We start from the raw sequence: 71,403 nt of genomic DNA, 5'->3' as shown, positions 1-71,403 counted from the left end.
AAATTCTACAAACACAATTGTGCATGAAAGAAGGCAGTATTTATCAGGTGATACACCTTTGAAAGAGATTGTTGATGTCCCTAAATCTTGATTTTCCAAATGTTCACCTACCTAAAGAGGATATTTGGCATTGAAACCCTGAACCAAACATATGATACAAGCAACAAAAATTTGGTTTATGAAATAAAACCTCTCAAATCCTGATGCATCAAGATCCATCAATGCAGTCTACAGAACCTGTAGAGAGTTTAGACCACTTCAAAATAAAATTCCTTCGACCAGCTGCCTTGGGAGCGGGAAGAGTAACATTTTAGACAAATGCCTCGTGGATCTGGCAATATCCTTTGGCAAACCACAGCCTTTTATGATAAAAAGATGCAGACAGTTTTTGTTGTTACTGTTGGGAAAAACAGTTTTCCTGGCTATCAGTTGTTGTGCTCACTTAAGGTTGTACATAATGCACAAGGCTCCCATTTACAAAAGAAAAAACCACTTCTTGTGCTCGCTGAATGGCAATTATACCAAAAAAATGGCAGTTGTATAAGTATAACTTTCATATGGTATATTCCCAGAAACAGCCAACAAACTAAAACAAACGTTTCACACTATTGCTCAAGTGTGGATACATTTGCATTGCTCCTTTGGCTATTTGTTCATCTGAGGATAAGTAGCGCAGCATATCTAGACTCCAAGAAAAGTTGGAAAGCATGAGAAAGTAGAATTTTCCCATAAACAATAGCCAAAAACCTTTTTGCATGGAGTTACAACTACCAACCTGACATATACTCCTACTAGACAGTTCCACATGGAATGAAATCAGAAACAGTGAAGTAACACCAGGATTTAGAGATCTAAAAGATCCACCATATGAGGAATCATTTCTCTCAGCTTGATTTCATTGGTGGAAATCTTTGTTATGGTTTGAGAAAATTTAGATCTCACAAGCTCTGAATCCGCATACACACGCTTCAAGACTACATACAATGCAAGAACAAACGTCATTTATAACAGCACAATGTAGCAAGGTCACCCAATCAATAATACAAAAAAAGTAGTTAACAAAACTGAAACATCCATATGGTAGTGTTTGGCTTTGGGTATCAAAGTTCCATATACATAGCACGTGCTGATTATTCATGAGTTTCAATATGGAAGTGAGTATAATCAAACCCAAAATGGTCTATTCCACACTGAACAATACCAAAGTAAACAGAAATGCAATAGATCCCGAGATTACTGAAGCTGACAAAGCATCAAGATACTTTACACCATTTCCCTCCTCGTTGAACTTACAAGAAAAAAACCCCAATTGCCAGTTTTCTGTTGGGAAAGTGAATGATTGGCTGCATTCACTCAGGTGTACATTGACATAGATATCCCGATTTCTAGAGCCATTTTCACTATTAAGCTCTTACAAAATCGGCCTCTTTTAGCCTTAATATCAAGGTCGTAGTGCATTGCCAGTCTTATTATAGATGTAAAATATTAGAAAACAAATATAGAGGCAGAAAAGTGTCCAGAATATTGTGCTAGCACCACTGCAACCATTCTAGATGGATTCAGTCTCTAACAAGATGAATGCAAGTACATTCTAGACACTTTTCTGTAGCTGTAACACATTTGAATGTGTTTCGCTGGCTACTTACCGATTGTATATTTGACTTCTCACCTCAAAGCGATGAGAATTGGTAAAGGGACTGAGCTTCATATTCACAATGGTAAAATTGAGTCCTGGCTTCTGCTGTACTTCCTCGGTAAAGAGAACTTTCCACCGGAAGAAAAGGACCTCTTCATGGAAACAGGGCCATTGTGCAAAGAGAACCGCATTGAAGAACCATTCATCAGTCTCGATATGCTTAAATTTCTTCTAACCCTCTTGCCAACCTTCTCTGAATTGAGTTTCTTGAATTCTACTAATTGAGTACTCGAACTCCCTTCGAGTTCCAGTTGAGGAATATTAGCCACATCAAGATAAATCATCGAAGCAAGAGAGGCATCCATCGAAATAGATCTCCTCACTGATTCCAATTCTACTTCTTCCACTCTTACCCGACGATCAGCCAAATCACTTTGAACCCGAATCCTACCATTCTTTGCATCAGAAATTCGCGGATTTTTCCTCAAAATCTCAGGAAACCTTCCTTGTTCACTAGGCAATCGAAATATATTTGCACTTGGCAAATCTCCCATCGCTTGATCACTTCCCAACTCACCACCAGTCTCCGAATTCTCCACCAGGGTCTCTTCCCCCGGGCCCAACTGACCCAAACTCAGCTCCGGTGCACTCACACATACTATCGGCGCGCGACACAAGGGACAATTCTTGTGTGACGCTAACCAAGTATCAATACACTGAATATGAAAGGCATGGCTGCACTTGGGCAAAAGCCTAAGAGTCTCATCTTCTTCAAACTCACTCAAACAAACAGAACAACCCGTTCCATCAGTCAACCCTTCATCCTTTTTGTAGTTAAACACCGTTATCGAATCGATAACCGACTGCGGCAGGCCCACAGTCCTGATATACCATATGGGGTGGTCCAACACTGGACCGTGATTTTGGTCGACAAAATCCTCTTGATCATCAAGAACTGGTGATGGGTTTCTGTTCCTCCTCCTAGGATCGTTAGGGACTGTATAGTATTTCTTGATGTATGAGAGATAACTAACAACAAAGAAAGCAGTACCCAGTGCACAGAACAAGAGGATTGCAATAAGTGGGATATGGGATTTGGTATCCGCCGGAGGCGGCGGCGGAGGTGGAGGTGGAGGTGCATAAATACAATGATCATCTCCAATTTCACAAGCTCTGAGATAAACTCCCATTTTCTCTGTTTTCACGAAACAGGGGGAGAAAAACAGAGGATCACGAAACAGGGGATAGGGTTTGATACCTTTTTGGAGATTGAAGGAATCAGAACCCAGATGGATTAGGGTTGTTCAGATCAGATCGTGATATGGGTTTTCCACCGCTTGCTATATCCATTGACCCGACTGGAAAAAGGGAGAATTGTTTATGGTTTTGATGAGGTTTTTGTGGTTTGGGTTAGATTTCGTTTTCAGTGAAGACTCGGGGAAAGTTCATTCAGTTGTTTTTTTCCATTTTGTTGGGTTTTGGAAAAGTCAAAGGTGCCTTGGAGTCGTTGCCGCGTTAACGTAGTAATCGACTAATCGTGGGGTGTGGAGGTAGAATGAATGGTGTGGAGGTAGAATGAATGATCGCCTAATCGTGGAGTGTAGGAGTATTACTCTAAAATTAGGCGAAATCCTATGTGTACCGACCAAAATGTAGGGAAACCGTACCGACCGCCGTGCGCGGCCGTCTCCGGCCACCAGACGGCCGATCCGAGCCGTCCAAAAATTTAAAAAAAAAAAACCGAGGGGCCGATTGCGAGAATCAAAGGCATCCGAGGTGTGTAAGGTGCTTGATCCGAGCACCTTTTTTTCGTGTATATATGTATATTTCCGCAAATATGCATATATACACGAAAAAATGGTGCTCGGATCAAGTACCTTACACACCTCGGATGGCGTTGATTTTCGCGCCAGGCCCCTCGGTTTTTTTTAAAAAAAATTTTGGACGGCTTGGATCGGCTGTCCGGTGGCCGGAGACGGCCGTCTGGTGGCCGTCGGTACGGTTTCCCTACGGAAACCGTCGGTGCAGCTAGCACTACTAAAATTAGGAGATGGCTTCTCAACAGTTAGAGGAGGGAATGCACACTGTGCAGTTTGCCCTTTTTTCGGGCCAATGATAGGTCTAGTTTGATGATCGGACTCGTTCACTTTGTAGAGATTGTTTAGAACAGTAGTAACGTTAAAAATCATATTGGTCGGAGCTCAATCATTACCTCTTTTGAAGACATTTATTTAGGAAAAAGTGAACTCACCAGATGAAACCTACTACTTTTTAAAGACAATATGAAGATAAATTTATACCGATTGGATACTGATCAGGCTCTGATCAATATGATTTTGAACACAATTGATATTCTTGACCATGTCTACAAAGTAAACGATTCAGATCATTGCATTGGCTCAAGATATAGTGAATCGTTTATTGTGTGCAGTTCCCCAGTTAAGAAAGCTATCTCCAAATCCAAATAAAATAAGAGGATAATGAGCTGCAAACCATAACTCTTAAGGAGGATTCTTTCTTTTTTTAATGGATACGTACGATTGGGTACCATGTGATTGTAGACTAGACGACGGTAACGATTCACACCAGCTGACCAGTTAATTTTTAACTTAATTACGTAATTCAAAAGATTAACATAAGATTATACAGTAGGTGCTCGCGTTTTGAGACTTTGGGACTTTTGGGGTCTCAATGACAGCCGAATCAATATCCCCTTGTACGACGATTGCCAAATACAAGATCCTATTATGCGCCGATTCAGGATCCAGCGAAGATTGCCGAATGCAACGCTTATATTTATGTCAAGTATTTTTTAACTGACATAAAACAGGAACATGATGTAACATGCTGCATTTCTTGATTGAAAGTTTTCATTTTATAAGGGGAAAAGATTTTCATACTCTTTTTTTTTATTATGACATTTTATTTTTTCTCTTTTAGAAAAGTTTTTGTGTGCATTTTTTTTCGCTAAAAGACAAGAATAGGAGTGTCATAATCAAAAAAGGGAGTATGAAAATTATTTTCCTTTTATAGATCACGACAAGTACTTTATTCATATAGAAATTCTGTTGATCAAAACTGAAACAATATTTAGTAAACACACTGTCCTAAGAACCTAATTTATCCTTAATTTACGATAGTCGGTCAACTTAATTTTTCACACAAATGAAGATATCAAAGTTTACAAAATGTTAATAAGACTGGTTTTATCTTGCATCACATGAGAGATCATATGCAGGATCGTCACTTAATAAGCATTACGCACAGCGAGTAGTTAAGTAGTCATTCACATTTAACATAATAGATTATATCAACGTGATAAGACAAAGTGAGGTCTCAATATTAAATTTTATGCCATAAGAGATCGTCACTTGATATATATATATATATATATATATATATATATATATATATATATATATATATATATATATATATATATATATATATATATATATAGGACTCTTTTTCTATGATACAAGCATAGAAAATTCTATTATGCATCAAGATTCAAATGTCAGGAACCTCACGAATCATGGCTTGTAGGGATAATGCTTTCGAGAATACCCTCACCCAGGCCTCCGAGCTGAATTCCACCACAATTGAGAGTCGAGGATGGAGAACCTAAAATCTAAGCTGGTCCTTAGGGACAATGATTCTAAGGATGGAGGTCATCATGTGGCCTTAACAAAGCCAATGTTGAGGCATACTAGGTCTATGCGAATTCGGGCTTTTCGGGAGAGCATTGCTAAGAAAGGAGGGCGCCACATGACTAGTCCAAGCAAACGCCGGGCTCATAGGCCAAAATCAAGGCTCATGGATCTTGATGAGGCCCATTGTGTTCAGCCCTTCCAAAAATGTGCACAGCATAAGCACAAATGAGAGCATACAATGGAGGATAGTTGCAGCAATCCTCATGTGTACCACGCACCACAACGTTGGATGCTTCACTAGAATCCTTTTTCGGCTCATGCTTCTCTAATTGTTTTTTTGCAGGTGTTTGAGGAACTGATCTCTAACGCTTGAGGAACTGATCTCTAACGATCCTCATGTTTAGTTACTTTTGCATTCCATTTGGGAAGGTTCGATGTTTCTCTCTTTGTAGTTTGTTTTGGTCTCTGCTCTGACCGTCCCCCTATTTGGCCTGTTTCTTGTACTTTTTCTAATTATTAATGAATTTCTTGCTCTTTCAAAATATATATGCACGATGAGGGGTTAAGTAGTCATTTAAACTTAATATATTATATTAACTTGAAAAAACAAAGTGAGGTCTCAATATCAAATTTCATGCCGTAAAAGAGAATATACTAATACTCTCAACCTATTAAAAGTGTTTCTAGATGAGATCAAATCACAAGTACTAAAATGACTATGTCCTCTGTTTTTGTATAATTTCAAACACACTATTACACAAAAGACTCGGACTGATAAGAGCCGAGCTATCAAATTGCACAAAATCACAAGTACAAAAGTAAATAGGTACATGTCAACTGGTACTTTTTGATATAAGTTCTCTGTAAGTTTTAAAGTTTAAATTTTGAAAATTTGATTGGAAATTTGGTGCTTTTTTGTTATAAGTTCTCCGTAAGTTTTAAGGTTTAAATTTTGAATTTTTGATTTTTTGAAAATTTGATTGGGAATTTGGGAACTTGTGGAATTTATATGACAAAAAAAAAAAAAATTTACTGCAGGATTCAGTACTCAAATTCGCCTTTTTTTTAATTTTTTTATTTCTAGTAATTCACGCTCCAAAGTCCAAACAAATTGCACATGAAACCATATATATCCAGTCAACCTTTCAAGCTCTACTAGAAGTCCTGTAGTTTGCAATCATACCCAAAGTACCCTTCTAGTCTGGTGCTCTCTCCTTGCAAATGGATATCTTCGAAGTTCGAACTGATTCCTAAAATCTCAGCCAGGTACTTCCTTTTCCATTTAAATTCTACGGCTGGTCCAAATCGCAGTCGGGGCAACAAACCGAAAAAAACCGCTCGTCAATTACCTGTATATTGTGGGTTCCATCAAAATTTTCAAAACCGTTCGTCAATTACCTATATATTGTGAGTTCCATCGTTGAGAATTCCTCTAAATAAAAGCTAAGATCTCACACTTACTACAACAGAAAAACACTCGTAATTTCTCTACCTACATTATGTCGTAGAGAAAATTGTGAATTTCTAATTTTTCTGAATAAATGAGCACCATTCATCGTTTCTGAGAATGTAAAAATTGAAATCCTGACACTGTTCAACACAAAAGTATTGAGAACTTCTCTAAACATACTTTGGAGTAATTGTGTAATGTGTGTGGCATTAAATAGAACATGTACTTGGTCTTTTACGCGAAAGCATGGGGTACCCCGAACTTAGCGAAAAATTTAATTCGGTTATCTTTCCTTTTACCTATTCTTTTAGGACTATTTCTTCATAAACCCAAGAAAAAGATCCTGACCTAACATAAAGTCAAAGAACAAATTCTTAGCACCTAGTCCCTGGACCCGTGTAGTGACCCTGAATTCTTAGCATCATTTGGTGTACATCAAATGTACACTAAATTGTATGGGACCACCTCGAGATCCCACACAGATTATCGGAACTGTTCAATTTGTTTAAAGCATATTTTTAAGAATCTTTTTAAAAAATTAACTCATTCGAATATCGGTAAGAACTTGCTCGATTTTGATCCCTAAATTTGAAAGAGACAAAAATTGAATACATTGGTCAAGCTCTTACTAACATTCGAATAAACTTAGTTTTTGCAGTGACCATAAAAATAAAAAATTAAAAAAATTAGATTGGTTTGACAATTAGTATGAGACCTCAAAATAAATCTCACCTAATTTGATGATATCACTTTGGTCCTCATAGTTTCAATTACATTAGTTTGGATCTTGCACTATGCACTTTCATTTCCCTTTTACTTTAGTATGGACTTTGGATCTTGCACTAATGACTTCCGTAATGTGCAAAAGACAGAGACATTAAGACTCTATTTGGCTCGTGTTTTAAGGAAGGTTTTTGGGATAAGGAATGAAGAGATACATAGAGAAATAAGAGCATCTCCAACAGCTCTAAACTTGAGAGAAAAGTTTTTAGAGACCGTGCAGAGAGAGGAGTTATTTTAGATGCTCAAACCGAACACAGTTTTCATCCAAGTCGTGAGAATGAACGTAATCTTGCTAAAACTGCAGGAACAGATGTTGTAATTCAACCATGATGGAAGGATAATGCTTTCGACACACAAATGCTTTCCCAGTAATCCGATGACTATGGTCCTCATATACATCGTGTGCAGGGTTGTCCCTGAAATAAGGCATGCAAAACTTGCGCCTTGGGTCGATATTGATGGGAAAAGATTTACTTTCAGAGTTGAAAGTCTTGAAGAACTATCAACACAAAGAACAAGCAATACTAAAATTGAGGTACTGATCAATTATTTGAAATTGATGGATGGTTGTTTTCCAAATGCATGGATTGCATATAAAATGCTATTGACTATTTCCGTTATAGTTGCTTATGAGAAAAGGAGCTTTTTAAAATTGAAATTGATCAAAACTTATCTTTGCTAGACCATCTCACAAGAACAGTTGGGCTATGCTATTCATTGAGAAAAAGACTGCGGGAAAAATCGATTATGCTAATGCAATTACTAGTTTTACCCGTAAAGTTACGAGAATGGTGATATTTTAAGTAATAATTTTACTTTCTTGTAATGATCACTATTTTTGAGAAATTTAATCTACCCTTTTTTAACACCAATTTTTTTTTTTTATTAATTCTTGAAATTGTTAAAAAAATTAAAAGAACATATGATGATGGCATCAAATCCTAAATAAAGCTAAGAACTTTCTTCTGTCCATCAGGGACCCAAACCCAAGTTAGCAAGAAACCAACCCAAAAAAACATCCATTGGGGCAAAACCCCAAAACACCCTTTAGACGAAGCCCAGAATCCTAATGGTCTCAAACCCAGATTTACAACAACAGTTCAAGGGCAGGCCAAGCCCAACCCGAAAACGGACGAAGCCCAGCCAAGCCAACACCTCAGCAAAACCGTAACCATAAGCAGATTGAAACCCTAATCCACCTTAGTATATGTTTTTTTCTTTTTGTTTTTAGATTGATTTACTGTTTATTTTACTTTCTTGTAATGATCACTATTTTCAGAAATTTAATCTATCTTAGTATAGTTTATGTTTTTAGATTGATTTACTGTTTATTTTCGTAAAAGTACGCAACGCAAGGGGCTTCGATATTGAAGTTTTTCTCGAGCCCCAAAATGCAAGGAGGGTGGGGCTCCAACCTTGAAGATCGCCTCACGCCCCAAAATGTAAGGGACGGCCCTAATCGTGAGACTCAAGTGCATCGCATTATTCTAAGAACCCTGCTACAGGTACAGCAATGGCTGTACAGCAGCCGAGTACAGATGGATTTTGTGCTCGTCTCGATTCCCGCAAAAATAATCGGAGCCGCTCATTTTGTTTAAAACATTTCATTTATGGTCTTTGTAAAAAATCATCTCAATCCGATATCGGAAATGGTGTTTATGCATTATCCAACTTTACTTCAGAATTTAGCCTAATTTGAAGCAAAGTTGGATGATTCATAAATATATTTTTCCATATCGGATTGAGATGATTTTTCATAGGAACTCTAATCAAAATGTTTTAAACAAAATGAGCGGTTCCGACCATCTTTTCGGGACCCGAAACGGGCACAAACGAAATCTGTACCTGGCTGTTGCACAGCTTTTGTTCTACTACTGTCTTTAGACTCTTTACTGTTATTCTAATGCATCTACATTTGCATCTGCGTCGGAACTCCGTAGCAGTGAAGATGACAAATTAAAGAAGACAATAAGTTCTGTCCGGATCAATCGGACAGGGGGCTGTCCATGTGGGCCCTCTTCACGTGTTTTTTTGGAAAATCAGAACCATGCATTTTGTAGGGTTCGTAAAATAATATATCAGCGCTGAAAATCAGTTTGACCGGAAATTAATAGGCATGTCAAAAGTTGAGTTTTTACACGAAAAAATGGATGATCATGAACCTTTAAAAATAGTTGACAGATCACGATCGTCCATTTTTCCGTGTATAAACTCGACTTTTAACATACCTATTGATGTCCAGATAAGCTGATTTTTTGCGTAGCTACATTATTTTGCGGGCCTTACAAAGCGAAGGAGGAATGCTAAGTACAAAGAAAATCTACCCAGAAATTATCCCGAATGGAAAAATCAATGGTACAAATACAATTCAAAATGAATCTGTACCATTGATTTGCTCTTTCGGAGTCATTTCTGGATAATTTTTTTTTGCACTTAGCATTTGTCAAGAAAAAAAATCCAAAATAGTCTTACCCGGTACAAGGAAATCCCAACTTCCCACGAGCTGTGACGTTGACGAGACCCTCTTCTCGCACCCTCCCGACACCCCCCCTCCCCCCGGCCCCACTGCTTTTTCACCCTTGTCCCTTCTTTTTCGGTTTTTTTTTTTTTTTTTCACTTTGATTATTTTTTTTTTTTTTACTTTTAAAAGTTAATAATTACTGTTTTATTTTTTTTACTTTTACTAATTTTTTTATACTTTTAAAAGACTTCAATTACTGTTTTAATTTTTTTTGTTTACTTATAAAAAACTTTAATTACTGTTTTTGTTTTTTTTTTAACTTTTACCGGCTTTTGTTTTGTTTTACTTACATGTCAAAAGTTGAGTTTTTACACGAAAAAATGGATGATCATGAACCTTTAAAAATAGTTGACAGATCACGATCGTCCATTTTTCCGTGTATAAACTCGACTTTTAACATACCTATTGATGTCCAGATAAGCTGATTTTTTGCGTAGCTACATTATTTTGCGGGCCTTACAAAGCGAAGGAGGAATGCTAAGTACAAAGAAAATCTACCCAGAAATTATCCCGAATGGAAAAATCAATGGTACAAATACAATTCAAAATGAATCTGTACCATTGATTTGCTCTTTCGGAGTCATTTCTGGATAATTTTTTTTTGCACTTAGCATTTGTCAAGAAAAAAAATCCAAAATAGTCTTACCCGGTACAAGGAAATCCCAACTTCCCACGAGCTGTGACGTTGACGAGACCCTCTTCTCGCACCCTCCCGACACCCCCCCTCCCCCCGGCCCCACTGCTTTTTCACCCTTGTCCCTTCTTTTTCGGTTTTTTTTTTTTTTTTTCACTTTGATTATTTTTTTTTTTTTTACTTTTAAAAGTTAATAATTACTGTTTTATTTTTTTTACTTTTACTAATTTTTTTATACTTTTAAAAGACTTCAATTACTGTTTTAATTTTTTTTGTTTACTTATAAAAAACTTTAATTACTGTTTTTGTTTTTTTTTTAACTTTTACCGGCTTTTGTTTTGTTTTACTTTTAGTAGTTTTTTGTTTTACTTTTAAAAGATTTCTTACTATAATTTTAATTAATAAATGAATAATTAAAATATAACTTATACTAACATAACTTGTACTAATGTTAATTAATCAAACCAAACATAACTTGTACTAATTTCATCGAAGAGTGAAAATATATGAAAATTCAATTTCTAATCAATGTTTCCACCAAATTCTGCTCCTGTCCCTCTTGGTCTTGTATCCATTATTTCTTGTCACAAACTAATTCGTGTTGCATAACAAGCAGCTCATCTTTTAGCTTCGTCTGATGAATTGTTCCACCATCATATTGGGAAGGGTGGTACAGGGTAATGAGGCTGCAAGAAAAGTTGCACAAAGTGATTGTTCCCAACACGGGCAATAGCTATTTCAATGCACTCTTGAGCTGGAACTGGAGGAGATCTCAATGGGAAGTGAGTAAAACAACTTGAAGGAACCCCATCAAATGTATGCAGAACAAGGTTGTACGCCGAAGCGATGACAACTCCCATACTCATAGCGTCCATCCAATACTCATTTGGTGCCGAATCTTCAAAGTAATTTAAAGACCGTATTAGGTGGTCTGCCCAACCTATTTCTGGATATAGTGCATCGTATAAATCCTTATTTTGTTCAATCTCATTAATGAGATCTCTTCGAACTTGAGCCCAACGATCTTCACCATACCCTATATGAGCGGCTATCGCTCTAAATCCACAAAAAAATAAGTGTTCCGATTTTTAATTCGTTTGAACCGGTGCGAAGATCTAATTTTTTTTATCATTTCATCCTAAATTGTCATAATGAATTTTTGGCTCTAAGGCCTTTCAATAAGCACCCTAAGAGAGACCTGAGACTAAATAATAAATCTTAGGGTACTTGTTGAAAGGCCTTCAAGTCAAAAATTCATTATGATCATTGAAGACAAAATGATAAAAAAACAAGATCTTTGCATTGATTCAATCAGATTGAAAATTGAAACACTTAAATAATACTAACTAAATAAAAATGAAAAAAGATATAAAAGTTATTAAGTAAATAAATAAGAAATAAGAAAATGCCGTGGATTGAATTATTGCCAGGTATAATATTAAATAATTTAAAAATACATATAAAGAGTAAAAAAATAAGTGTTTCGATTTTTAATTTGTTTGAACCAGTGCGAATATCTTATTTTTCTTATCATTTCATCTTAAATGGTCGTAATGAATTTTTGGCTTTAAGGCCTTTCAATGAGCACCCTAAGAGAGACCTGAAACTAAATAATAAGTCTTACGGTACTTGTTGAAAGGCCTTCGAGCCAAAAATTCATTATGATCATTGAAGACAAAATGATAAAAAAAAAAAAAATCTTTGCATCGATTCAACCGGATTAAAAATTGGAACACTTAAATAATATTAAATAAATAAAAATATCAAAAGATATAAAAAGATATAAAAATTATTAAGTAAATAAATAAAAAATAAAAAAATGCCGTGGGTTGAGAGTGTTGAATTATTGCCGAGGGTAGTTTGGTCTGGGAGGTGGGGTCGGGCGGGGGGGTGTGTCGGGGGGGGGGGGGGGGGGGGGGGGGTGGGGGGGGTTGTGTGGGGCGCAAAGAGATTTACAACGTTGACGGCTCCAACTTGTATAAACTGTGCACGCAAGAAAAGAATTTCCTCCCTTTACCCAAAAACCACCATTCAACCACCCATACCGCAACTGACAAGCACAATCCAACCCATGTCCCCCGTTTCTTGCGCCATCACTCCACCTCCTTCAATATTCCCCCAACTACCCACCCCCAAACAAAACCAAAACTCCTTTTCCTTCCTCCCCTCAACCCCTAGTTTGTTTCTTCCAAAATTCAAATACCCAATTCTCTGAATACTTCTATCAAACTCCTAGAGGGGTTTTTCTCCCAAAATTCTGATACCCAATTCTACGAGGACTTTTATCAAACACCTAGGAGGGGGTAAACTCCATTTTTCCTTCCACTCCTTAACCTGGGTTTTCTCCCAAAATTCAGATACCCAATTCTCTAAGAAATTCTATCAAACACCTGGAGGGGTAAAATCCATCGTTTTTCTTCCAAAACTGGGATACCCAATTCTCTGAGTACTTCTATCAAACACCTGGTCGGGTAACCTCGGTCACGCACGCCAACAATGGCCAAATGGGCATCCAAAAACCCTAACCCAAACACGAAATCCGGACTCGACCTAATGCAAAACTGTGACCTCCCTCCACCGTCCAAGATCTTCACCGGACCCGATAAATCAGTCTTAACGTCGATGAATCGGATTTTCAACAACGTAGCAGTGGCCGATGCAGAAGAAGAAAGCGACGAGATTAATGGAATTGGGAACGAGAAATTGGAGCTATTGAAGGCATTGAGATTGTCGCAGAAGCGAGCGAGGGAGTCGGAGAAGAAGGCGGCGGGTTTGGCGAAGGAGAGGGATTTTCTTCGGAATGCTTTGATGGAGGATTCGTTGAAGTTGTTCGCGTACAGGCAATGGGTGAAATTGCTTGAGTTTGAATTGGTGGGGGTGGAAAGGGAAAAAAAGAAAGACGAGGGGGTTTTTTGTGAGGAAGGAGATTGTGACGGTGGTGGTGGGGGAATGGGGGGGTGGATTGTGGGTTGGGTTGTTTGTTTGGGAGTTGTTGGTGTGGGATTTGCATATGGCTGTAGATATAATCTTTTTTATTTGCTTTAGTTTCTATGTCAAGACCAGGCCCTGAGGTGGGTCCGATCTCCTCTGTTTCGAAAATTCATGTGCTTCTGTGCCGAAAAATATTCTAACAGTTAGATTGTGTGATTTTTTTATGTTACAAAATTCAACGGTCAAAAAATCTTTCAATACAAAGATATAAGGGTTTACGGCATAGAGAATCCTGCCTCCCTATAGTGCCACATCGAATGTTCATCCGTAGACACAAAAGGAAGGCCATCCGTAGACACAAAAGGAAGGCCAACGTATGGTAATTTTATGTATTTTCATTGCTATGACTTGTAAAATTGTGAAGAAAGTGGTAGTCAACGTCTATGTGCTTAGGGAGGAACCTTTCTCGGCGGAGGAAAGGAGTAGCGATGGATTTTAGGAGAGAACTGCTCTGGCTCTCTTATGCATCTCCTGGACAAAGGAAATGCGGTGGATCGGTCCTAAAACTGCTCTGGCTCTCTTATGCATCTCCTGGACAAAGGAAATGCGGTGGATCGACAAGATCAATGGCTTGGCTTCTGGCAACGTAACAACATTCCTTTGGAAACAAAATAGTGAAGCTAGCATAAGATGTACGTCCAGAACAAATTTTTTTGATAATTCAATTTTCCAAGCGTGCACCTCGACTGATTCTCGACTAATTCTGGAGGCCCAATTCCACTGCCCACTAGCAGCCTAGCAGGAAGCCTAAGTAAAGTCGGAATGAAGCTATATACGGGCTGGCTATTTTAATCTCATTATGACTTCAAGGGCTAGGTCTCGATTGCGCTCGAGACGAAACCCGTTGGTGCTAGTTAGCCCATAATCTGCTTTCAACAACTGAACTTTGCTTATGCTCCCCCTTACTGGCAAGTCTGGTATTGCAGGCAAATTCTATCACTAGTAGGTTCTGATTAGCCCACTTGCCCAAATTCTTGGCCTTCCTGTGTTTGGTAATTTATGTATTCATTAGAACGACTTGTAAAAATCTGAAGAAACGAAAAAATCTCAATCCAAGATGTTCAAAAAATTTGCAAATAGAAGAAACATGATTTTGCATTAATTTTATTTCTGAAAAGCGATTCACATTATATTTAAAAATTGTTTTTCTTTCTCTCCCCTTCCTCCACCGTCATCGGGTCACCACCAACCATCCCAAGCCACTATCCTCTTGTCTATCACATCGGGCAACCATCCACCAACGACCTCCCTGTCTCTGGCCATATCTGGTGGCTCTCCGATAACTTCCCTTCAACCCCATAGCCACCTACGGCCATTCCTAAATCTGGTGGCTCTCTAATAACTTCCCTTCATCCCTGTAGCCACCTACGGCCATCACAAGATAACAAGTGCCTATAACCAAAAATGAGAGCAGAGACAACCCGGGCCATTCCCTCTCTTCTATCAACATCTTAGGCTATCCTCCACTTCAGCCACCCTCTCAAACAATTTCCTGATCACTCACTAGTGTACATCTAATATAGTTTGTTGATTTTACAGCAACAACTTAGCTACAATTAAGTGAATATAAAACAGATGATTAACCAGGGTCACCAAACAGATGGCAAATAAACCGTAGCTTAAAGCTAAAATAACACACCAACTAAGATGGCATATAAACGCATTTCTACACGCAAGTCAGTTGCTGAGAGGTTCAATAACAAATGGATTTCACAGCATATGAACCCTAAATTACTGGTAAAATTATCCACTGGCACTCCCACATCGAAGTAAGCCTGCTAAAACAGATTATCCAACTGCACCCTACCCATATGTACAGAAACTACCTCTACCAAGCTTTTACAGGTTGCATGTGCATAGTCTATCACACGCTTAGGATTCTTGGAAACATATATATACCATCTATGTAGGTTAAAGTTGGAATATTAACACATATTTCTCGACACAAGTCTGGTTCCGGAGGTTTAGATTATGGCCTGGTGTATAGACCTCAAATGCACGTAGCAATCGTCACTTGTACCGAAGAATTCCAAACAAACCCAGCAAATATGCTTCCCGCACCTACACTCAATGTGGTTGCACCCTTCAATCTTTTCAATCGTGTACCCACACACAGGGCACTGCTTCACATGCTCTTCTTTCCCCTTGCACCACTCCTTGAGCGACGAATCCGGATCCTCCTTGAACTCCCTGTACTTCTCGCATGACACAAACGGGTGGTACTCCATGTGACACCGCGTACACGTCTCCACATAACACGCCCCGCATACAAACGGCTTTCCTTCTGCACCAGGCCCCGCAACCTGATAAACAGATGGACAGTCAGGCGAGGGGCAAAACCGAAGATTCCCCTCACTCAACGCCACATATGCCCCCAGAGAAGCCCGGAAGAGTTCCTCCAACTTCTCGCTCGATAATAGATAACGCAAGTCGGTGAGCAAGACATGAGCCCCACAACCCTCACGGGCGCACCGGATAGGGAAGCTGTCCTGGCTTTTGATGGCAGACTCGCACTGCTCCACCAGGCATTGGCAGCAGAACAAGTGACCACAGCTTTCGAGGCGGTAACCCTCCTCCACTTCACACAAGCAAATTGGACACCCATCGCCACTACCATTCTGAACCCCCTGAGCAGAAGGAAAAGGGACAGCACTACACATCTGGGCAATTTCATTAACTGCATCTTCCACCTTTTGCTTTACTTCTTTGCCACCACTAATCGCAATAACATGACGGTGGGAGTTGAGACTGAATTCCGCGTCGGGAAACTTTTCTTTGAGACCATGAAGGTCTGGACCAAACTTCTTAACCACCTCCTTCATTAGGTCAGGAGGCATGGCCCCACCGCGGAGATGGATTTCGAGTTGCTTGCTTTCATGTAAGTTTACAAGAGACTTAACTAATCTATGCTCCGCCAAATCAACATTTTTCAAAGAACCAAAGATCCTCACGGTAAGGGCGTGTCGGCCAAAGAGAATGTATGTTCCAGTTTCGCGCTGAATTGATTTCATAAGAATTATGCCGTCTCTTGAGAATAATTGATGAAGGATTGGAGGAGTGAGGCTTGGTTGCTCTATGGTTTTTCCTCCCATGAGCTGCTCCAGAGGTCTTCTTAACTCTGCCACTGTTTTTGTAGCATTGGCGAAAATTTTTACACGATAGGACCCATTCTCGTTCTTGTGGAGATAGCATTCGGCACCTGCAAAAAGAATTTACACTTCCTTTTACATAAATGAAAGAGCTAGACGTAAAAAAAAAAAAAAACGTACGACATAAATTACTAGAAGAAGAAAAACAGAAAGCATACACATAGCATAGTCTTGACATTCAATTTCAATTATGCACCACTATACAAAATCTCCCTCAACCATATGTAGATCCACCAGTGCCGTCTAGTGAAATAAGAAAATGAAATAGGAAACTAAATAGAAGGTAAACAAGAAGGAAAGTAACAAACAATTAAATTGTTATACTAAACTCCCAAATAAACTTCTTTTCCCTTTTCTGAATTTATCTCCACTCAACACCTTCTCGACCCGATATCATAATATCAAACAACATAAAGATATGCTACTAGAAAAGCAACAGTAAGCAAAAGATGAGGAACGGAGTCCTTTTATGACTAAAGGGAAAAAAGCACAGATATTCCAACCCATCCTGTGTACTTCAAACCATTTAACATTTGAAGATGAACGTGAAGACAACAAATTAGAGGGTCAGTCGACCTCCAAATATCCACCGGTTTCAGGAACACACATATTATGGAGATTGGGGAGTGCACTTCGATCTTTGATGAAGAATTCTATTATATCACAACATTTGGCATATACGTCGAAGTTACGAATAGCAAGGTAAGGAACCTAAGCTCACCAGATTTCAGAGAAAACACAACCATAAACACGTTACATGAGAAAGCAAACATATCCAGGTGAGACATTTAGTCGGCAATCAAAAGATCAAAAATTAAATGCACGGAAGCAAGTGGAAACCAACTCAAACCCCAAAAGTGGGAGATTGACAAATTGGTTTCCCATACTGTGCAGGCAGCTTGTGAAAGCGGCTCGATTCCATCTTCCACCATAAGCTAGAAACAGCACTACTTGCATCTTCAGAAAGAATACATAGCCCAAAGCCAAATTAAACTTGAGAGTGACTTTCACACCCTGCTTTTTTATATCCAGTCTCCTTTATTATATCCACTTTTTCAAAATAAAAGTAAATTGAAAGCGGAGTGCAAAAATTACTACCCCAACTTAAAGTCATATACAAACAAAAGAAAATCAAAGATACCCTTTCGTCGCTTGAAACTGGCAAGGAGAAAATCCAGTTGATCCTTGATAACCAAATAGGCAGGTGCAGGGCATGATACAGAGCTGTGAAACAACTGCTGGCACTTGATCTTCTGCCATGGAAAACATCCAGGCAATACTTTCCCTTCAATTTGCTCCAAAGCTTTTGCTGCCTCCAAATGTAGACTTCCGTCAAACATGATCTCGGCTGTCATGAAAGGAACCTTAGGTTCTGGTTGGAATACCTGGACTCGTACACCATTACCATGGGGGTTCCTTTTAGGCATGAAGGGAGAGAGCTCTCTCAGAAGAGCTTCTTCACAAGCACTACATGGGGGATTTTCCACAGCTTCTCCTCTTAACAAGGAAAAGCCCAAGATTCTCCTATCCGTCGCAGACCTTAGTACATCCGAAATTTCAGCTTCAGAGAGTCCTCTATCGAGTCCAGTAATCATAACACTGTCTGGGAACTTTGCGCCAGGTTCACAGCTGACAAACTTTTCTCCAACTAACAAGTTAGAAAGATCATCAACCACGCGAGCAACATCATATCTGTTACATCTTACAAATCCAAGCCCCTTGCTTAACTTACGTGGCCAAGAAACCTTTGCTCTAACAGCTGCAGACGAAAACATTTTATGATCCCCCCCAAAGTTGCTCCGTGAAGGAATTATCCTTACCAAGGATCCGTTAAATTCAATTGGACTGAACTCAGAAGCTTTTGTAGCAGCTTCCGGTGTAATAAACGTTACCCTCCCCCATTTTTCCTTCTCATCACCATCCTTTCCAATACCGGAGAATTTCTGGACAGCACAAATACTACTCAAGGCATTTCTTTCCAAAAACGACAAAAGCTCCTTATCATCTACAGTATTCACATCTGAATGAAACACATCAACAGTCAAACATCTCTTTTCAAGCTCCAGATGCCTTATCTCCGCACCAGCTCCAAACAAAGCTACAGGAGGTGATAGACCAGGTCCGCCGTGATACAAGTATTTCTCCATGCACTCATTCTGTAACCATTTTCTTTCATAATCCAAAACCTCATTTAAAAGGCTACTAACCGTGTCCATGTCACGTGAAGAGGCAAATAATTGGATCTCATTCCGGTCAAAACTAGCTTCGATACCAATCCGTTCATCCATACAAACTGTTCTTACATGCGAAACATAATTGTTGACCTTCCGGCAGAAGTTTTTTAGTAATTTACACCCAAAACCGGTCAAAACCCTCACTTGCAGCTTCTGACTCTCCATCTTGGAGACGTCAAAGAGAGGAGGGTAAAGGGTAGGCAAATACTCATAATCAACAGCAGTTACGGTGACCAAGTATTGATTGGATATAGAGAGAATATCCCCAAAAACCACCCAACTGGGCCTTTGACCAAAGATTAGCAATGAACATGAAGGATGTAACCGAACATGCTTTCCAGTCAATGCGACCTCATATCCAAGTTGATCATAACCGGCATACATAGCCACATTCTCTGAAAGTGAAGAGAGTATAGCATTTTTCAAATACTTATCCTGCTCAGAAGACACCTGTGGATTCCAACGCCAGTAACTTGGAATAATAAGATTAAGCTCATGCTGAAGACAAGTTTCCAATTCACAGACAGTGTCTTGGCATCTCCGCATGGATTTGGCATTGATGCTATTCTCCCAGCACCACGTATTCTTCTTTTCTTGAGGCACACCCTCCCATTCCTTATAAACAGAGAGCAAAGTGAAAAGGTCACCATTGGGATGGCAAAATTGCACCTTAATGTGATCAGATTTAACCTTATCTTCCTCATTACCCACTCTGCAAAATATGCTACTGGCATTTGCCATAACCGCAGCCAGAACAAGACCCTCTTTACCCAAGCGGTGCTCGAAGCATTCAACAATTAATTTTCCCAACCGAGGTTCAATGCCCAATCTAACCAATTTCAGCCCGTCCGTTGTTAATTTCAAAACATCATTCTTCAATAAAACAGCTCCTAACTGGATAAGATTTCTAATAGCCATGTCAATAGCTATTGCATTAGGAGCATCAATAAAATCAAAACTCTGTACATCAGTTGTGCCCAAAGCAAGAATCCTTAAAACTGCCACACCAAGATGAACCCTACGAATCTCAGGTTCCAGATGAGGTGGCATCAATTGAAAATCACTTTCGGAATAAAGTCTATAACACCTTCCCGGTTCAGTTCTCCCAGCACGACCAGCTCGTTGATTTGCAGAGCTCTGACTAATCCAGCAAACCTTGAGGACATTCATACCAGAGCCAGGTTCAAACCTACTCTCTTTCACCATACCAGAGTCCACCACATACTTCACCCCTTCTATTGTCAATGACGTTTCAGCGACATTTGTGGCAAATATAACTTTTCTTTTACCAGGATAGTCCAGAAAGATACGATGTTGATCTTCATAAGAAAGCTTTCCATGAAAAGGTAACGCAACTGCAGAGGGAAATTTGAACTTTTCACAATTCCATTCTACTTCCATCTGAGATTTGAACTTTTCACAAGCCCATTCTACTTCCATCTGAGAAGTTAAGAAAGCAAGAATCGTCCCATCTTTTTCTGTTCTATGGATCTCAGCAACCATCCTCACAACATCAGAAGCATATGAAGCAATACTAGCAGAATCTGAAGCATGCTCAGATGCACAAGGGACATATGTGATATCAACTGGAAAGTTTCTCCCCTCCACATGAAAAGTTCCACAACCAAAAAAGTACTCTGCAAGCTGGTTTGCATCAGCTGTTGCAGACATTATGATAAGCCTCAAATCATGCCTATGACGAAGTAAGTTTTTTAACAAGGTTAAAAGGAGATCAGTGTTTAAGCTTCTTTCGTGTGCCTCATCAACAATGATGCACGATATTCCAGATAAATTCTTATCTTTCATGAAGTGCTGCAATAAGCAGTGGTCCGTCATATATATTACCTTGGAATTGAACTGCTGAGCAGGTATATAGGATGGAAAGGATACGATCGAATTATCTTGGTAGCACCCACAGCTTTCCTCTTGAACTCTTTGAGCCAATGAGATAGCAGCAATTTTGCGGGGCTGAGTGCATATAATGGAACCGTTACCGGCTACTACTGAGTCAGCAAGAAACTGAACCAACTGTGTACTCTTCCCTGAACCAGTCTCTCCGATCAATACCATTACCTGTTCAAATTGCAGTTACAAAAAGAAATGGCAAATATATATATTACCCGTGCAGATAAACAACTCGTATACTCACCAACCTGCCAAATATATAGATAGATAGATAACACTAACAGATTTCAGCAGAAGAACAACCCATAAGACTCAAAACACCAAATTTAAATAGAAGAAGAAAGAAAACTCACAGGCCTACAGGGAGGGAACAAGGCAGGAAGCAGCCGTTAACCATACAAAACAGTGAAAGCATGAACCAATGCAAAATACAGGACATGCAAGGATTAAGGGGGACATGCATATGCACTCCACGAAAAACAAAAAGCATTGAGGCTAAGTTCCGCTAAGATTTTTGGGCTTTTTTCTTGTTTTGTCCTCATTCAAATTTTTTTTTGCGTTTGTTAGTTTTGTGCCCAACTCTTGCGCATTATTGATTCGTCTCATCAAGACAAATCGAAAAATTTTACTTTTCCTATTTGTCTTAACGAGACGAATTGTTGCAGGAGCATACGTCACGCTTATCAAGGCCAAGTGGGCCGGCTAGGTCACTTTATTTGAGTCTTGATTAGATTAATTTTCAGTTTATCTTTTAGAGATTTGAGTTGTTCTATGTCTTATGTTAGTCTTATAGACATAAGTTAAGTTCCTAGTCTATTTAAAGTCATGTGACTGGCATGTGACTTTTTAATTATTTTGGAAGGCTAGGATTGAAGGGTTTGTTTTGTAATCAAGGGCTAGGATGCTAGGGCTACTATAACCCTAGTATAAATACACTTTTGTAAGCTTTTGCAGCCAGTTTTTTTACCTCTCAATTACAGAATCTCAGATTGTAGAGACAATTCTTGGGTTGAAACCCTCGAGTCTTCTCTATTTTACGTTCTATCTTTAGTTTTACATCAGTTTCTTGCTGTTTTCTGGTATCTGCTGCATCACGAATTAATAATCAAAACTAAAAAATGCAAAAAAAAAAAAAAATTTGAACAAGGACAGAACAAGAAAAGGCCCAAAAAACCCTTAGCGGAAGTTAGCCTAAATCCCAACATTGTCAATCTATCTCCAATTTTCAAATTCCCTGACCTATAGATTCATAAAATAAAGCTTTGATCTTTTAACTTTCCAAAGTGGACATGCATGAGGGACATCCTAAATTGGAAAGATTGACAAACAATAAGGGCAGGGCTTATCCAAAATTTTAAAGCTTATCCAAAAAAAAAAAAAACAATAAGGGAAGGAAGGAGTAAGATCCTATTTTCTCGCCTACGAGAATATGCAATCTACGAAAATAAGCGAAGGAAAGCCAAGCAATTTAAGCAAGTTGCATGAGATGTTGAACACAGAAAGTAAGCATCCGGAAGATGACCAATGAGATGAGGGGAACCATAAATTATACATCTGAAAACTGAAAAGTAATACTGCAGCATATGGGCTTATGTAGCCTACCAAAGTCGAATCCAGAAAGGACACCTGATGTGGAAAGCATCTCCAAGAAGAACTTTCCAGGCCATATGGTGCCATTTGGCACCACAGTTAGAAATGACTACTAGAGAAAGGGTTATAAACAGACCATTAGTTGCACTAAATCTTAAGGGACAAAAACAAATACTAATTTAAACTTGAAGGAGGGGGAAGAAAAAAGAGATAAACATAGCTGAAATTTGTTTGACCAAACTCCTCAAGCTTCTACCATGAAGTATTTTAAGTGCCATCCAAGTGTGAAAACCAAAGAACATCAAGAATTTCAAACTGAGAAGTGAGAACATTGTTGTGATCATCAGAGCTGCTGATTCGCGCAAGCCAGGGTGACGCCACCAAGTATTTGGTAGTGTCCACCGACCTGATCATAGTATTGAAAATTACTACATTTTCAAGTATTTTGGTAGGGTACATTTTGCTTTGTAAATATAATTTTCTAACTTACACAAGTCCACCTATTAGTTTTGTAAGTGTCAAGTCCAATTTACAAAGTTCATAATAAGCCTAGTCCACTCCCTAGGGTAGGGTACCCTAGGGTTTAGGCACTTTCACAAGGATTTAGAGTGCAATGTCCTATCATAGGGTTTTAGTAGTTTAGGCACTTTCATAGAGTTTAGGGTTTTAGACACTTTCATAGGGTACCCTAGGGTTTAGCTTAGTGGACTTGTGGGCTTATGAAATCTCTATAGTGGACCTATCACCAAAATTGTGGGCTTATGAAATCTCCGTAGTGGACCTATCAACAAAACTCTAGGCTTATAAAATTCACATAATACACCCAATACCAATTTTTTAAACTTCTTAATTTACCATGTGGGGTGTACAAATCGTCCCCATTAGATTAGGCGAACAACGTCCTTTGCCAAATTAACATTTAATTCAAATTGGAAACCATAGACCTTTAACATGCAAGCCAACAAAACACTCAATCATTCAGTTCGTACCGATAGACACAAACATCAACAACAAAAAAACTCAAAAAGTCAAGTTTAACCACAAAGAGAGAAACTCACCTGTTGGTTGTAGATTTCTCTCAGTATCTCCCCGCGAAAGGCATAAATCGGCAGCCTGTCCTCCAGCCGCCGGCACTCCCTCTTGATCAAGCAATGAAGCCGGTCCCAATCGAAGGGCAAACTCAACCTAAGCACCTTAAAATCATCAACCGACAACCTCCCATCAAGAAAACCTAGAACACACTCCATCGCGGCCTTAAACTCGTTGATCCTCTTCTCTATCAGCCCCTTCTCCGATTCCTTCTCCGATTTCTTCCTCATAAGCTCCTCGTAGACAACGATCCTGTTATGCTTTCCTAGAGAACGCTTAACATGCGAGATCTCGTTCAATTTACACCCTAGCTTTCTCTCCCAGTTCTGAACGAGATCCCCGTGGAGTAATCCCTCGACGTGCTCGGTGAAGAGAATCATGAGCCGGTCAGTGAGCCGGTTCATGTCGCACCGACTAGGCAAGAGGCGCGGGGTGAAGGAGTGGGCCCCGCGGAGTTTGGTTTCCCAGAGATCGACGGTGGCTTCGAGCGCGTCGGTCCAGTAGCGGAAGTGGAGGGAGAGGGCTAGGGGGCCGGAGGAGGGGGCGTTGAGGCTGTGAACCTTGGGGGCGTGGTGGGAAACGACGTCGTCGAGGTCCGATTTGGGGAAGTTTCGGGTGCGGCAGCGAAGCTCGACGGTGAAGAGGGGCGGCCCGGGCCTTTGGGATGATAGCGTTGGGCCGGGAGGGCGGTCGCGGGGTTGGTGGTTGGGGGGTTTCCACTCGTCGTCGTGGTAGGGACGGTGGTTCGACGGGGCGGCGTCGCGGCGGGGGTTGGTGGAGCGGCTCTTGATCGGACGGTGGTCGTTCATCGTAGGGAGTGGATGTAGAAATTGTGAAACCCTAGGGAGAGATTAGTACGGAGAGAGTGTGGAAGGAGGGGAGGAGAGAGAGTGGAGTGGAGTGAGAGAGAGAGAGAGAGAGAGAGAGGAGGGGGAGGGAATGGGAAATTTGGCAGACTTGGTGGGGAAGCAAAGCGACAGTCGATCTAGTAAGTATTCGGGGAGCATCACCACATGGTGTTTCGGAACATTCCAGAACCACTATCGATGCTCCCGGGGTATTCCAGAACCGCTAAATGCAAGGCCCATATGTTAGTCGTGGACTCCACAAAATATGTGTGGTTCTAAATTAATTCGGAGATCACGTGATCGTGCTCCCGAACTATTGAACAGTCTCACCAGTCGATTACCATATTGATTATTGTTTTTTGTTCTGTGTCGTTCTAGAATCCGGAATGCAAACATTATCCAATGCTTTTATAATTAAAAAATAAAAAAGTCAGAACGTGGAGTCTTTTTTGTTCATGTAAAAAAATGATTTTGGGATATGCGTTTGAGTGAACTCTGACAACGTTATTTTAATATTTTTTACGGCATAAATTTTATTTTATTTTAATTTTGGAATCAAATAATTTGCATTTTTCACCTAAATCTAGTGCAATATTCGTTTAATGCCTTTTAAAATATATGTAATACATGTCTTTTCTCAAAGATAATAATAACAATTATCAATTTGTGAGAATAATTTAAATGCTAGAGCATATACACAAAAATAACCAAATGGACATTTGTAGCTATTTTACCTAGTTATAATATCCCCAAAACAGGGTACATCAGCTTAGGTAAAAAAAAGGTATTCTACCTCAACGAAAAAACCTCTCTACTTTTCCCGGGACGCGGGGGCTCTGCTGCCCATGGTGGGCAGCAGCCCTAACTCACACTCACACACGGCACCGTTTTATGAAAGGAAAAGAAAACAAATTTTTCCGTTTGCAATCCTATGGAGCAGAAACGTGATTATGAGAATCATAGAGTTAAAATTTAATTATGTCTCTTTAGAATAATATGATCAGAATAATAAGATCTTCACGTCAATTCAAACGGATTGAAAATTGGAACACTTAAATTTTTAATCATATTTTTTAATATATAAACGGTCTAAAAAATTAAGTATGCCACTTTTTAATTCGTTTTCGTTTGAATAAGTACGAAAATCTTATTATTCTAATCATATTATTCTAAAGAGATATAATTAACTTTTGTCTATAGGACTCTTATAATCACGTTTCTAATCTACAGGATCCTAAATAAAGAGCAGATACTTAATTATGAGAGTCCTAGAGACAAAAATTAATTATGATGCTTTAAAATAATATGATTAGAAGATGCTTTAGAATAATATGATTAGAATAATAAGATATTCTTACTTGTTCAAACGAATTAAAAAGTGGCACACTTAATTTTTTTAGACCATTTATATATTAAAAAATATGATTAAAAAATTAAGTGCCCAATTTTCAATCCGTTTGAATTGACGTGAAGATCTTATTATTCTGATCATATTATTCTAAAGAGACATAATTAAATTTTAACTCTAGAGCTCTCATAATCACGTTTCTGCTCCATAAAATTACAAGCAGAGGAGTTTGTTTTTTTTTCCTTTCATAAAACGGTGCCGTATGTAAAACGGTGCCATGTGTGAGCGTGGTTTGGGGCTGCTGCTCAGGGTGGGCAGCAGAGCCCCGCGCCCCTTTTCCCGAGCTACTATTTACAAAGTATCCAATAAAGTATTGCTTTTTTCTCTCTCCTCCCTCATCTGGGTTTGATTTCTCTCTCTCACCATATATATTTTATGAATAGTTGATGGATAGAGAGAAGGTGATAGAGAGTCTTGGTGCATGTTGAAGGAGAAAAGGAATCGGGAAAACACAGAAAGTACCTTTTTAGGTGGGTAGTTTTGCCATGCTTGATGTACATGCTCTATAGATCATATACGGAGTATCTTTTCCCGTATTCAGAGGGGAATGTCCTTTTTTTTTCATTAATCTTCCAAATCTGTACCATATATGATCACAGACATTATCTAAATTTTACTCCCTCAGTACCTTTTTTAAAGTTGAGAATTTTATTTTCGGCTGTCCTTTAATAAGTATTTATTTTGTAAAGTCAGTGAATAAAAATTAGTACATTTTTCATTTTATCCCTAAAGTAGTAGATTTCATTTTGAAAAGTTAGTGAGTAAAATTGTAACGACGATATCTCCATAGAGGATAAGTAGGAAAAGGAAAAATTAAGGTAAAAGTTCGATGTGAAAGGTGTAATGACGATATTTTCTTAATAAGTTGAAGTTACAAAACATAACACTAAAAAATGGACGGAGAGAGTAGATATTTTCACATGAACGCTGCTACAGGTACGGCAAATGCTATACAACAATCGCGCACGGACCACTTTTGTGCCCGTCTCGAGTTTCGCAAAGATTATCAGAGTCGCTCATTTTGTTCAAAATACTTCATTTATGGTCTTTGTAAAAAATTACCTCAATAACCGTGTTACTGGTACAGCAAGTTTTGTACAAACAGCGTGTACAACACACTTTTGGGCCCGTCTCAGGTCCAACAAAGATAATCGAAATCTCTCATGTTGTTTAAAATATTTTGTTTAGGGTTCTCGCAAAAAATTAGCTTCATCCGATATCATTAAGGGTGTTTATGAAATGTCTATATTTGCTAGCCTAAATTCTGAAACAAAATTGAACGTTTCGTAAACGCCCTTAACGATATCGAATAGATCTGATTTTTTACGGGGACCCTAAACAAAATATTTTGAACAAAATGAGCGGTTTCGATTATCTTCGTTGGACCCGAGACGGACCCAAAAGTGCGTTGTACTCACTGTTTGTACATCACTTGTTGTACCAGTATCATATCTGCTTAAATAACTAATAGAGATATTCAATGTTTTTTTTTTTTTTCTTCTTTATATTAGTAATGGGAAAAGGGGCTCTCGTGCTTGAGCCTGGGTATATGAGCAGGATAGCAATTTTATATTCGCCAAAGTACACAATTTAAAAAAAATATATGTTCACAATTCTTTAACTTGACAAGAGTTTTTAGAGTGTGCGTTGGAGGAAAAATTCCTTTTAAAATCGAGTTCATCAAAATCCCCCTATTTCTAATATCGGTCTAGATTTTCATATTTTCGTCACTCTCAAGAGTTGTAAATATTAGTTTGTGTGGATATCGCTAAATACATGAACAACTTATATTTTGCTTTATGAGATAGATCGGGTGTGTATATAATTTTATAAAAAATTAGTTTATAAAGTTTGTCCATGGTCCTATCGAAATTCAATCAAGTTTTACTTTTTCCCATGGATCTTATTTCCAAAATTTAGAAAATAAATTATTCAGATCAGCAATATTGTAAGCTTAGAATGAGGGCAAAAGCTCGACATTTGGAAGGATAGAATAGGGTCATCCATACATGCTTAACCCACTTAAATGCGTGTCTGGCGATTTTAAAGAGCAAAATCTAACGGACAATTATGAAATATAAAAAAAAGGTACTCGTAGTCATTTTGATACTCCATTTCTTTATACACACAGTCGTTTTTTTTTTTTATCAGCTAAACACACTCCTTTTTTGTCATTTTATATGTCAATTTACAACATTAACCTTTCATTTGTATATGCTTTCATACTTTGAAGGAAAATATTATAAATTCACATTGCAATCGAACAAAAAGCGAAGCACATTACCTAAGAAAATATGTCAAGTGCTTGTGGGATTAATGCTCCAGGAGATTTTTCCACCACTAATTAAGGTGAGTCTGGACCATTTTTATGTGATTTCTGGATTCAGGTCAAATTGTTATACCGAGTATCATTATATCATGTTTTTCGTCTCAACAAGAAATCGAAATAGTATAAAAATATAAACCTTGAAGAAAAAAAAATCACATAATATGACCCCAAAAAAAAAAACATTTTCTTTTTCAACTTGGGTTTATGTTTTTATACTTTTTTCGATTTCTCTCGTCGAAACAAAGAATGCGATGTGAAAATTTGACCCGAATTTTATAAAGATCAGAGAGAAAAAACGTGTGGAAAAAGACACAAAGAAATTCATCCGAACTCACCGTTAGTTTGATTTCCACCTGTGGACCACACTAACTTTGAATACTCCGTCGTGGGATAGGGTTTGGACCATTTGGAATTTACTAATCTTAATCAAGATTTGCAAAGAACAATTTTTATTTTTATAAATAAATATAAACTAAAAAAATCAAGTAGTGCAATTGCTTTTACGATAACCCAAAGAGATTGGTCTAGTGGTCAAGAACCGAGACTTTAGGAGTTTGATCCCTCTTAAACCCTCACATTAGAATCCTCTTAGGTGTTTTCAACTCTTTTGGAACCAATTCATGCAGTTTCGTCCCAACGAGGGAATCGAAAAGTATAAAAATATAAATCAAAGTTGAAAAAAAATTATATTATATGACGCAAGGGTACTAACTTTTTCAAACTTTTTTCGTCTTTAATAAACTTTCTTCAATATCTGTCACTGTTTTTACACTTTTGCTGTTTCTCTCATTGAGACGGGTGACTAATCTAAAAAACTTGACCCGAATCTACTATAAATAAAGAAATTAATTAGGACCCCTTCAAGTGAGCGAAGAGATTGGTCTCTCAAAATTAAGCGATGTTTGCTTAGATTGACCAGGATAGGTGTAAAAAAAAAAAAAAATTGCTTTTACACAAGCAAAGAACATTTTGCGAACTTTTGAGTCGGTTTCCACCGAGATACTTGACATGACACGCTGAGACCTTTTACCGAGTTAAGGCAAATGCACTAACGTCTCAAAGATCTTGTTCGTTTTGGAATATTGAGTAACAAGTGAAGAGAGATAAATAAAGAAATGAAAGTAATAATTAAAAGAAAATTTATTGGAGACCGCACGCAAAGTGAGAATCCCAAAATCCCAAAACATGGTGCAAATGTTGGACCAAAATAGCTATTCAAAAAGAGATAAACTTGTTTACGGTTGAGGTGTAAACATCCGCCATGTGTGGGCCCATCGACACTTTATTTCAATAATCTAATTGTTCATTTTGTAGGATCCGTAGAGTAGTATATATTTGCAAAAAATCAGCTTGATCCAACATCAATAGGTATATCAAAAATTAAATTTTGATTTATAAAATCGATAGCCTGGATTCTGTTAAAATGATTTAGGCTATCGATTTTATAAATCAAAATTTAATTTTTGATATACCTATTGATGTTGGATCAAGCTGATTTTTTGCAAATATATACTACTATGTGGGCACTACAAAATGAACGATTCAAATTATTGCAATAAAGTGTCGATGGAGCCCACACATGATGGCTGTGTAAACACCATGCTTAGACCCCAACCGTAAACAAGTTTAGTTCATTCAAAAATGAATTTTCTACTTTAGCTAGTTATACTTTGGACACGCACCTCTCTATTTTAACCCTCCATTCAAAGACTTCTTTTCCACCATTTATAATTTCTTTATTCATAAAGGGAAGGAAAAAATTATCTTTAAAAAGATTATGCGGTGTCATTTTTGTCCCATACTAGCGTTGGCTTTGAGTAGGATTGGAATGGTTCGGAACTGTTCGCGAGCAACTCAAGTCTCGGCTTGATAAAGGCTCATTTGAGCTCGCACATGCATTATGTTAAGCAAGCTCGGACCAAAATTTTAGGCTCGTGCTTGATTGAAACCAATACAAAAATAATTTTACATGTTACATTTTAGGATACAATTATTAATTTATACTACTACTACTCAATAAAATATTTCTTAGAGAGATCATGTTTCACTCGGGCTCGACTTGTTTATATTTGCTCAACTATAGCTCGCTCATTTGAGTTCAGGCCGAGCTTGAGCTCAACTAATTTTGAACAACCCGGGCTTGAACTTTAAAGCTCGCCTCATTTGCAGGGTTAGCTCTAAGCCTTCTTATCGCCAAGGTTGGAAGTGTTCGAGCTGAACTCGGGCTCACCTAATTCTGAACGAGCCAGGCTTGAACTTTAAAGCTCGCCTCATTTGCAGGCTTGAACGAGCCAGGCTTGAGCCTTCTTACCACCAAGGTTGGAAGTGTTCGTCTAGGACTCTTCCAGCCAACATTTCACCACTGAAGAGGCTGCTTGATGATCTTTTCATGTGACATCTTTGTTTCTCTTTGTACTTTGTTTCCCTTGGTTGCAATTCCAAAAACTATTTCACCACTACAAATCTATTTCTCATTTCAACTTCAACGAACAATTCAAAATACCATCACCATCTTTCATGACTAGCACATTCACTTGAAAATCGGATCACAGGTTCGAGAGAGAGAGAGAACCCTGAAAAACCAGACTTGGTTATTTCTCAGATACACCATCGGAGGGGCCGCCACCACTCGCTCTGTGATTATCATGTACATTAGTACCATTTAAATTACCAATGTTGTCTAAACCATAGATATGCCCCATTTTCTCACGTTTTGTTTCCAAATATCGCCGGTTGTCCCTAGTTATGGGAGTTACCAATGGAACTCTGCCTGCAATTGCTAGACCATAACCTTTAAGGCCGACGTATTTTGCAGGGTTGTTTGTCATCAGCTTCATTGTTCGGACACCAATATCTCGTAGTATCTGCAAAATTAGTAGGACAATTACAGATGATTAATTAGCAGACATTGCCACTTTCTCAATCAAAGAATGAGGAGAAAGAGAGGAGGGGGACAATTACAGATGATTAATTAGCAGACATTGCCACTTTCTCAATCAAAGAATGAGGAGAAAGGGGGGGGTGGTTAGAAGAGACCAAGGATTAAATAGCAACTATTATGTACTCGACGAACCCCATTTGATTTATGAAGCAAAGCCACACAGGTTTTTCCTTGCCTTACATGTCACATCCCCTGGTAGGACGGGACACACCTATATAGTTAACACAGTCAAGAAATACAATTGCACCAAATGAAGACGGCTTGCCCCTTTAGTCACATATGGATAGCTAAGGAGTGGTCAAATTCTCAAGTCAAGCGAGAATGGAAGTAATGCCCAACCTAGCACCTTGTGACTCGATGGAAAAATTACCAGGCAATAACGAGTAGAAACCAAATAATCAAATTTCTTATCTTTACTTGTGAAATCTAACAAATTGTGAAGACAGTACCTGGGCTCCAATGCCATACTCCCTAGAATCAACAGGTAACCCCAGCTCCTCATTTGCTTCAATTGTATCACGTCCATCGTCTTGTAAATTGTAAGCCCGTAATTTGTGGCCCAGACCAATTCCCCTCCCCTCATGTCCACGGAGATACACCAATACACCCCTACCAGCGGCTTCAATTTGCTGCATTGCCAAAGCCAGTTGGTTCCCACAGTCGCATCTAGCTGATCTGAATATGTCACCAGTGAGGCACTCCAAATGCACCCTTACAAGAATATCTCGTCCATCTCCAATCTCTCCCTGTTCAAACCAATAAACCCCATCACAACCCGTGGCTATCACAGATGACCGACTGGAACACAGAATTGTGCAGCTTTCAGGTGTAAAACCTAAAGTACGAAGGCAACTTATTACCTACCCGCAAATTTCACATTATACTTCCACAACATAAATCAGATTATTACATACCTTTTGTGGTTTTACCCATGAATCCTTACTGTCCTCTTCTCATTCACCCAATTGTCTAACGGATACCAAGATATGATAATTTGGTTTGGCATTTAGGCTTAACATGCAGTGTAACAAGTAACAACGACGACATGCATTAATTGGAGTGTGGAGTCTCCCACCAAAAGGTTGCATGAGTAGTCTTGTGAACATAAGTAGGAGCAATAAACCAAATGACATCCCTGTTTCTGTTTCGTTCCATGTTTATGACTTACTAGCGAAAATTGAAAAAAAGAAGGAAAAAGTAGGCCATAATACAACTAACTCATGTAATATACCGCATACAGTTGAAACTACAGATCGATAAGGTAATGTTTCACCTCGTGCAAGAACTATCAAAACTGACTCTTAAGTAAAGTGAGATGATCATGCAGACAGACCCTTTCCATCCGACAGGCCTGATGTTTTCCATAGACAAATTGATTTAGACCATGTTGTCGAAGAGTTTCTAGAGCATTGGGAGGGGTAAGGATTAAAGCGCGCCCAAGGATAAAATTGACAATTTTTTAATTTCATGGACAGACTTGATTTGCAAATTACTTGGTCAAAAAGATTCCAATTAAGGCTATGTTTCTTTTTTCTGGCAATATTTTTTTTACGATTCTAGTATATCCCAGTTTGAGACTTACTCAAATCTTTTGCTTTTGGTAAATTTTCTTATTTCTTTATTGCTTCTTATCCAAGTTGTGCTAGGATTCTCTTTAAATAAGTTTGTAACCTTCCAGGCTTTCATTACCAACTATCTAGTATTCAGTAAAAATTTCACAGTGTGCTCTATTCCTCGAGTTCAAGGTGATTTATCTTTTCTTGTGGATTCAAGAGACCATATGTTAGAACAATATTGAACCCATCCGTCAACTAGGCCGATATCTAGTGGTTCTTCCTCTACAATGCTATGCCACAAACAACCAATGTTCTACAACAAAAAGCGCCAATCCTAGATTAAGTGCACCACAAAGGGCTCCTAGCAAGATAAACAAAAAAATGTGGCCACAAAAAGGTAAAGAAAAGTTTGATTTAGATAAAGTTGACTTCAAATATTTGAAGCAACATAGTTGCAAGGTCATTGCCTTCAACATATATATGTGGGCATGAAACACACATTTTGAAGCTTCCCGGTGCATAGCAAGATTGAATGTTATGGTGATGCATTGGTGTAATAGTAATTGTAATCACTAGAAAACTGTGGAATAGCGCATTCATTATATCCATACACACTGACAACGTATGATATTAAAGTTAAGGAGAACGTCATCTGATTTGCTTCAACCAGAAGTGCTTACCTTAACCATAGCAATATGCTCAATCCCATCCAGCAGTGACCTATAGCAATATGACTTGAAAGGGCCCCACATTGTCGGTATCGGAGCATCAGCAGCCTTCTCCACCAATTTCTCTCTTTTTCTCCTATATCTGCCAAGTCCCAACTACACTACATCACAAAAGATGTTTCGGAATACAGTTTCCCTAATTAAAGATGAAATTCTGTATCCAAAAGCTATGAAGAAACCAACTCTAGCAGGAATTAAGCCAAGAAAAAAAAAATTACAATTCTAATTTCTTTATTCGTTGAGCACGTCAAGTCAAGCCATTCATGTTTGAAAGTCTCATCATTTGAGAAAGCATCTTGTTGAACTTTGTATAATGTTTTCTTGCCTTTTTGATAGTTTTAGAGAGAGTACAATTTACACCCTATACATTGATGATTTTTGATAGTGCACAGCAAGGCAAGGACCATTCTTTTCTCCGCAGAAACAATGTTTGATATTGTCTAGCCAAAAGGCCCAAAACCACGAAATTCGGAATAACAAGTGACGGTAACATGCAATTTAACAAAGGAAATAGACGAGTCTCGTGGTTTGTAAATACACCTGGTTCCTTGAAAAATAACAACACGGACATATACCTTATTAAATCAGCAATGGATATAATCTTCAAGTTTTCAGCCTGTGCAAATTGGCGAAGCTTTGGTAATCTAGCCATGGAGCCATCATCATCCACAATCTCACACAGAACTGCGACAGGCTCTAACCCACCTAACACAGCTAGATCAACCGAAGCTTCTGTGTGCCCAGCCCTTTTAAGAACTCCTCCCTCCCTATACTTCAGCGGGAAAATATGGCCCGGGCGGTTAAAATCCTCAGGTTTTGACTCTCTTGATGCCAGAGCTAAAATTGTTGTTGCCCTGTCACGAGCTGAGACACCTGTTGTAGTACCATATTTTGCATCCTACAGAATCCAGTAGACTTTGTCAGATATGAGAGCCAAAACAATATCTGAAAGAATCACAAGTTTTTACACTTGTCAAACCTGGAGAGCATTAAGAACATTGATTGAATTCGAAAAAAAGAAAGAAAGAACATTGATTGAAAACAACCGCATAATTGGAAATCCGTACGTGTAATAAAATTTTCCCATTACATTAACCACATTGTTTTCAGAAATCTCCCCCTGAGAGACACCAAGACCACTTAGACAGATGAGATTGACTAAGATTTGATACGCAAAAACAAGACATTATACTAATGCATGTCAAATACAGTGGACTGTGGACCACTAAGTGCAGACGCTGTATATAGTTATTTTAGTTGAGGCAGATGAACAAGAAAGCGCTACAAATATAGTCCCACGAAGTGCAGACCCATTATTCATTTTGTAGATATCCAAGCAAGGCCTCTTGCAGAAAAGGTTTTAATGGTGTGATATGAATCTGACATGAGATATAAAAAAATAAAAAATAAAAACTTGTTCCTGCCAATTACTGATGTCAAGCATGCATCAAATATATTACCGGAACTGTACTCTCCATGACCAAAATATGAAGCAACAGAAAATGTTTTCATTCTTCTCTTCTGCAATTTAAATTTAAACAAGCAGCAAATGAGGACAAGGTCACAAGGAAGTACAGGCTCCTACATATGAAGCCCCAAGTGTCGTCTTTTTTAAAGATTAGAAGGACTAAGAAAGGTGAAGGCTATATGCTGACATATTAGATAGCATTACTTGATAAATCCTTCACAATCAAGATTTATGTTCATGACTTGGGATCCAAATTAACCATTTAAAACCTATCTCTTTAGAAATGAGCATGAACAAGAGTTAAACTATGTAAAGAGAGGTATATGATTGCAATCTACATACCACTGACACTGTGAAAGCTGTGCAAAGTTTCTCATCATTCTCCTTCTGTGAAACCATTAGCGGAAGTTGTAATCTCTCTAAGTCTTCACCTTTCATGCTCACACAAACTATTCCAGTACCATGCTTTACAATAAAGGCCATAGCTTCAGGTGTTACCAGTGATGCTGCCATTATCAAATCCCCTTCATTTTCTCTGTCCTCATCATCGACAACAATTACAAACTGCATGGTCATTTTAAACTACTGAATATCTAAGAGCAACCAGTTGGTCCTACAAAGTATCAGCTAACAGGCAACTAACCTTGCCTTGACGGATGTCTTCAATGGCCTCCGGTATTGAAGAAAATCCTTCAGTAGGGCGATCCAAGTCAAATTCATCATCATCAGAATGAAATCCCATTGATGTGGGAATTATTTCTGCAGATAATGTTGCAAAAGCTACTGCATCAGGTTGTATCTCAGTTCCATTTGGTTGGTTTGCCTGTTTGTCATCATTACCAAGTCCAGAAACTGCTTTGTTGCTAGAATAAGACAGAAAATTGCCTTCTCCAGATATCTGCACAGCTCGAGCTTTGCCATCAACTTTGAAACTTAAGCACAACTTGTTACTGGGGCTTGAAATTAAACCCGGCATGTTTCCATTTGTCATGAAGGGATTCAGACAGTGAAAACCATAGTGTCCTCTGAAGAAAGAAAACAATTAGGGTATGCCTATGCGTAGAAGAAAATGCATAACAGATAAGTCAAACTTGTTACTAACAGTAACCTCAATCCAAATATTTGGCATTTAAACATAACTAAAGATGCTTCATAGATGGATACTTAGTTTCGTGGATACTTGACAAACAACTCCTTGAACTGGTGCCACGAGAGAGAGCCAAAAACCTAGTTGTCAAATCATGAACCGACTCGGGAATGGAAATTCTGATTTTTTATAATCTATCCAATGGAGAATCACAAAGGTTCGGTAAAACCACAAAATTGTTCCTCAAATCGATTTTTACTAAATAGAAATTTGTGACACGAAATTGATAATAAGAATATGATTACGCCATCAACTTGGAAGACTTCTGTCCCATTTTCAGATGTAGGGTGTGTTTCAAGGTTCGAGTCTATGGATTGATATAGGATGTAGCTTGGTTAAAAAATAAGTGCTTCAGGACTCTGATTCATATCATTGATAAGCTACACTATCCCATACGAAGAATATAGAAGGAGCAAGATGACATAGGGAGGCTCCAAACGAATCCCAACTCAAGATATAAGAAAATTGAGCTTGTTCAGAAGAGCCAAGGGTACTGTTATACTAAAAGGACTGTAACTTAATTGAACGAAGCCTCTGTCAAATCGAAAAATAATCAATAGAATGCACTACATATGATGTATAAACTATAAAGAACAATATCGAAGTACCAAAATTATGCATCAATGAAGCTGAAAAATGGTCCATCGTAATCAATTAGTACGTGGTATTCACTTTAGGCCTCTTCTATCCTGGACTTTCTTTATTTCATCTAATAAATAACACCCACATCCAAGATGATAAATCCTTGGAAAGAGAGGCTCTTCTTAAATACTCTGAGTTAGTTGTGGCAGAGGAAGATTTTCATAGACAAAAATCACGGGTGCAATGGTTGGCTTTGGGAGATCAAAACTCAAAAAAATTTCATAAAAAGGTAAAGAGCCATATAGTTCATAGTAAAATCTTTTCTATTAGTGATGAGAATGGTAATATATTCGAGGAGCCAGCAGCCATTAAAGTTGAAATTCTGGGGTTCTATAAGAAATTGTTGGGTGAAAAGTTTAATCTCAAGATGAGTTCTGCTGGTGTTATGAGTTCCTTAGTTACCTCTAAAGTGCCTATGCATACGAAGGATGTGCTTATTCAAGATGTCACTGCAGAGGAGATCAAAAAGGCTATGGTCGCCATAGGGGGTGATAAGGCCCCTGGTCCTGACGGGTTTAGTGCTAGTTTCTTTCATAAGAATTGGTCTATAGTTGGTCCTGATGTCGTGAATGCTGTTAAGTATTTCTTCACACATAGGTGTTTGCCTAAAGGTTGGAATGCCACTGCATTAACTCTTGTTCCTAAGTTGAGTTGCCCTCTTACTATGAAGGATTATAGACCCATTGCTTGCTGCAATGTGATCTATAAGTGTATTACAAAGCTTCTGGCTCTCAGTTGCAACCCATTCTTCCTCAGGAATGCTTTGCCTGAAAGGTGTGCTGTAAAGATTGATCTTATGAAGGCATACGATCTGTTGACTGGGAATTCTTGTTTGATGTTATGCATGCTATGGATTTCCCTCAGAAGTTTATTAGATGGATTAAGATTTGTGTCTCGTCTACCATGTTTTCTGTTGTGATCAATGGTGAACTTGAGGGCTTCTTTAAAGGTGCTCGGGGTTTACGTCAGGGAGATCCCATCTCCCCCTATCTGTTCCTTTTTGTCATGGAGGGGTTTTATGCAATCCTCAAGAAGAAAATTAGTGATGGACAGTTTTCTTACCATCCAAAATGTGGTACCCTTTCTTTGTCTCATTTAGCATTTGCAGATGATTTGTTTTTGCTGTCTAGTGCTGATTGTGGTTCTCTTTGTGTGTTTAAGTCTACTTTGGATGAGTTGTACTTGTTTTCTGGCCTTAAGCCCAATTTACAGAAAAGTCAAATATTTTTCTCTGGATTGGATGAAGATTTGAAAGGGGCTTTACTTGATATTCTCCCTATTCCTGAGGGTCATCTTCCAGTGAGATATCTTGGTGTGCCATTGATCTCTTCTAGGCTAAGGTACGAGGACTGTGCTATTCTTAAAGAAAGGGTTCATCAAAGAATTATGAGTTGGTCTAATGTGCTGCTGACTATCCAAGTTTATTGGTGTTCCTTGTTTATCCTGCCTCAACGAATTCTGAAAGAAATTGAGAGCATGTTGAGGGTCTTCCTTTGGACTGGTGTGGAGCTCAAATCTTCTAGTGGCAAAGTTAAATGGGCTGATGTCTGCACTCCTAAGAAGGAGGGTGGTCTAGGTTTTAAACCTTTGAAAGAATGGAATAAGGCAACTATGCTTCGCCATTTGTGGGCCATAAGTAAGAAAGCTGATACCTTGTGGGTGCGATGGATACATGCTTATGTCAGTAAGCATAGGAACCTGTGGTATATGGACCCTCCTAATGATTCCTCTTGGACCATTAAGAAATTGTTCAAACTGAGATCTTTGGGTCAGCCTTTAATCAAGCATAGAATTGGGAATGACAATAATACCTTTGTTTGGCTTGACAATTGGCATCCGCTTGGGCCCCTGTATCTTCGGTTTGGTGAGGATGTGGTTTACAACTTAGGGAGGTCTCTATCTATGAAGGTTTCTGATATTATTCATTCAAGATGGCAGGTGGAATTGGCCCAGGTCTCACAATAGATTCACTATGCAGATTGCTGGAGCTACTCCTGTTGGGTTTCTTCCTAAACCTCAGCAGGAGGATGAGATTTTTTGGTCACCTTCTTCTTCTGGTCAGTATACCACCAAATCTGCTTGGAATGCTATTCGGAATGTTGGTCAGGAACATCCTTGGCGTTCTGTGGTGTGGTTTCATGGGAATGTGCCCAAGTGGGCCTTTCTTGCTTGGCTTGCTTGTTGCAAGAGGTTAGCCAAAAAGGATAGGCTTAGAGAATGGGGTATGAATGTGCACCCTACTTGTGTTTTGTGCCAGCAGCAAATGGAGACCCATATGCACCTCTTTTTTTATTGCAACTTTTCTAGAATCATTTGGTCTAACATTTTGAAAAGGAATTTGGTTGTTCGGTTACCTGGTGACCGGGACTTCGAGATTGTTTGGTTCAGTCAACATTGTCGGGTGAAAAGCTATCTTTGGCTGCTACACTCTATTACATTTGGCTGGAACGAAATGCTAGGATCTTCTCTCAAAAATCCTGCACTTCTGAAGATGTTCTTTCCATTATAGTGGCTCATATTAGAGATAGAGTGTGTTCATGGGGGAAATTTCCTTATTCCAGTGAAATTTTTTCTTTATGTAGGAATTGGGATGTGACTCCTTCTTTGCTTTGTAGGAGTGAGTTGTGCTTCTAGTTTGAGTGTATCTAGTTGTTTTGCTGTTTTGTGTTCTCCTAAGGTTCGGCCCTGGGATAGAAGTTTTCTTGTGGTTTGTTATAAAATGTTAACTTACCCACAAAAAAAAAAAAAAGATGATAAATTAGGTGATTCTTCCAAAAGTTTCAATTCCTATCAAGTATCGACAGGAAATCCGCATTGCGCAACATGATCAACATTCCAACAGTCTTCCAAAATCATTATTGGCTTCCATAAATCCTCCATTAACTATCCTTCCAATCGATTACAACATAAATTGAGCTCCAAACAAACCCACGTAGAAAACCACCCCAAGTTTCCAATCAGAAAGTTCAACGAAGCAAATGAATTCTACCGCACAAAAGAAAAACCAGAAAAGCTTTCTCCTCGGGCAATCGTTTCCTCGAAAACTTTTGGAAGGAAATCTTGAAGAGAATGGGAAAGGAAACAGGCTTACCGTGAACGAGAAAGAGCAAACGAAGAACAGTGGAGGTTGAGCCCATTCGAAGCCATCACTCGAATAACGATCGTCTGTCCAGAGAAGCAGAGAATGCGCAGAGAGGAGAGATCCGGGGGGTTTATTTTAGATAAAACCAGAAACAGATATTGTTAAAAATTGGGCGATTTTTTAATTGCGGCACCGCCACGTCAGGTGCGTGGAAAAACCCGAGAGTAGGGGTGTTTTTCGAGGTGAAAAATTTGTAAATTTTTATTTATAGTTGAAAAGTTATTAGATGTATCCGACGGTGAATAAATTGTTGAAAAATGTCAAGTTATTTTCGGTAGTTAGGGTGTTTTTCGCGGTGAAAAATTTATAAATTGTTATTTATAGTTGAAAAGTTATTTGGTGTATCCGACGGTGAATAAATTGTTAAAAAATGTCAAGTTGTTTTCGATAGTTAATAAGTTGTTGATGAATTTGTGAGTAAAGTTACTATAGTTAAAAAAAAAATTGACAACTGTTTTTTTAATGAAAACGAGATGTTAAAATGCTGTAACTTTTTTGTTAGTGAAAATGAGATATTTAAAATGCTATAACTTTTTTGTTAGTAAAAACAATAAGGTAAAATGTGTTAATTTTTTAGTATTTCTTTTATTAATAGAAACACCACTAAATGGTTGAAATTTACTTTAACGTATAAGCCTCAAAGATCCATGATTATGGTGAAATAAATGGTTGAGGTTTACTTTAACGTACAGGGCTCAAAGATACAAGTGAATCTTAATCAGTAATTTCACATTTGAAGACATTTTCGGATAAAAATTCGAAAATCTTGGCACTGCTGGTACTCCAAAATTTTTTTTTTTTGCTGGGTGTGATTAGAGCAAGTCCACAACCCCCATTGCCTCTCTAAAATGATCCAGCCACAAAGAATGGTTAACAGGGCTATTCGTGCGCAACTTGAGACCCAGCTCAATAAGACTTGGCCAGGCTTAATTTGTGTAGTAATCTAGTCAAACTCGAGCTCGTGTTTAAGTTTGATAGGCGCGTACATGTTCACATACGCGCCCTCCAATTTATCCTTTCTGAGTCCGTTTATATTGTTACTCCGGAGATTAATGCTCGATTTGTGTGTTGTAGGTATTTGAAAGTTTTGACATTTTAAATGGGCTTTGTTTAGTTGCTGAGAAGCATGGATTGCGTCCTAGTATAATTTTTCCTCGTCCTAGTGTGCTGCCGTGTACGTGGTACTAGAAGTGGAATGAGTTAGCAGAATAATAAAAGGGGAAACTTATTTTGATAATTAATACTCTTAAAGGACAAGCTCAAAATATTTATTAATACTGAAAATGTCATTGACGGATATTAATTATCAAACATGTCATTGGCCGTCATTTTCCCTAATAAAAGTTGTAAATATATTAGTGGGCCCCGAATCTATATTAATAATTTGAACATACAATTGGTTGGGCCTAAGGGCCTGCTTGGAAGGAGTAAAAAGGAGGGGGTATATGGAGAGGGGTCCACTCATTTTCCCTTGCTTGGCATTCCAATTTCTTCCCTTGTTATGTTTAGCCCTCTTTTCGTTTTCACCGGTTTAAGGAATTGTCCGGGATTAATTTTGGGCTCCTTTTGAGGTCCCAAAAAAATAATCCAGCTGTGGAGGGGTATTTTATGGACAAAAATACCCCTCGTTATCCCCTTTTCCTATCCACCATTCAACCAAATTCTACTCTCCATTCTATCCAAAATCATAAGATCTTCGCACCGGTTCAAACATATTAAAAATTGAAACACTTAATTTTTAACTATATTTTTTAATATATAAACGGTATAAAAAAATAAGTGTTCCAATTTTTAATCCGTTTGAATCGGTGCGAAGATCTTAGTTTTCTGATCATTTTATCCTAAATGGTCATAATTAAAATTTGACTCTATGGCTCTCGTTGGTTAGCTCTAAGAGATATTTGATTCTACGACTTTCTTAGGGCTAATCAACGAAAGCCCTAGAGTTAAAATTTAATTATGATCATTTAGGATAAAATGATCAGAAAATTAAAATCTTTCCACCTGTTCAAACGGATTGAAATTTAGAATTCTTAATTTTTTTAACCATATTTTTTAATATATAAACGGTTTAAAGAGGTTGAAAAATTAAGTATTCTAAATTTCGATCCGTTTGAACCGGTGGAAAGATTTTAGTTTTCTGATCATTTTATCCTAAATGGTCATAATTAAATTTTAACTCTATAGCTTTCGTTGATTAGACCTAAGAGATATTTGATTCTACGACTTTCTTAGGGCTAATCAACGAGAGCCATAAAGTCAAAATTTAATTATGACCATTTAGGATAAAATGATCAAAAAACTAAAATTTTTCCACCGGTTCAAATAGATTGAAATTTTGAACACTTAATTTTTTTTTAAAAACCAAATTTTATAAAAAAAAATTGTTTAATAATAATACGAAATTCGTTAATTTGTTAGTAGAAATAAATATTACGACTTAAATTGTGAAAGAATAATTAAATTTGCAATTACATATAAAACGTAATACATAAATTAATTTAGGGACTGCACAAGGACAAAAGGGTCATTTGACAGCTTTTTATATCATCCACTCTTCCTTATACCCCTTATATTAATCCTTCATCCAAACTAAGTATTATTTAATTCTCCTTCTTTTATACCTCATCCAAACAACCTACTATTTAATCTCTCTCCATAAATATCACATCAATGTGGGTCACTCCTTATTAAATAATACCTTCTACTATCTTATTCCTTATTAACTAATACCCTCAATTTTTTTTCCACATCTAAACGGGCCCTAATGTTTAATTGTTATTCTGACTAAGGCTGGGCCCAAGTTACCGATATTACTGCAGGGGCTTATGCAAGGAAATGGGGCTGCTACCGAAGGTCGGCTACCACGACATATAAAAAGACAAGAAGCACAACAGAGAGGGGGACTTTTTCATCACACACGAATTCGGAAGAAAAAAAAGAGAGAGCTGCGCCTATATTTGCCGCACATCACAACGGAGAACAGAAGCAATATCACGATGGTTACAACTCCGATGTCCGGCTAAACTCATTTCTAGGGTATAGATGAAGCTCAAACTTTGAGTAACGATTTTTATGTTTTGATTTATTGTTTTTATTATTCGAATCGTGGTTGTATGACTTGAGGATTTATTTGCGGTATTAATTTTCTCTATCAAATCTTGTGTATGATTTTCTAGATTTTTATGCACGTTCATATAACGGTTCTTAATTGTTTGTGATTACTGAGTAAGATGGGTTATGCTCCGTAAGACGCGCTGTGCTATTAGACGATCCGTGCCATAGAGACGGATCGTACTAGTAAGACGGTTTGTGCTAGGCGGCGATACCTCATGCTATTTGGTGATTCATAAATATCTTTAGGCGATACCATGAGGGTCCGCGAACCCTAACGATATCCGGATTAATTCGAATAATTAACCTTTATCATCTCATAAATATTGTTACAACGGGTTGAGTAGATTCGAAACTCTAGATCTTTTCTCTCATAAACTTTTGTTATTTCTTAATTGCTTTAATTTAATTTAGCTTTTAATGTTTTCGAAATCCAACAATCAAATCCCTTTCCGAATTAATTTAGAAATCGATTGAAATAACTGCAACTCAGCCTTCATAATTCCTGAGGACAATTCTTGGAATACTTGTCGCTATCTTTTAGGTAGTATAACTATTTTGTTTTATTAATTATTTTTGATATGGAAACGAAGCGATCAAGGGTTGTGTAGTAAACGAGTCGATCCTTTATATTGGCTTAGTTCATTTATAGAGACTTATTTAGTAAATGAACCGGATTTGACTTGTTGAGGGTTGGGCGCCTGTTGATGGCTTGAGCTCAACTGGTGTGTAAACGGGGATGGATTTGACCATCCCCACCTCCGATCCCCAAATCACAGATTTGCCTTGCCTCCATCCCCTGCCTTGTTGTCCGAATGGAGAATCACCTCAACTCTCCACCCTCCATCCCTGCCCCGATTCAAATTTTTTTCACCACAATATATTTTAGCGGGAAAGCTCCAAGCCACATGTATCTAATCTCATATCATCTTTAAAACATGGAAATTTTCTCAATTTCCATACCAAAAGCATCTCAGGTCCATAATCAAATTCTTAATCTAAAAAATCTCTGCTTCTATCGTTTGGTTGGAAGAAAAAAAGAGGAGAAAAATAAAAATTTCAAGTTTAGTGAATAGTAAATCTTTCCTCCCATTTTCCTTCTCTTTTCTTTTCTTTTCTTTTTCTTTTTCTTTGAGTCAAGATATTCAAAGAAGTCCGGAATGATTGTAGCGTTGACGGCAATGAAATGGTTGGAGTCTGGAATGATTGTTGTGCCACTTGAAAGAGGAAATGGGAATACGTTCTACTTCTAGCCTAACTATGCGTAATGCAACAATATATATGGTCGAGTACCCTAATAAGTATTGGGGTAAAAATGTAAATAATATATATGTAATAGAAACGGCGGGGCGGGGAATGGGGCGGGGGATTGGGTTGGATGTACGCTGAACCACCTCCGATCTGACCCCTCTTCCCCTTTTTTTGCCTCCAAATCCGATTCAATCCCCAAAGAAATTTCCTTACTCTGATCCAATCGGAGTGGGGAATGGAACGGGTCGAAATGAAGAGGTTGGAATTATCATCCCTAAAGCTGAGCTCAAATACTACAAAACTCGACTCAGCTCGATCTGTTTGCTCCCCTGATGGCTTTGGAAACTCTGAGGCACCATACTTAGAGACCCCATGTCAATCGTAACATGTAACTGATCCATTGCTAAGTTTAGGTCTTACTTGGAACCAACAAGGTGACCATATCAACGTTATCTTTGACTTTGTCATCGCTTAGTTCTTCCTCGAATTTCTACTTTTAGTGCTGTGTTACTCCCTATTACTATCTTGGCAAACGGGGAAAGTCTACAATACACACCTCTTAAAAGGGTGTACCATATGTACCTATTTTGTGGTTCATTCATAACGTTTTAGAGTGTTTCATAACTTTTGTTCTAGAATTCATAACTTTTCAGCAGTACGATTCGTAACATTTTCATTATGATTCATAACATTTTGGTATATTTCATAACCTTTAAACGATTCGTAACTTTTTAGCAATACTATTTGTAACATTTTCTCTATAATTCATAACATTTTGGGGGTACATATGATACACATCCAAATAAAAGGTGTGTATTGTAGTCTTTTCCTGACAAACGATATAAACTCTTCAACGTACTAGAACTGTATAGTGCACGTTGTTAGGGAAACAACGAGTCGCACCAGCGGGAACCAATTCCAATTTCTCCTCAAACTTGAGCGGACAAATCGACCGGCATTTCGATGTTGATGTAGGACAAGGATGGAGAGATTTTTATATTCTTACTTTTGGTATGAAGTTGTTTTGTTGGTAAGAAATTATTTTGTTAGCATACAAATGTTACTTTTCAGCATTAGGGTTGATTTCATTATTTTATTAGGATTCTGTTTTGGAAAAATTCTCATTCTTTGACTAGATTCCTACTAGCATTGGCCCGGGCCCCGGACTCCTTGTATAATAATATAAAAAGAAAAAGAATGACATCTTCTTTCGCTCCAACACTGCAGTTAGACCTGTCAATGAATCAGATTGGAGCTGAATTAGATCCGAACTTCATAAATCCAGTAGTAGTAATTCGAATCCGTAAAATCCGAATTTGATCCGATATTTTTTTTTACTTCCATAATTTTAGCAGAAAAGGGAAAAATATATATATTTTTCCCAAAATTTAAAATAGGGTTTTTTAAAAAAAAATTAAAGTTCGGATCGTATTAATAACGGATTTAATCTGATATAATCTATATTTGGATTACCGGATTCGAATTGTCAGATCGACGTTATTGGATTCGGATCGAATTCATTGACATGCCTAATTGCATCATATCAAATAACATAATTTATTTATGTAAAAAATCAAGTCGAACAAACATGAAAAAAAGTTTCATCAGATCAGTTTTTTTCCAAGAGCAATGAGCGATCAGAATTGACAATATAGATAAATATCATTAGTCCACATAGACAGGGTATCCAATTACGTGATGGATGGCATATGCATTGGAATTTACAAAATGGACTAATCAAAATTATCGAATAGAAGTGTACTAAGGCTCCGTTCCAGAACGAGTTTTAAGTCCTTATTTTTTAAAAAGGCAATTTCAAGCTAAAAAATTATAGGCTTATTGAAATCTAAAAATATGCAATATGGATCTTGTTTGATAGATCTCATTGAGATCTTTAATACGATTAAAAAAAATTACAAAATTATTTTTCATTTACATTATTTTTGAGTTTAAAAATATGAAATAAGTACTTATTTTTTAAGAAGGTGTTCTGGGACGGGGCTAAGTTTCATTTTCTATTAGAAGAGTGATCATGAGAAGATTCACCCTGCCGCCTGAATATAATTTTCTTTTTTTGAATATGGAATATAATTTTCTTATACCTAAAAGCTTGTCCCTTATGTCAACTCCTTCGAGGGTTGGCTCAGTGGTTAAGATTTTTTTATTTTTTTTTATTCAGTTTTGCTCTTTTTAAGGATTATATTTAAAATTTCTTTAAGTGCTGTCAATTCATTTGAGGTAAGTTCATACGGAGTTTCGCTTCAGCTTTAATTTGACTCCATGCAAGTGGTCGGTGGATCAGTGTTTATGCGAATAAGTTGGCCCGAACACCTAATTTATGTATATAAAATTGAAGTTGTCCAATGTCACTTGACCCACTTTGACTCTGGAGTCTGGAGTCTGGACCTTCTATTTTTGTTGTTTGCTGGCGTGATGCCACGTGCATTATCCTATTGAGATAAGAGCATCCGCTTTACGTTTGGTCATATCGAAATTCTGTGGACCAAAGGTTCAAAGCCACGCAATGGTTTTTATTTTTAATCCGAAAATCACCCAAATAGTTCTCTCCCACTAAAAGGAATACTATCAAATTACACAGACTTCGTTGAACATTATTTAAAAAAGGGCGCTGCTATTCGCAGCCCTTTATTTTCTCCCATAACCTACTACATTTCGGTAAATGGTTGTTGAAAATCATAAATAACATTTCGGTAAATAGCTGTTGAAAACAAGATTATATTTCAGTAACTACATGTCAAAAATATGTTCAACTTTCGGTAAACAACTGCCGAACATACATTTTCGGTAAATAGCTGTTGAAAAAAATATTATATTTCGGTAATTAAATGCTGAAAATATATCTCAATTTCGGTAACTAACTGTCGAGTATAATTGAAAATTTTTAACGGGTTATGAGAGAAAATAAAGGGCTGCGAATAGCGGCGCCCTTAAAAAAATGATTCGTACTTAATCTTATGTTCTTACAATTACACTACTCATCCATCTGTTTCTTACTTTCTTCCCTTCTCTTTTAGTACATTGAGGCTGGGGCTGTAAATGAGCCGAGCAGTTCACGAGTTCGGCTGAGCTCGTTAATACTCGGATCGACTCATTTAGTAAGCGATACGAACTTGAGCTCAAATTTTTGACTTGTTTAGTAAACGAAATGAGCTCGAACTCGACAAAACTTTGCTCGGCTCGTTCACAGCCGAGCTGTGACAACTGACAAGTTATTGCTATTGGAGCAATTCTTATTTTGTGGCTACCAGAGAATGAAGTTCGATGAAATTTGTCAATTTAGCATTTCTTGAAGTGAGCAAAAAGATACAAAATCCTATTTATCAACTCTTTTCAACAAAAATAAAAAAATAATAGCCATTTATTAAACTTTCAGTACTGTTAGCTCAGACACATGGGTTAAAGAAAAAAAAAATTTTCTTTTGTGAAATTCTTCTCGTGACTCAAGACAACCCAATTCCCTTTGATGCGAAGATCAGTTTGAGGTCTATGCGTAACATAGTGGCTAGCTCTGTAATGCCTCTGAGCCTTTTATGGTCAATGTGGAACTTACATCAATGTAGTTGGTAATGTTACACGCTCTTTATTTATATGCTGAAAAGAAATGCATTTATAAATTACAATCCCATAATGGTTGCTCATGACATGTTGATTTCGTGTTACAAAGCTTTCAAGCCTTTAATATAATATGGTCGTGTGAACATCCAAAACAACCATGAAAAAAACTCCATTCAATTAGTTAGAAAGTGACAGTTGAGAATAATATTTGTAGAATACGCTACGATGTGTTTACACTAAATGAAATGGACTAAAACCTATGTTTTTTAATATATCAACAAAAATACTATTTTGTGGAAACAACTTGACTATCGCCATTAGCACGTAGCCTATTTAGTTTAGCGAAAACACATCCTAATTGTATTGATTGTCGAGCTAAAGATTGCTAACATGCAAGTTGGCACGTTGAACGTCAATTTTGTGAAACTTCTTGATAGTTGTATTGTTTGATCTCAACGACTTCTACGTTCATCTTAGATTAGGAAGAAATGGTGATCGAGAACGACTAATTGTCTCTAAGTCTACAAGTCAATAAAGAACCTAAATGTAGGTGGGCCATTAGATTATGAAAGATCTAATTGTGCAGTTATCACAATTAGACCCCAAAAAGGATTAGATAGCAAAAAAGCTTAACCCAACAATATAAAAGATAACCTCTCTTTTTTTCATTTCGAAGGTAGGAGAATTACATTTAAAAAAACTACAATAACGGGACACAACATAAATCATATGAGGTCTGCAACAACACAACGCTTTTATATAGAAGAACTAATAATTAATTCTTGATTTCAACAACTTTTGATCCATTGATCTATTAGGTCCCGTTCCGCTAAGGTTCTTATTTTTTAAGTACTTATTTTTCGATTTACGAGATAGGTCATTCTTTCACAATACATTACATTTAATTCAAAAAATAAATACTTATTTCTTTTAGTGGAACTGGGTCGTAGTAGGGAATGTACAAAGGGTGGCCAACTAAACTCTTCTGTTATAGTACAAAAATCTACGAGAAAATGGTAGTGGGATCGGATACTAGCATTTGATCGAAGTTCTGTTTTAGTCCCTTATCGCAGTAAATAAGGGAGCACTTTCTAGGTGGGTCATTTTGCACAAGACATTGCTAAGGACAATTCTGACAAAAAAGGGAAATTCAAATGCTTTGGTATTGGCTTTTCCGCTATATTATTGGATTACAAACTAATGATAATAGTGAATTTATTTTTGATAAATAGTATGTTGTTGTGTATACCGATGCTCTGGACTATCAATGAAGGAAGTATGGTAATGTGTATAGAAATTGAATTGGGTTGCCTGCCTTTTCTGATGTCATTTAGCTTTGATTTGGGGGCATGATTTCGCAACAAAACAGGTATAGGGGGACCATTATTTCAATAATTTTCTGAGAGCAGTCACTTTGAGCATATTGCCAAAGATTAGATCTGTCTTTAATCTTCTCCTGCAAATACCCCCAATAATTGAGGACTACATGGATTTTTTTGTTGTGTTGTCGTCGTTGTAGTTGATGTATGTAAGAAGTATATTCAGCCTAAAATTCCGTGAAAGCATAGGTTTTTAGTCAATTTAATTAAGCAGAAACGCCCTTAGTAACATATACGAGAACATTGGAGATGTGTAAATTTTAGAAATGAAAGGGGAAGAACTGCAATTGTCACATAGTGAATAATAAGTGTAATTAAGCACCAAAGTCCAAAATCGACGGAATTCAAAATCCACTTCCCTCTGGATTCTCCCACCCACTTGGCGACTACTATTCCTGCTATAATCTCCCATTCTCCCTGTCCTTGTCTATTTCCACAACACAACTATAAGCAATCATGGCGCCGGCCGACCTTACCCCTCCTCCCCCGTCAATAATGCATTCCTATACCCATATCATCATCTTCTTCTTCTTCTTATCCACTCCCTTCTCTTCCTCATCCCCAATTCAACCCCGCAGCAGATCCTCTCTGCCGACGAATCTCGGACCCCATTGGATTGCGGGACAAAGTTTTTAGTTTTTCAAGAATTTGTATGCTATATTTCCCGGTACAGAGGATCAGTCATCGGTGTTCATTCAACTTAGCAGGAGATCCTCTGTACCGATGAATCTTGGACCCCCTTGGATGGTTTAAGAAGTTTTTTTTAAAAAAAATTTGTTTGCCGAATATTCCTCGGTACAGAGGATCAGTGTTCATCCAACTTCCCACCATGTCCAATCCCAGCACAAACGACATCGAGCACCAACACGCCGCCGACGCCGGCGTCACCGCCACCGTCGCTTCCCCCTCACCCACCGCCCCTCTCGCTTCCCCCTCACCTACCGCCTCGACGGAGAGAAACGCCGTCCGCCGCCGACGCCGGTTTCTCCTCTGGACCGGGGCGAAACCGATCCCCCTCCTGGCCTGCATCGCCATCGGCGTGATCTTCCGGTTCGCCGTCCCCAAGCCCTCGCGCGTGTCCCACCAGGCGTGGCAGCTCCTCGCGATCTTCCTGGCCACCATCGCCGGCCTCATCCTCGGCCCGCTCCCCATCGGCTCGTGGGCATTCGTCTGTCTCACCGTCACCGTCGTCACCAAGACCCTGACCTTCGCGGCGGCCATCGCCGGGTTCACGAACCAGGTGATCTGGCTGGTGGTGGCGTCGTTCTTCTTCTCGCGGGGGTTCATGAAGTCCGGGCTCGGGGACAGGATCGCGCTGTACTTCGTGAAGGTGCTGGGGAAGAGCACGCTGGGGCTGGCTTACGGGCTGGCGCTGTGTGAGCTGCTGATTTGTCCGGCCGTGCCGAGCACGACGGCCAGGGCTGGTGGGGTTTTCTTGCCGCTCATTAAGTCGATGGCGGCGGCGGCGGATAGTCGGCCGAAGGAGTCATCGGCGAAGAAACTTGGGGCTTATCTTGTTCAGTCCCAACTTCAGGTCCGCATTCTCGTCCATAACTTTTACTAATTTAAATAACGGCAGCGAAACATGTAATGTAATGGTAACAGACTTGGGCCCGTTCCCGAATGGAAAGTAATTACTTATTTTTTAAAAAAATAATTTTAAAATTAAAAATTATGTACTTATGTAAATAATTTTAAAAATAATTTTTTTATCATTATAGATCTTATTTGAGATATTTTATACGATGTAAAAAAAATTAAAAAATTATTTTTTATTTATATTATTTTTAAATTTAAAAATGTGAAATAAATATTTTTAAAAAAAAAACGTATTCTGGAACGTGGCCTAACAGTCGTAATAGTCCATGAAACAACTCCACAAACAAACACACAAAAACAATTACTAGTATTCAAACACACTCAAAACTGTGGTGGCCCTACATCTGCGATGTATGGGATCCACCACATTTGTAGGTGTGTTTGTTTGTATATTTGTGGTTCTAGAAGAGTTGGTCTATGAAAACGGTCCTGTTGGCCCAGAGACCTCTTCAGGCTTGATTTGATAATTTAAATCGTTTACTTTTTGGAGTATATTTCTTCGATTTTTTTTTTTTGAAAACAATGATCACCCTAAAACCATTGCATTGATAAAACTATACCATTATCTTCTATGGGTTCCTATTGGGTGTTAGCAATCTTTTTTTTAACAAGAGATGAATCATGTCAAACGGTATCCGATTAACATCTTTTCGATGAGCTCAAAAAGATGATCAGTTTGGATAATCAAAGTGGGCTCGGAAAGGATCCACAAATGGAGAAAACTGGGCAGTCTTGTCATTTGTGTGTGTTTGGAAACTTGTATTGAGGAGGGGGGTGGCTGCAGTGGTTTTCGGATGGAAGGCGATCATCCAAGGTGTTGGGGAGGGAATTGCTGGAGTTCCTTTGGGAGTGGTAGCAGGAGGTGGGCCAGTCATCAGAGGTGGAACAATCAACATAGTTGTTGAAGGGAAGAGAGTCATCGGAGGTCACTGGAGGTGGGGGCAGTAACCAGAGCTGGCAGCTGAAAATGGTGACAGAGGGGAGGGGTGGCGGCAGTTGCCAAAGGTGGGGGCAGCGGGAGGTGGTGGGAAACGAGAAACAAAGAACAAGAAATATAAATACTAGTACCAAACATCACCAAAACTTTTGTAGCGCAAGTAGTGTTTGGACTTTGGAGACAAAACTGTTTCTTTGAATGGGTGCCAGGATACTTGAAATCGTAGTCACAAGTAATTTGTTTTTATAGGAAATAATTTCAATCAAAAGGTCTCAAGGTTATGCCACCTTTGTACAAAAGAAGGGGAAAATCTAAAAGGCCAACGGCCGACTGGACCAAAAAGAGACCAATCATTATTTAAAAACTATACATCGCTCTCAATGCCTAATATGTCTTGGGAGTAATCTATTAATGGTTGAGTTGCACTCTCTTGACTCCTAACCAGGGAGGGAGGGAAAGGGGGGCACGTGCCCCCGCTCGAAACTAAAATAGTTTTGTTATATTTTCGTATATTTTGCATAATTATGAAATTAAGTGTGTTACTACACATAAACAAGTGCATATATCTTGAAAATATACATATAAAACTAGTTTTATGTTTCAATTTCGTCATATGGGGCATTTTTACTTGTTGATTTTCGAACTATTTGTCTACTTGGATCGATTCTTTCTTAATTATACTTATTTTTAACCATTTAAGAGCAATATTTTAAAATAATATCATTAATAAAACTATATCCATCATTCTAAACTTGTCGATATTCATGTAAAACATACTCTCAAATTTTGTTTGAGATTTTGTGCTTATTTTTACATAATTTAAGTGAAAGTATGCGTTATATATTTTTGTAGTTTGTATTGCATGCCTTAATTATGTAACAATCTTATTGTGGTTAACTAGAAAAATAAATTTTTGCCACTATGATTAACAAGATGCCTCTACTAAACGAAATCCTCTAGATACACAAATGCTCTTAATTTTAACCAACAATATTGTGTCCCCTTCAAAATATCTCCGATTCCTCTCTCCAAATAAGCCACACCAAGCACCATGGAGTCAACCTCCGTAGCTTCTGTCCCCATACCATTTTTGAATAAGCTCCACCACCGTAGCAGGGACCCACGACATGCCCCACCAAACAAGAGCCGCAATCCCAAAAATCCTTGGCAACGGACAATGGATGATAAACATATGCGCCACTGTTTTTCTCTCAGGCACATATAACACTGATTCACAATGACCTAACTACGCCGTATAATATTATCTATTGTGAGAATCTTATCCTTTGTTGCATGCCAAACGACGACAGAAACCTTAGTTGGAGAATGAGTACCCCAAATGGCTGTCCAAGGAATGGTCATGAACTTTAGATGTCAACTGTATATAGGGGTGTATTTTTTCACTACGCACATAAATTTAGCCCTTGGCCTATCTAGATCGGTTGGTTGCCCAGCTGTAGTCATCCAACAGAAAGTTACTGGATAGGCCGTCCTCTGGCGTCAGCGATAGACTAGAGAACGTGGGCCTCATGTCATAGTGTCCACCCCTATCTCTACCTTACAATGGTGGCATGTCTTTCTATGTTACAGGCTATGCCAAAGTTACAGTGGATATTGTAGTCTGTCCTGTTTTCCTTCTCTCCGATATTCTGTTACTATGAATGTTGTCGTCATGCTAAAATCTTATGACTTGTATGTTCCCCTTGTTGGTGTGTGACAGTGTTCTGGTAGCTCAAGTGCTATGTTCCTGACTGCTGCTGGTCAAAACCTGCTCTGTATACAATTAGCTAAGAGTCTTGGGGTTAATGTTCCAAATCAATGGATTACTTGGTTCAAGGCTGCCAGTTTGCCCGCACTTCTATCTCTTTCGGCTACCCCTTTCATCCTTTACAAGCTCTTTCCTCCTGAAATTAAGGAGACGCCTGATGCTCCTGTTCTGGCCAGACAAAAGTTGGAGCAGATGGGCCCTGTCAAAAGGAATGAGTGGTTGATGATTGGTACCATGCTTCTTACGGTTGCATTATGGATCTCGGGGTAAGCAGAAAGTTATATGCATTTTTTTCTTAATGTGTTGCTCACCTTTCTTTTCACTATTTAGCTGGCAAGGCATAAATCGTAGAATGTTTGTTAGATGAAGCTACGTATTCTTTTGGATGAGCAAATAAATTCCTAAACGAAGGCATGAATATGATGGCATGCTTTTTCGATTAGTGAATAGTTGAACCTAAGTACTTTGATATTTTGAAGTCATTCCATGTGGATCGCAAAGACTTTTAGATGTGTTGTCAGTCCTTTTCTGACCGACATTGTGCAAGTGCTCATATTCTCATCCAGTCGCTCAACAGTCTTGTGGCGGAGCTATGAAAGGATAATTGGGCTAGCGTTTTCACTGGTTAAAGCCATTCCAAAAATGAGCTTGCTACATTGCTATTTTGGCATTTTTTAGCAATGGTACTCCATTGGCCCAATTCTGTGTTGGCGTTGTATCATTGGGTAAAGAGTAATGGAGATCAAGACTATTGATAGTGGTGTGGCAAGTTTGCTTAAGCCATTATTGTGGAAATTGGTACAAGAAATGGCTTTGGCGAATTTTGGCCAGAAATTTGCCAAACCATTGGAGCTGCAATATTTGTCCATTTCAGTCAAATTTTGGGAATAGGAAGGGAATTCGCCATGCAAGTTGAGGAGCAATAGGGTAGTAACCCCACCAACCCTAGTTAATTTGGAAATTTGTACCGTAATATTTGTCCATATTATTGGATTGTTTCTCGAAGTTGCTCCTTAGACGTCATTAGGATATCTTGTTTCTCTAATAAGAGGTCATTTATATCTAGTATACAATGAGATATTTTAGAGCTAAAATTAGTATCTTACTGTCTATTTTGTGAAGGAGAAGGGAGTAAATAGGTTTAGTAGTTCTGGTGGATTTAGGCTAATCTAAATTGGATAGCTTCGTTGATAGTTGGCTTCCTGGGGATAATACTTTTCTTTCGATGATGACCAGACCAGAGTGTAGTTTTTAGTGTACTTCGAAGTTTCAGCATACTCCAATGGTCGCTTTAGGGATGCACTTTTTTGGTTTGTATTTCTCTCTCTCTCTCACACACGCGCGCGCACATGCACATGCCCGCGCGCGCACACACTCAACACGCGCACATTCACGTAGTATTGCATTTTTGCATGTTGTTTGTTTCATAAGTTAATCCCACTGCAGTAACTGCTGCTTATGCTTCCGTTCTCGCAGTACATTCAATTTGAGCAATAAAGAAAAACTCAAAACTGTTTGCAGACAGGCTCTTAATATGGCCACTGTTGTTGCTGCAATGCTGGGGTTATCAATACTTCTCTTGTTGGGAGTGCTTGATTGGGATGATTGCTTGAGTGAAAAGACAGCATGGGATACCTTGATCTGGTTCGGAGTCCTAGTAGGCATGGCATCCCAATTGACGACCCTTGGCGTTGTGTCCTGGATATCAGACGGCGTAGCCAAATTCCTCAAGTCTCTCTCTTTGGGTTGGCCCGCTTCATTCTTTATCCTTCAGGCCGCGTACTTTTTCGTCCACTATATATTTGCTAGTCAAACTGCCCATGTCGCGGCTTTGTACTCTGCATTTCTTGGAATGCTATTGGCAGCTAAAGTGCCTGGTCTATTGGCAGCTCTGGCATTGGCATATAACACAAATCTTTTCGGTGCTCTAACACATTATAGTAGTGCCCAGTGTGTGGTATACTGTGGTGGTACGCGCCTTCTTCCTTTCCCTTTTATCATGGTTTTCTTTTTCTTCCTTTGTTTGCTGAAAAATGTATGCCTTTCAGTTTGTGAGATTTCCATTTTCTTCCTAATTTAGTAAATTTTTTTTTGGGTTCACCAGTAACAAATTGTTTGCATATCCACGCTACTATTATGCAATTCTAGGTTTGGTATGCTTTCCAACCTTTTATTATTCTTTTGTTTCCTAGCGGGTGGGAGTTTAGTTTAGTTTAGTTTCTCGTCTTTCTCCCTCCTAATTTCTTTTTTGTTTAATGCACTTATATTACGAAATATTGCAGGAAATTGGGATGTGAAACGTGCGTTACTAGCATCAATGTTTTAAAAGCCGCTAGGCACTAGTCGGGCAGAAAAGAAGTGCCTAGTGGCCAATCCTACCATTGGGGACTAATCGGGGATGCGGGATTTGTCGATTTTTTATTTTGTCAAAAAAATATCTCCCCACCTCCTCCAAAGGTTGAATAAAAAATAACGTAAGACTAGGAAGAAAAGAATTAAGACTAAAGTGACCTAAAAAATAAGTAGTAATAAAATAACTAGTCAAATAGGAAGTTCAATGTTCAAAGTTTTGAAAGTTCAAAACGCAATGAAATTACGTACTTAGCACATAAAGGCGATTTATGATATGTATTTTTTTGTTGTTAAAATAACACTTAACCCTTTTATTTTCTAACATTACACATTTAGGCTTGAAGCTTTTAAATATTACGTAATAGACCCGTTGACTTGTTACCGCCTAGTTGCCTATTTCCCCGACTAGTCATTGTGACTAATCTCCATTCTCCACCTAGCCAATTAATTCCCGACTAAATCTCCACTAACGTACAAAACGCCTTATTAACACCTAGACCCTAAAATCTAGGTAGGCGGCCGCCTAGACTGACTTTTAGTACACGGACGGCCATATCCAAAGCCTGAGTTGTTAGGGTAGGATAGGCCCATAACATCTTCGTAGGAGTGTCAAATGAAACGAAGAGATGGTAGAGAGGAGACTCTGATTTAAATTTGCGGGATATCACTAAAATTTATTCTGTATGTTGGGTATGAGTCTTTAGTGTGGGCTTGCCCAAACGCTAGACCTTCCTAAACTCTTTGCCTTATGATCGATAGAGGGGTATGTATTCGGAACGGGTAGTCTTAGGGATGGCAATTCTCTGGTCCGCTCTATTTCCAGCCCCGCCCCATTCCTTTTGAAGTTCTGGGGATTTTTTCGGGTCGGATCTGATATGAAGTCAAATTTTATAAAAGTCCAGAGATTGGATTGGAGACAGTTCCATGCACCTTTGATTCGACTCGTGCCCCGTTTACTATTATATATCGCTGTTATATATTAGGGAAAATGACAGCCTAGGACGTGTTTTGATAATTAATACCCACCAAGGACATACTGAGAACATTTGTTAATGCTGAAAATGTCCTTAGCGGGTATTAATTATCAAAACAAGTCATTGACCGTTATTTTCCCTATATATTAAGTTACACTATTTACATAATTACCCCATCACAATCAACAATTATTTACCTTTTTACAAAGTATGTTTGTGGAATTTGAGGGCAAAGTGGATTTAGTTGTTTGGTTATGATTTTGTTGGAATTTGGCAATTGCTGTAATAAAAAATTACCGTTGGATTTCTGTTTGTCATCATTTGGCGAGAATTTGTTGTAATGGAAAAAAGTTGAATCTTTGATTTTTCTTTTCTTTTATAAAAATTCTCCGAGCGGGGTGAGGATCTTGAATCCCTGTTTTTTTAATCGGCCTGAATCCCTGTTATGTAAGGTGGAGGTGGTGAAGGTGATTCCCCGTTCTGAAAACCGGGCGGGAGGCAGATACTAGGTTTGGAAATTGGGACGGGGATGGTCAAATCCGTTCCTGATCAGCCACGTTGCCATACCCCGACGGGTATAAACACCTGGAATGTACACTTCAAACTAGGTCTAGTGTTTCGGTCTTTTGATCTCCCTACGACAATGGTCGGTACAACTTTCGCTTCCAAAATCTCACTGTTGGAATGCAGATGTGGGGGTAGCAATATTTCTTCGGTTGAGATCCTACCGAATAAGATAAAACAATTTAGTTTCTTTGTTAACTCTGGTTTTGATCAGTGGAGCTCCTAGAGACTTTTCTGAGCTGACCATATGAGGAACCTTTAGAGACCTTCCTAGAGCTCTTTTCAGCCCCTACTCCCAACAGGGCTTTGATGCTTGCCTTATTATTAGAGAAAGGGGCAGGGTGGTCGTAGATCAGAGCTTACGTTAAGCAAGAAGGAGCAAGAAGTTTCATATGTGCTCTTTGAAATATGTTTGCTTAGTCCCCATTCCTGGTAGTCTAGCTCAGTCTGTCCCTTGCCCTTTCCATTCAAGCCATTATTCCTTTCGTTTGTCGTCTGTATTATTAGGTTTGTTGGTAGCAACATTCGCATGCTTTATGTCGCGGATTATGGATCCTCCTTTCCTTTGACCCATGTGTCCTCAAAACCCAACCTGTCCTCATACCCTTAGCCTTGTCATAATGGTCTTTGCATTACGTCTTGCCTATATGGGCTTCTCATGCCATTAAAGCTTATGCGCAGAGCAAAGTTTTATAGCTACAAGGAAAGGGAGGAAGTTACCACTGTAGAGTGTATCCGACTTGGTAATTTTCAGGAACTTAAATTGCTCACATAGCTAAGTGAATAAAATTGAAAAACGTAAGGAGATGAAAGTGAGAAGGCATCAAGGATTGGGGTTAGAGATGGATGTTGGGATGTTGAAGGTACATGAAATCAACCCAGAGAATTGCTTAAATTTGATTAGACACTTTTTCTTACCACCATTGTGTGGAAGGTGATCTCACAATCAACGTGAAGGAAATGATGTTAAGATAATAAGAAACGCAGAACTGTACGATTTGAAATGCTCTATTTTTGTTCTCTTTCTCTCTGTGTGCTTGCGCGTGTATGTCTGTCCTTGTGTGGTTAAAAACCAAGACTAAATCTTCTACGTTTGGGACTGATTAAGTGTTCCTTGTGCTTGTTTTGCAGGTGGTTTTGTAAAACTTCCTGACGTTTTTAGACTGGGCATTATGATGGCCCTTATCAATATATCAATATGGATTCTAGTTGCAACTCCTTGGTGGAAGATTTTGGGGCTTTATTGATGTTAACTTTGTAAGTAAAATTACTCATTTTTTGCACCACAGTTATACATAATAATGTGTTTCTTATCTTGTTGTCTACTGTTGAGTTCGTCAGTTTTGCTCCCTTTTCAAAAAATGGGAATACAAAAATTTCAACTTCAGCTCGACTACTAGTGACTCTTCTAGAATATATAAGATGTAAAAAAAAACTTCAAAAATATTAAAACACACCATTGCCTGACGATAATAAACCAGACACAGAGAATCAATCGCGTAGCAATCTTTAAGACACCATACTTGGAGACTCGATCTTTCTCTAAGTCAATCTTAAGATGTAACCAGTTCATCAGCGTTCGGTACTCACTTATTACATCCAAACAATTGACCGTATCAGCATTACTTTCGACTCTGTTATTACTTAGATCCTTGAATTTCTACTTTAGTGCAGTGTCATCTTAACTCTTGAACTTCTAAGCATCTGCTCTCTTTTTTTTGGTCAATCGTCTAAGCATCTGCTCGACTTTATGGATTTTTTTAGTGAAGTGGTTATGAAAAAATCCTGGGCCCAAAAATCTCCAAGAATCATTTGGATTGAAAATGCATGTTTGGGTTTGAAATCCCACTGAACCGGCAGATTTACAATAGTATGGAGTTGGGATAATTTCTCCGTGGATATTCAGACCCACTCACCATTGCATCTTCAGACAGTTATTGGAATGTCGCTCTCCCCCCCTTTCCTGGCTCTCTTTTCAACTAAACCCAAATGTTTATGTCTTTTGTGGGTACTCCATTTCACCATTTTCCCTACCTTTTGGCGCAAGCGTATATTTCTCTGTTTTACCAATGCGTTGCTTCGATTTTGCTGAAAGTCATTTGTAGATATTCCTTGTTAGGATTTGGACGACGACCTTCATGTGTGTAGTACTCACCTACATGGTTTTTTTTTTTTTTTACAAGTTTTATGAAAACGAAGCATCAAGCGGATCCGGCTCAATTACAAAAGTGTAGAAAACATATGCCAAAACTACATCCCGCAAGAGTGTCCTAACCAAAAGTGCCCTCAATATTGCAAATCGATCAATTTTACAAAATTCGAAAAACAATCAAGGCTTGGTGAACCAAACCAAACTGAATATTTACGTTGAATAACTCAGCTTGTCAAACATATGATTCAGATTGCTAAAAAGAACTACACGTTCTACGCACTTTTAGTAACTGAGGTATAGGTCTGGCGGTTAAGAATTTTGAGTGTACATCTGAAATCCAGACCTTTAGGTCCAATTCCAGGTTGCCAAAAGTAACAATAATCTTCTAATGGCTTGACAATGTTCATTGATTCTCTTAGCTAGGATTACATCTTACATGAAGATCTTTTGATGGGATCATTTCACCATCTATAAAATATAAGAAATAGCGGGCTTGTTTGTTTGACGGGACTCGTAGTGGATGGATATATATCTTATAGGGAGATTAATAATAGCACACTCCCATAGCATACGTATCCCACACTTTTTGGTATTATATCCTATGTATCATCCATGTTTAGTCATACATTGCATATCGAACTCTTGGGTTATGTGTTAGAAAGACTACTATACATATCCCTTATTTGTGTGTATCATATGCACCCCTCAAAATGTTACGAATCGTAATGCTAAAAAGTTACGAATCATATAAAGGCTACGAGATACACCAAAATGTTATGAATCATAATGAAAATATTACGAATCGTACTGCTGAAAAATTATGAATTCTAGAACAAAAGTTACGAAACACGCTAAAATGTTGTGAATGAACTATAAAATATGTGCATATAGTATATCCTTTTTAAGGGGGTGTATTGTAGTTAGTTAATATAAGGACATTAATATGAAGCATTTGGGAGACTATAGCGTCTAGTTCACTCCTTTGGATTTGTCAATGGAAAGGAAAATAGAGACGCTAACTGAAAAACTAAAGAAAATTTGCTTCTTTCATGCCCTTTCCTCTTCCTTCTCTGTAAATCCAAGTTCAAGACTTTGCACAGAATCTATGAAAGAACCAAGTTTCTTCGGTGCATCACCCTATGGACAAAGTTTTATGTGATGTGATTACTTGAAGAAATACCCAAAAGGAGAACCCCAGTTTTCCACATGATTTGATGTGTCCAATATATGAGAAAACGACCTTATTCTTATTTTAATATCATCTCTGTGTTTTTAGACGTTTAAATAATTAAATCAATGTTTTACTGATTAGGCGCAACAGTAACTTGGACTTTAAGGGCATCAGCCGACTGTTTAGCAGAAATTTGTAGTTTAGATCTCTTTGTTGATATCTGATAAGCACAGCTATATTGTTTAATATTTTCCTAATTGTAGTAGTAGTGTCATGATAAGTAAGCTTTTGAGAATGGAGTGTGTAAAAATTTCTATGGGTTGAACCGGAGAGAGAGAGAGAGGGATACCAAAAGTTCCATCTTTAGAGATGGGGAAATCAAAGGACATTGCTTCTCTGTGGTATCGTTTGGGACTGCAGCTCGCAGGCCACGTGTGTCTCTGCCCGATGATCAGAGCCGTTCATCTTATCTCGTAGGGTTGGAGTATCTTTATCCAATTTCTTCTTTGCGTTGATCCTTCTATCCTTCTGTAAACTTTGGAATAGTTTGCTTGTCCAATACTATTAATTAGCTCAGGAGCTAAGCTTTAACATCTCTTGATTTTTCTTTTCCTTATACATATTCTTTTGGAAAATTAAAAAGTTAATTTTCTTTCATGATTAAGAAAGGTGTCAAAGAAATTGTCGAGCAAGATTCTACTTTTCCTTGCTTTCCATTTTAGCCTTTGGACAGCACTCACAGAATAGAGTAGTACTACTCTAATCAAAAAAGAAAAGCTGCCTACCACTAAGGGGTCTACCCTCTATAAAGCCAAACCCACCTAACCAAAGCCTTTTTTCCCTCATTTGTCGCCTTTTCATTTCTTAACATTTTTCGTTGTCTTGTTTGAGTGTTGGATTCTCTTCACACTTTCATAGGCCCTATAGGAACTGCCCCATGCAAAAAGACCAATCTCTTTCCCCCACTCTCTAAAGCATTTGGGAACTCATGAGAACTGTTCTCAAGTGTGTTTTTTTCCTTTTCACTTCTTGTACATCTAACTCAAATAAAGGTGTCTATCTCCCTCGCAGGCAAATATAGAGAACCTTTGAATCAAGTTAGAGACACCTCATAATTCCACCATAGTAACTCGTGTCACAAATCCACGACTAAGTATATGTATATGGGCTCGCCACACTTGTGTAGTAGGATGCGTTATACGGTGCAGTAGGTAAAGTGTTTGTGATACAACTGAATTAGCCTCCTAATGGAAACTTTGTAGCGATTTGCTTTACCTGTCAAGCTGAACATTTAGCTCCAATTTTTTGCCTTGTGATACACAATAGTACTAGTTTTTATGAATTACGCTTACATTCATCTTTATACGGCAAAAAATGTGTATTTGGCACTTACATTTTGGAAAATTTGTTTTGGAAACAAGGGGTGGCCTGAGGGAGGGCACTCGAAGAGGGGTGTTAGAAGGGGGTCGCTGGTGGAAGATGGTGTGGATGGAGGCGAATTGGAGACCAACGACAGAACGAAACTTATTTTGCATCTAGAATAAGCCAGCCTTTGATTCGGAAAATTTTTAAAAATTTCCACTTTTATCATCTTGAAATTGTTGCCAACCATGTTTTGCAGTCAGTTCTTAAAACAAAAACGTTACCAAACAGATCTCACATGCTTCGCTAAGTAAGAACATTAGTGACAGTAAAAGCTCTCATCATCAAAGCAGAACTCAGAGAAAATAGCTGCATGCATGTCCCATTAGTCACCACAAACACAACTTTCTTTCTCTAAATGTCAAAATCTGCTGCCTACTTTGCTTTTGTGCTGCTTTATCGAACCATCTTTCTTTAAACAAAGATTACGGTCTTAATCAAAAGGATTATCAGCATGCTTTTCAAGTAGCATTGGGCCATCGGATGGATTAATTAGTTCTCGCAACCTTATCGACGAGGGGTTCCATTTGCTAGCTGCCGTTGGGTTAATAAAAGTTGATTTTTCATGGTATCCGTGGTAATTAGATAGTGAATTCCTGATTCTAGACACCTTTAAAAGTTTTCAGAAGTGTGAAACCGACAGGTGATAATTTGAAAACCGAGGTTATTTGTCTGCCAACCTACTGAATAGTTCTTCTTAATACTTAACAAATGAATTCAGTTTGGTCATGTGTTCCATGTTGAAAGACATGCGAATTGGGTTTAAGCAGCTAGTGATGACAATTCTTCACTCGGAATCAATGGATACCGAATTGATTTGCCTCTACGTGGGTGGTTTTATTGAACTGTTTCTACCCCTGGTGCGGCTTTGGTTTTTTAAATCGAAATACTGGCCACTTTTCGGTTTGTGTTTGGTATCGGAAAGCAACCAACGCCCAAGTCAAAGCCGAACCAAACCTGAGACCGATCGGATTTCTACCCTAGAGCTTCTTAATTACCAAACGCAATTACGCTTGTGAAAGTTAAAACATTTTAGTTGATTTTCTTCCATTATTTCGATTGGGGATTAAATAGTTACTGTTATGTTATGGCAGGTGTACTTTTTGAGTTTTAGCATAGTCATTTTTTTGCTCATTCATCGAACTTTCGAGGTCTCGGGCATGCTGTGGTTTGGGTAAAAGCTGAACCTCAAACGGTTTGCTTATGGTGTACTAAAAATTTTGTGTTAAGCTGGCTTGGATACCTTGAGTTATCCAGAAATCATACCCGTTGCATATCGGTTCAGGGTTTGGGTGCAAGGAAAGACTTCTGGTTTTTTTTTATGTATATGTTGAGATTCCTTTAGGGGTAAGTATATGTTCACTTTCAGTTTGTTGCTTTTCATGCATTCTAAAACTTTGGCTTTGCAAGAGTTGAATCATTGATCACAGACCCCCCATCTGTTTTAGGTTTCTACGCCCTATGTTTGGTCCTCTGATGAGATTGATACCTATCATTATGTCTCGGTATCCTTTGTACTTAACAAGCTTATTTGGTTTTCACTTATAGTTTCTGTTCACTTCATGTATATGAAAACACTAACCACACAGTTCATCGGGCGGTGCTTAAGGTCGAAGAAATTTGCATTCAAAGATGCGAAATTAACATGGAATTATTATGTTTTTAGGTGAAAGATTGTATAAAAGCGGTAAATCTGTGCGCATTATTTTCTCATGAATCGTGGTCCGGTAGTGGTGTCGCGTGACCGATATATACATATTTATACACATGTGCGAGCACACACATACCCATACCATTTATAACACATGATATATGTATCATTTCAATACATGTATTGTGCATGTATATATAAATCTCTGGAAAAAAAAAAGATGGGAGCCCAGATTTTATGCAGAATTTAAACGTTAGTGTTTCCATACCCTGCATCTGAGTGGTTGATGAATTTGTCAGCAAGCAAGCTGCAAGTTATGGTGGTTTTCACTGTAATGTTAGTTGGAGCAACCAATCAGTATATAGTCGTATATATTAGTCTATATAACTTGCTGCTGCTTCTTCAATGAGGAATCCTTGCCCATGCCAATAAGTTAATGTGCTTTTCAAACACACTCTCTCTCTCTCTCTCTCTCTCTCTCTCTCATGTGAATGTGTATATATATTCCTGTTAGTATAAAAGCCTACAAATATTTGTAGGAAAAAGGATGAGGTCCAAAATGCAGTGCAGAAAACCGTGTGGGAAGTCAGCTAACGCCAATTAATATGCCCCATGCTTGTGATAACCAAGCAGCCAGAAGATGAGAAGACTCTTTTTCACCATACCCATTTTTCTAAAATAGGGTTGCTATCCTGGACAACTCAGCACTCGGGTGACGTGGAGGGTGGACTAATGATGAGCTGGCATTATGAGTTCTTTGAAGTATGCAAATGACTTGAAATCTTCCGTAACACCTAAAATAGAGTTTGTGTTTGTACCCTTAATTGAATTTTTTGTAGTGAGTTAATAGGAGCTGGCCAATGAGTTACGATTCCTTATCCGTTGGTCTACTTGTTGTGTTGTGACTTAACATTACAACATAACAATGATCGTATATCTGCTTCGTGTCTTGATGGCCTGTTGTATGTTCCGGCGAACGCACACTCATAATTCGAAAAATGACTAGATGGCATTTGTGGTTCATTTGAAAATGCTATGAGTTGGGTTGCTTTTGGATTTACATATGCAAAATGGATAGATTTGGAAACACTACTTCAAAAAGTACATCATCTTGCCCAATTTGGCATGTTAGGTGTGCTTTTTATTATGGAGAGATTTGGGAGTTTTGGATTTAGAATGTGGAAAATAAGGATGGTTGCTACAATTTTACTATGACACAGATCTCTACGGTTCAAATTTGCCCATCCAAATTGAGCTTTTTGGTTTTCAAGGTTTTACAATGAAAAATGCTCGGCACATACGTGTCTGGATACATGTATTCACTGATATACACACACATATATATATGTGTGTGTGTGAACACAGATGTATTCGGAGTCTCTCGACGCGTATGGATATGACGTGAACCGGGTAAATTTCATGTGAATCGTGTGAGAGGTTTACGTGAATTGAACGTGGCAACGAGTCCAAACACATCATAATACTTTGTTTTTTTGTGGGGTTTTCTTCTCCCTTTGCCGGAGCGAGGGACAATGAGCAGGCCAGTACTTTTTTTGCCAGTACTACCACATGCTCACAACTCACCAGTAACCTTTCCTGTGGGATTAATTGAATCGAAACTTTGGAACCAAACTCACACGTGTTGTCCACATTGAGAAGAAATATGTTTTGGGCCCACCCATTTTGATTTCTGGGTCTGGGCTTTGGGCCCCACATTGAATAGAAAAACAGTGGGCTCTGACTGATATAATGATGGTTAATACTAGAGGTACATAACCCACTTGTGCTTTTGCATATTCTCAGTGTGTGAGGAAACCCCGGCCTACGCTAAGCTAGTACATTGTTATCCAAAATAGCTGTTGAAATAGAGTGGTCTCTTCTAATAAGAGTGACCATGGAGTCGTACCACATGTGGCTCTGGAATAGTTATAGTAGTGGGCCTCTGTTTTAAGGCTCACTAATACAACCGATCATTTTCAGTAGACGAAACGACATTTGCGTGGGACTCTATAATTAGACAGTTACACCGACATGTTATGACTCATAGTAAGAACACCAGAGGATAGGATAGGATGTTAGTTGCTAGTATAAGTTAGATTACTATGAAGGCCAACCTTCTGTCTATAAGAGTCGAACCCTAAACCTCACGTCCCAAACACCGATATGATAAATTTGTTACACATGTGATTGTGTTATACACTATATGGCCGTGAAACTATTTGGTATGAGGAGCCATATGCAGGTAACGCAGACGTACAGTGCAAAGATGTAGAAAATCTTCTACATATATCAAGTTACCAGTAGAACCAGGAGCAGGGATTGCAACTTCAATATTGTACCATTCTAGCATGCTCTCTTTCTTGTTGCAAGGGATTTACCAAATATTCTATCAACTGAAAATTTGTACTTGTTTAGATTGATAGTTGTTATAGAATTCTGTATTTTGATGGATTCATCCATGTTTCGGTTAGTTATGTGGATCCATACAGATTATTCTTGCGCGCGTTATTGACCAAACTATTATATTGCCCGTCTTCAATGACCGTCCAGCCTAATTCATATGTGGCTGAGTCGGGAGTCGTAACAATTGAATATTAGCTAGAGATGTTTATGCGCGATTTGTAATATTACTAAACATTCTATTGACCATTTGTAATGATTATTACTCACTTTTTAAGTTGATGTGACACTTTTACAACCCTCACATATCATTACTTACATTAACTAAACGAGAATAAATTCTTTACACCGCCGGTGTAAACATTTGTTTCCTCTAAATCAATTATATTACGCCACGTTGCAAAATAGTTGTCCCAATCACTAAAACATGGCGACATGGCGAAATATAATTGATTTGAAAGAAACAAATATTTACACCGACAGTGTAAAGAATTTAATCTCTAACTAAATTTACGGAAGGTGATCATATTAGCTAGCCTATGGGAGGGTCAATGCAAGTAGGATATGGGGTGTGTTGCTCACGCGCTCTAAGTCCCACGTCAAATTCTCTTATATGATATCTGACTATTCGCTTTCTATGCCTCGTGAAGGAGATCATCCATACGAAGGATTGCGTTACTGGGGATTCATTATAAACGTCTCCGCTTTATAAAAAAAAATTGACATGATTCTTAACCAATTTGATAAGTGTCCTCAGTTCTTCAAGGGCTACAACATTTACCGGCTAGTGTAATCTCCCCGGCCAATTGCAAGGAAAAATGATAATTACGTACTATAAGCTGAACTCATGTTCAAGTTTGCTCGTTTAGATTGATAACGTTGTAGAATTTCTTACCGTGCTCGATTCATGTCTATTTTCGGGTGATTATGCGGATCCATGTGCAAGGGTTGTTCTTTTTCTAAGCGACAAATTTTTCTACTCTTATGTTGCCTATGTATAACGATCGACCACCCTAGTTTTTATGCGACGAAATCATAGCTATTGGATATTGGTGATCGATGTTTATGTGTGATCTCTAGTATTACTAGATGTAATATTTGACCATTTTTAATGATTACTAATACTTAGTTAAAGAGTATGATACGACACTAACACGGTCATTAGATTTCAATGTTACGTATCTTAGATTTGCGAAACCGCAATTTTGGAGCGTTTCACATTGGCCAACAAATGCAAGAGTCAACGGGAGTAGGATTTAGGTGTGCGTTATGCCCAAGCGCTACACTTCTCACGTCAGACTTCTCTGAAGAGATATGGACTGCTCACTTTTTATATCTCATCAAGAAGATCTTCCGCTCAAGGGATCGCATTTTATATATCTAAAGCAACATTTTATCATTATATATACGAGCATCAAGTAAGACGATCAAATTAGACTATTCATTACATATTCAAGCGATGATGTTTTCAATGATGTTCGATTAATCTAATTTTTTTAAACGAATCGTAACAATTTTAAATATATTTCATCACTTGATGGGCTCGGACCATTGGTTGTTTGGCCCAATCAAATTGCCCAATTGTGATCGCGAATTACTCGCACCGACGTAGCCGTAGTAGTACGAGTGGTGACGACCGTAGATACGCTGACACTATACAAAATCTTCAAAGCCCAGCTCGGCTAGAAAGCCGAGCCGCGAACGGAGCCGCCACGCCGTATCTGAAAACCGTTCTACTTATCGTAACCATGGCGTATACGTCCCCCACACCAAAAAATATCTCCCCAGAAACGGTTTCCGAAACCGGATATAGCCGGTGGACAGAAGTTGCATTTGGATCGCAATTTGGGTCGCATTTCATCTCCATTTGCCAAGATTTCAGTGTGTACCTAACCCTGGTGTCAGATTCTAACCCTTGATCTCCGTCCGTTTGGTTGGTACGTTTGCTCATAACATAATTGATCAGGGTTCGATTTTCGAGGTCAAACTGCAAGAAAAATATTTGTCGTGAATCGTCTAGTTTCGACGTGAATAGCTTGCATTTGACCAGATACCGGGTAAAAAATTATTTGAGATGAACGTAAGCTAACTTTGACAGTCCTGACCATCGGAAAAAAAAAATGTTCTAACCCTTGCGAGTGGCGATATGAACCCTAGTTGGGTTTATTTAAAGAGAGAGAAAGTGTGAAGGGCCAGCCGGGTTGTGAACTGGTTTTCTGATCCTCCCTCTCTCTACCTATTTCTCTCTCAAAACACATATTTTCTTTTGTAGATGAAACAGTCCGAGACTAGTATTATTCATACTTCTAGTCTAGCTCTAAAATTGATTGGAGTAATGATGTGGAGAGAGAAAAACAGAGGTTGAGAGAGAGTGTGTGTATTAATGAATGATTACTTGTGTTGTGGGTTTGGTTGTTTGGCTTGATTTTCCTCGTATTTGATGGGTGGTTTGGAGGGGGAAGAAGTATTGAAAAAGGAGAAAGATGGGATGCCCAACTGAGAGAAATGGGAGCAGCTCTGCTTCCATTTGCTCTCCCCCTATTGAAAGAAACTTTGCTTTAAACACCACTCTTTGAGCAAAATCTCTCTCTCTCCCTCTCTCTCTCTCTCTCTCTCTCTCTCTCTGTACATTAACTCAAACAGAACGAAAACAACAACCAACCAGAAGCAGAACAATTTACTCTGTTTCGAACAAATCACCACTCAAATCAATGAAGAGACTTGGCAGTCCAGATTCTTTGGGTGCTTTGATGTCCATCTGTCCTGCGTCAACAGGTTATTCCAACATAATTCCCACTCCATTCCCTTAACTTGCTTAATGTATTTCCGAAGATTCAAACAAATACCCATGCCCTGTTTTCCTGTCTCCTGCCATTCTTGTGCTCTGCTTTTAACAACTGTTGTTTTATTTTCACTGATTTGTGATATATCCCACTGACTTAGTTCTTTTGTTTGGTTTTATTTAAAGATTCAAACGCAACCCGTGTTCTTGTTTTCCTGTCTACTCCATGATCTGTTTCCAACACCTTTTCGTGCAATTTTTTTTTTGTTTTATTTTTGTTTGATCAGCACAAATTCTTTCCAATCCAAGAAGTTTTGATACTTGTGTTTAGCCTTTTCCTTTCAATTCTAATTATTGCCAATTAGTTTAATGGGTTTTATTTCGACCGATTCAAAACACCCATGTCCTGTTTTCTTGTCTCCAACCTTTCCAATCCCCTGTTTTGAAGACCTTTTCAGCTTTTCAATTTTTTTTTCCCTTCAATTTTATTACAAATCAGCACAAATTCTTTCCGATTTCCACAATTTTCAAGCTCAACTTTTCTTTTCCCTTTCTGGGTTCTCTCTCTTGAATACTGATCCTCTGTACCGAAAATCTTCCGTACCGAGGAAATTCGTACCGTTAAATTGTATACAAAATTTTAAAGAAAAATTACTGCACAATTCAACAGTCCGAGATTCCTCTGTACAGAGTTGCACAGTTTCTCGTTATAGTAGGTTTCCTGTGTTTCTCTTGCCTAAACACACACTCCCTCTCTCTCTCTCTCTCTCTCTCTCTCACTGTTTTGTTTCACTGAAACAGAGGAGCACAGCCCTGTATACGGAAGGGAGTTCCAAACCATGTTAGAAGGCCTAGACGAAGAAGGATGCGTGGAAGAATCCGGCCATGTCTCTGAAAAGAAACGGCGATTGAGCGTGGATCAAGTCAAGGCACTGGAGAAGAACTTCGAAGTGGAAAACAAGCTCGAACCGGAGAGGAAAGTGAAGCTGGCTCAAGAACTCGGGCTGCAGCCCAGACAGGTGGCTGTCTGGTTCCAGAACCGCCGCGCGCGGTGGAAAACCAAGCAGCTCGAGAGAGACTACGGCGTGCTCAAAGCCAGTTTCGATGCTCTCAAGCATAATTACGAGAATCTCCAACATGATAACGATGCTCTGCTCAAGGAGGTAGTAATAATACCTCAATCCCTGTCTCGATCAATGCCAAATACCATCAAAGTTTTTTTTTAGCAGATGAAAATAGATATGCAGATAGTCTACTCCACGTCTTTCGGTATTTGGATGCAGAACCGTCGATGCATGTGGATCTCACATAATAGAACGTGGGATCCATACGCGTCGAACGACATAGTTGTGTCAAAATCATGACTAGATAAGTGCCCAAAAGTGAAGTCTACCAGGCATATTGATCTATAAGCTATTGATTAAAGCAAACTAGTTTAAACGTGGTTGATTCGTTGAAAGTTCTTTTTAGATCGGCTTTAGTAATCAAATCTTGAATGTAATTTTTTTTTTTTAAACTTGCTTAACTTTCAAATTTAGCTTCGAACAAGAACAAAGCCCTATTGGATTCCTTAAATTAAATTGTTTTGATTAGGCTCGCGAACATATATATTAAAGTGTGCTTAGTATCTACTTGACTGATAATAAATTCAAGATTAGATACGATTCATGCGACGTGTCACCAATGCATGTTCTGTATCTTTTCACGTTGAGCTTAAGAAGAAGTTGATTTGGAATTCGACTCCCACTTAGGAGGATTATCAATTCTGTGTTTTAGCTAATCCACACAAATTCTTTGCTGATTTTTATTGGGCCTTGCTCATTAAATGATGGAATTAGTTAAATCTAAAATACTTCTTATTTTTTGAATTAAATATGATGTATTTGAGAATAATTTGTCTTGTAAAATAAAAAATAAGTATTTAAAAAATAAGAATCATAGCAGAACGAGGCTCAGACAACTTTTAGATACAGCTATGTTTGGAGCCGTTAAATTTATACAAACCAAATGCATCGAAAGGATCTGTTACGCATATGCATCGAAAAGCTCTCAACACAGTTGTGTTTTAAAATTGTGTTCTTATATTACTCTTTCTATTGTTCAATTTGTCGTAGATTAAAGAACTGAAATCAAAGCTGAAGGAAGACAACACCGAAACCAACGTATCCGTCAAAGAGGAGCAACTCCCTTCAGATTCCGAAAACAGAGTCATCACAGAACAGAGCACTGCGCCGCCGCTCGCCGCCGACCGCCTCCACGGCGAAAAAATTGGCGCCCCGATCTTCCCCGATTTCAAAGACGGTTCTTCGGACAGCGACTCAAGTGCGATTCTGAACGAGGAGAACAACAACAGCAGCCCCACCGCGGCCTCCATTTCCTCCGCGGCCAACAACGGCGGCGGCAGCGCTCTGTTTCCGGCGATGATAAAGTTCGGCGGCGGCTCGTCGTCGATGAATTGTTACAACTT

At 38.4% G+C, this 71,403-nt stretch overlaps 5 protein-coding genes and 1 non-coding gene across 11 annotated transcripts in view; 3 read left to right on the top strand and 3 right to left on the bottom strand.

Moving 5' to 3' along the window:
- Positions 1–1,018: 1,018 nt before the first annotated feature.
- Positions 1,019–3,126, bottom strand: LOC131302368 (E3 ubiquitin-protein ligase RING1-like). Its single transcript, XM_058328940.1, has one exon. The coding sequence runs from the start codon at positions 2,824–2,826 to the stop codon at positions 1,711–1,713; it is 1,116 nt and encodes a 371-aa protein (XP_058184923.1). The 5' UTR covers positions 2,827–3,126; the 3' UTR covers positions 1,019–1,710.
- A 12,143-nt stretch (positions 3,127–15,269) lies between these two features.
- Positions 15,270–24,597, bottom strand: LOC131302364 (ATP-dependent RNA helicase DEAH11, chloroplastic-like). Its single transcript, XM_058328931.1, has 3 exons — positions 23,605–24,597; positions 17,959–21,124; positions 15,270–16,867 (listed from the first exon to the last, which is right to left on the bottom strand). The coding sequence occupies exons 1-3, from the start codon at positions 24,442–24,444 to the stop codon at positions 15,633–15,635; spliced, it is 5,241 nt and encodes a 1,746-aa protein (XP_058184914.1). The 5' UTR covers positions 24,445–24,597; the 3' UTR covers positions 15,270–15,632.
- A 5,489-nt stretch (positions 24,598–30,086) lies between these two features.
- On the bottom strand, positions 30,087–39,923 carry LOC131302366 (bifunctional riboflavin biosynthesis protein RIBA 1, chloroplastic-like). 3 transcript variants are annotated; one of them, XM_058328934.1, is made up of 8 exons: positions 39,794–39,923; positions 35,557–35,938; positions 35,256–35,477; positions 34,021–34,343; positions 33,398–33,527; positions 31,611–31,907; positions 30,808–31,084; positions 30,087–30,676 (listed from the first exon to the last, which is right to left on the bottom strand). In XM_058328934.1, the coding sequence occupies exons 1-7, from the start codon at positions 39,847–39,849 to the stop codon at positions 30,812–30,814; spliced, it is 1,683 nt and encodes a 560-aa protein (XP_058184917.1). In that variant the 5' UTR covers positions 39,850–39,923; the 3' UTR covers positions 30,087–30,676; positions 30,808–30,811. The 3 variants fall into 3 exon arrangements, with proteins under 3 accessions (XP_058184917.1, XP_058184916.1, XP_058184915.1); XM_058328933.1 differs by having other exon boundaries at positions 30,667–30,741; XM_058328932.1 differs by having other exon boundaries at positions 30,667–31,084.
- A 9,127-nt stretch (positions 39,924–49,050) lies between these two features.
- LOC131305834 (small nucleolar RNA snoR100) lies at positions 49,051–49,153 on the top strand. The gene has a single exon (XR_009193391.1). It is a non-coding gene; the product is annotated as a small nucleolar RNA snoR100 (small nucleolar RNA).
- A 418-nt stretch (positions 49,154–49,571) lies between these two features.
- On the top strand, positions 49,572–64,777 carry LOC131302367 (dicarboxylate transporter 2.1, chloroplastic-like). Of its 4 annotated transcripts, XM_058328937.1 has the most exons (6): positions 49,573–49,814; positions 49,846–50,698; positions 53,421–53,734; positions 54,990–55,438; positions 58,490–58,616; positions 64,296–64,777. In XM_058328937.1, the coding sequence occupies exons 2-5, from the start codon at positions 49,994–49,996 to the stop codon at positions 58,603–58,605; spliced, it is 1,584 nt and encodes a 527-aa protein (XP_058184920.1). In that variant the 5' UTR covers positions 49,573–49,814; positions 49,846–49,993; the 3' UTR covers positions 58,606–58,616; positions 64,296–64,777. The 4 variants fall into 4 exon arrangements, with proteins under 4 accessions (XP_058184918.1, XP_058184921.1, XP_058184922.1 ...); XM_058328935.1 differs by having other exon boundaries at positions 49,572–50,698; positions 58,490–58,615; positions 64,294–64,777; XM_058328938.1 differs by lacking the exon at positions 64,296–64,777 and adding an exon at positions 63,198–63,805 and having other exon boundaries at positions 49,572–50,698; positions 58,490–58,615.
- Positions 64,778–68,314: 3,537 nt separating this feature from the next.
- Positions 68,315–71,403, top strand: part of LOC131302369 (homeobox-leucine zipper protein ATHB-6-like) — a 3,784-nt gene continuing 695 nt past the window's right edge. The window contains exons 1-3 of the mRNA XM_058328941.1: positions 68,315–68,929; positions 69,738–70,099; positions 71,051–71,403. The exon at positions 71,051–71,403 is cut by the window's right edge and continues 695 nt beyond it. Coding sequence (XP_058184924.1) covers positions 68,866–68,929; positions 69,738–70,099; positions 71,051–71,403 — 779 coding nt within the window. The 5' untranslated portion in view covers positions 68,315–68,865. The remainder of the gene's footprint in view (positions 68,930–69,737; positions 70,100–71,050) is intronic.

The sequence above is a fragment of the Rhododendron vialii genome, chromosome 10a (assembly GCF_030253575.1).
Source record: "Rhododendron vialii isolate Sample 1 chromosome 10a, ASM3025357v1".
Lineage (NCBI taxonomy): Eukaryota > Viridiplantae > Streptophyta > Magnoliopsida > Ericales > Ericaceae > Rhododendron > Rhododendron vialii.
Note: the sequence above shows the minus strand (reverse complement) of the source record. Positions and strands in the feature narration are given on the sequence as shown.

Bases quoted from the DNA above. Each gene is read 5' to 3' on its own strand.
- LOC131302368 (XM_058328940.1), bottom strand. From the start codon at position 2,826: ATGGGAGTTTATCTCAGAGCTTGTGAAATTGGAGATGATCATTGTATT.
- LOC131302364 (XM_058328931.1), bottom strand. From the start codon at position 24,444: ATGAACGACCACCGTCCGATCAAGAGCCGCTCCACCAACCCCCGCCGC. The intron at 21,125-23,604 runs GTGAGTTTCTCT...CAATTTGAACAG, and splicing joins GAGAAATCTACAACCAACAG to GTAATGGTATTGATCGGAGA. The intron at 16,868-17,958 runs GTATCTTTGATT...TTCTTTTTGCAG, and splicing joins CAGTTTCAAGCGACGAAAGG to GTGCCGAATGCTATCTCCAC.
- LOC131302366 (XM_058328934.1), bottom strand. From the start codon at position 39,849: ATGGCTTCGAATGGGCTCAACCTCCACTGTTCTTCGTTTGCTCTTTCT. The intron at 33,528-34,020 runs GTATATGTCCGT...GGGACTTGGCAG, and splicing joins TCCATTGCTGATTTAATAAG to ATATAGGAGAAAAAGAGAGA. The intron at 31,908-33,397 runs GTAAGCACTTCT...TGGTTTGAACAG, and splicing joins AGCATATTGCTATGGTTAAG to GGAGAGATTGGAGATGGACG.
- LOC131302367 (XM_058328935.1), top strand. From the start codon at position 49,994: ATGTCCAATCCCAGCACAAACGACATCGAGCACCAACACGCCGCCGAC. The intron at 50,699-53,420 runs GTCCGCATTCTC...GGTGTGTGACAG, and splicing joins TTGTTCAGTCCCAACTTCAG to TGTTCTGGTAGCTCAAGTGC. The intron at 53,735-54,989 runs GTAAGCAGAAAG...AACTGTTTGCAG, and splicing joins GTTGCATTATGGATCTCGGG to ACAGGCTCTTAATATGGCCA.